At 35.5% G+C, this 72,089-nt stretch overlaps 3 protein-coding genes and 1 long non-coding RNA gene across 10 annotated transcripts in view; 3 read left to right on the top strand and 1 right to left on the bottom strand.

Moving 5' to 3' along the window:
* The window catches only part of LOC125655713 (uncharacterized), a 12,481-nt gene extending 6,474 nt beyond the window's left edge, over positions 1-6,007 (top strand). The window contains exon 2 of the mRNA XM_048886152.2: positions 3,258-6,007. Coding sequence (XP_048742109.1) covers positions 3,258-5,825 — 2,568 coding nt within the window. The 3' untranslated portion in view covers positions 5,826-6,007. The remainder of the gene's footprint in view (positions 1-3,257) is intronic.
* A 26,872-nt stretch (positions 6,008-32,879) lies between these two features.
* LOC125655729 (uncharacterized) lies at positions 32,880-57,929 on the top strand. 6 transcript variants are annotated; one of them, XM_056149345.1, is made up of 4 exons: positions 36,739-37,252; positions 48,180-48,306; positions 53,684-56,032; positions 57,332-57,929. In XM_056149345.1, exons 3-4 carry the CDS (start codon positions 53,690-53,692, stop codon positions 57,383-57,385), a joined length of 2,397 nt encoding a protein of 798 aa, XP_056005320.1. In that variant the 5' UTR covers positions 36,739-37,252; positions 48,180-48,306; positions 53,684-53,689; the 3' UTR covers positions 57,386-57,929. The 6 variants fall into 6 exon arrangements, with proteins under 6 accessions (XP_056005316.1, XP_056005322.1, XP_056005311.1 ...); XM_056149341.1 differs by lacking the exons at positions 36,739-37,252; positions 48,180-48,306 and adding an exon at positions 32,880-33,002 and having other exon boundaries at positions 53,688-56,032; XM_056149347.1 differs by lacking the exons at positions 36,739-37,252; positions 48,180-48,306 and adding an exon at positions 32,884-32,998.
* A 10,456-nt stretch (positions 57,930-68,385) lies between these two features.
* LOC125667823 (uncharacterized) overlaps positions 68,386-72,089 on the bottom strand; it is an 8,808-nt gene continuing 5,104 nt past the window's right edge. Inside the window, exon 2 of the long non-coding RNA XR_008798598.1 lies at positions 68,386-72,089. This exon is cut by the window's right edge and continues 2,301 nt beyond it. This is a non-coding gene — a long non-coding RNA (uncharacterized LOC125667823).
* The window catches only part of LOC125667821 (uncharacterized), a 16,976-nt gene continuing 15,853 nt past the window's right edge, over positions 70,967-72,089 (top strand). Inside the window, exon 1 of one of the 2 annotated variants that reach the window (XM_056149353.1) lies at positions 70,967-71,234. The gene's annotated coding sequence lies outside the window, so the exon portion shown is untranslated. Of the gene's footprint in view, positions 71,239-72,089 lie in introns of both variants that reach the window. The other variant, XM_056149349.1, reaches the window with a different exon arrangement.

The raw sequence follows: 72,089 nt of genomic DNA, 5'->3' as shown, positions 1-72,089 counted from the left end.
ATAAAAGTATTTCTTGATGTATTCATTTTTTAATAGGGTTAAAGCATTACGAGCTTACAACATTTTTTTCAATAATTGCCATTTCTAACAGTTTGTTGATTCTAAGACTCAAATCTTCTGCACGAACCCAAAAAGGATTTAATATAACACACGACCATATCATCTTTTTAAAGGTCACAGTGACCTTGATGTAGGGTGTGACACACCTGCTACCCATGATGCACTAACTGACCAAGTGTGATGATTCTAAGCCAAATAATTGTTCAGTTGGACTGGGTTTTGCCCTATCTTTATTACAGGTCACAGTGTCATGACCTTTTCATGTGCTACCTGCCCTTTTTTTTTACCAATAAAATCAAATTTGATTCTCTCTCTCTCTCTCTCTCTCTTTAATTATTTATTAAATTGAACTTTACTAAACTCTCATCAATTTCACTTTAAAAATGTTCATAGACATCTCACAAAGTGTCCACATACACCATTCATCTGTTTGTCAATCTATATTTGAGGTCAGTCCATGATTCATATCACACAAGGAAAACTTCCAGAATACTCTTCTATTGTTACTGTTTCTGACCAATAGAATTCCTGTTATTCTAGTTAAACCATTCAGGTTCAGTCTTCCATTGTTTAGTTATTCTATTTATAGTCTTTAGGGTTGGTTAGTGTACATCTACCTAGCAGTGTCTTTCTTTGGGAATTTTACAACACCTATTGAGCTTATAACCATGAAAAAATAAGATGGGGAGATATTTTAGAAATGGAAAGGGAATTTCTGAAGAAACAAACAAAGAAATTATTGACCTATACAATGAGAAAAGTTCTTTTCTTGAAATAATCAGTAAAACAGGATGGGGTTGTCACTCACACTGAGAAAAAAAAAGTTGTCAATTCTTTGTCATACCTCAGTAACTTTGTGACCTAAATTCAGACCAAATGTGATACTTTGCTGACCAAATTGTAAAGTTCATTGATCAATCCAGCAGGCAAGAAAACTCAACCGGTCTTTTGTAATTAGCTGTAAAGAAAGTGAAAGTAGAAGACGGGTTTCTCAGAAAAATGCAAATCAAAAGCCGGGTCCAACGGAGACAAGTTGGCCTACTTACATGTAACTAGGTCCAACGTTGTAAACCGTGCCAATTTCTAAAGGTAAAATGATTTTATATTGTGGAGGGAGGATTCTATATTAAAATGTTTCTGTGATGAATCACACAGAATTCCAAATTGATTATTTTATTTTTAGAATTTATAAAGTGCATGTAAATGATCACAGGGGCATCTTATCCGCTCTGTTCTCTATCACACATATATAAATACATGTGTGATAGAGAACAGAGCGGATAAGATGCCCCTGTGAAATGATCGAGGAAAAATCCTACTCTCTAAATGCACAGGTTACAACACGCGTACACGTTCATCGAAATTAGTGGCTAGCTAGTCTGAGATGGTTCGATTTGAAATGGGCGCCCGGTCCGGTATTGCTTTGATCAGTAATTCTTTTCAAGGGTAGGAGGGTCACTATACCGTAACCAAATGCAAATGTCCCTAACTGCATTACTGATTAGAAGATTCCCATTTTACCTGTATTGTGATCATTGGTAGGCCGCCTGTCAGCCAAACGTTTAACAATAGATTTCAAGTGGAGTGACACTTGCAGAGACTGTGGTCTGGAGGGACCCTAGAGAGGTGTTTTGTAACAATAACATACAATACTCATACCTGGCATTCTTTAGATCTTGAGGAAGCCCTGTATATCTGAGTTTTGATAACATTGACCTGTTCACAACTGCTATTTTCTCGTAATTCAACTTAAAAAAACCCTGAACAATGCAAATTTAATATAGTAATCCCGGGATCCCCCCTCTATATACATGTATTGTGAATTACACAATCAGAAATCAAACAATAATTTGCACATTAATTTCTAAAACTTGTAACTTATTGAAATAATTCATATTATCAATTTATGATATCTATACATTTATGAAAATTATTCTTAAAGTCAATGACAGAGAGAGAGAGAGAAGGGGTGGTGGGGGTGGTGTAGACTGTCAGCTACCATTATGAATACAACCATTATACAAACACTATGACCACAGAAATTCTGTAGACGGCCCTGAGACATGTACTGTGTATAGTGTATATCAATGAATGTAGGAAAAAAAGTCACAGGAAAAAAAGTAACGGAAAAAAAGTCACAGGAAAATAAGTCACAGGAAAAAAAGTCACAATATACATTTTGTATAAAAATCACATAGATGTAGGAAAAAGTCACAATATATATTTTGTATAAAAATCACATAGATGTAGGGAAAAAGTCACAATATATATTATATTATATGTATAGGGGAAAATTCATAGTATATATTTTGATAGAAAAGGGTCACATATACAAAGGGGGAGAAAATCACAGTATTTATATGTTTTGAAAGAAAACTACATGTATATATAGAAAAAAAGTCAAAAATTATATAAGGAGAAAATTTTTACTTAAATTTGATTCAAAGTTAGAAGATTCCATGTTTTTAATCATTTGCAACATAGTTTATATATTTTAATGTTAAAACAAACAAATAACCCCAATTAAAAGTAATTAACTTTAAAGTATTTACAACAGTTGTTGACAGGGACTGTTGAGCTAGTGGCTTCACAAGTCACCTTTTCCCTTTTCTAGACAGTGTATTTCCTGTATAAGTTGACAAAATGGCATCAATTTACAATCTTTGAAGCCATACATAGGATGAAGGAAAAAATATTGTGACTTTTTTTCCTTGGTATAGGCAAAAACAATCAAATATTTTGAACAAAACACATTGTGACTTTTTTTCCTAGGTGTGGTCATAGGCACTCTTTATACATATTGTGACTTTTTTTCCTGTGACTTTTTCATACCCAGATTGTGACTTTTTTTCCTGTGACCTTTTTTCCGTTTCCCATATCAATAGTATACACAACACCCTGCTCTCTTGATAAGGTAAATTCCAGGTAAATAACAATGTCTTTTTCTATACGTTTCTCCATACAAAAGGATAAGAATGCATGCATGTAGCAGGCCTACACTATTGGGAAGTGCCATGTTTCAGTCAGTAAATTCACTGCATCTGATACTCTATAATGTTATCCATTTATTCTACGTTCATAGTGGCTGATATACCAGATAATCTAAATGTATTTATTACATGAAATAAATGTAATTATTGTGCATTCATTGAGTGTGTATTCCTGTTTTAAACAAATGGTTCTATTTCTATGAACAGACTGATAGATCGAAAGAGAAAATGGAAGAAGCTGAAGAAAAACAGCTAAAACAGATCAAAGAAAACTCTGCCTTTGTGTTAGATGATGCACTGGAAAGGAAAGAAAAAATAAAATTTAAACTACAACAACTAAACAAGGACTTGGATGCCGGATTTGATTTAAATGAAGAAAACATTCGAGCATATAACTTCATTTCCTATCTATTTTGGAAATTGGGAGAAAGAGAAAAGGCATTTGAAGCAATAGAAAAAGCAGAAGAGCTGGATAAAGAATTGAATGTCATCAGTCTTTGCAATAAGATAATGTTTCATCATGAGGCCGGTGAGTATAGTCAGTCTCATGACTTGCAAGAAATTTTCAGGAGTACACATTTAAAACAGAAGAGAGCACAAATTCGGGCAAAAGCAGACATGGGGTACTTTTATTCCCGACTAGGTCCAAAGTATCATGCACAAGCTGTCCGATTCTTCCGATCAGCCATTAGAGATACGCAGCCAGAGAGAAATATCTTGTGGGAATTCGGACTTGCACTAACTTTACGAAGGCAATCTCACATGTTTCAGATGACAGATCCGAAAAATTTCGAACCCGAAAACAAAAAGAGAGAGGCAGCAAATTTGTTGTATGGCGTTGTTAAGTTCCCCACCCAAGGTCAGGAATATCACCAAATAAGAGGAAAAGCATGGTGTGAATTAGGGAAAATCATGACAAAAAAAGAAAATTTGTCTGTTATATTGGACAACGAAGAAACAGACACATCGGACATAAATCAGAATTGGTGTTTTGAGGAGGCATTGACTTTGTGTCCGAATGATTATTTTATTCTTCAGTCCTATGGACAACAACTTAGATACTCCTGGGATTTAGAAAAATCGAAAGAAATGTTAGAGAGAGCAATAAGTATTAAGGATATGCCTTTCTCGAGACATCATTTAGCAGTGACATTAAAGAAGATCGTAGAAAAAAACATATCAACAAAAAGAAAATGCAGAAAAAACTTAGATCATTCCTTTTCTGTTGATGACAGGCAAGGACATCAAAAGCAAGCAGAATATGACAGTGGTGTTTACAGCATGGAAAGCCAATTGTCGTCGTTGTCATTAGGTGAACATGGCTCAAGTCCTTCCACAGATGGACGCTGGAGAAGAGGAAACACCTCAAGCTACCAAAAATCCAGACATGCATCGCAAAGATTATCGGGACCTGTGGAAAATACACCGTCTCGTTACTCCTATCAAAGACAGAGGAATATACCTTTTTTGCGCTCTCAGTCGGATTCTGAATTTCAGAAACGATCTTTTTCTGCAATGAGAAAATCGCCAAAGTCCGTTTGCGTTTCTCTAGACCATCCGCTTTTGCTAGAGGCAGTAGAACATCTTAAGATAGCTTTAAAAATGGATGATGATTTTAATGTTGCTCGCTATGAATTAGGATTAATATACCGAATGTTAGACCAGACAAATGAAGCACTGGTGTGTTTTTCTCGCATCTCATCTGGCAACTGTGGGAAACTATCTGAATACAAAATGACTCTGATAAACGCATATGAACAACAGGGACTTTGCAAATTAGAAATGAAATCGAAGGAGACTGATCCAACTAAGCAACGGAAACTCGAATTCGATGCACAACAAAGCATGTGGAAAGCCATCTCTGTTGTATCAAGCGTGATTGGGGCGATACCCATGATGAAAACATCGAGTCATTGCTTTCCAACACTGAAAAGTTTGTTATTGAAAGAAGAAGAATCTCCGAAGAATTTTGGGGAGCTAGCAAAACTACATGAACTACTTGAATTTAATGAAGAATCTATTAAATTTTATAGAAAGATGATTGAAAAAGAAGTGTACGATGCAAAAACTGTGAAACAGCTGATCCAAAACTATATAAAAGTTGGCGATTTCGAAAACGCTATATGCACCCTTTCCTTGCTGCAATGCACAGGTGAGTTGGATGTTTTTGATAAAACCTTTTACGTTGACACATACACAAAAGGTGCGAACGATTCAGTAGAAAATCATGACATTGAAATGGCAAAAGTTAGGTTACTAAAGGCCTACCAGACCATATTTTCGCACCACAGTTCTTCTGTCAGCTGTCCAGACGGCGATGCACAATCACCTGATATTCTCATGTTACACAGTTGTGAGAAAGGTGAAGGTTGTCGTCAACTAAAGCAAATCGCAGGCACGTTCAATGAATTCGTAGAACTACAGATTGATGTGAATCATAACGATTGTCCACCATATAGTAAAAAATCGGCTTACCTGAAGAAAAGAATGTTAGAATGTCGCTGCGTTTTGGTATTCTTCCATGAAACTGAAAATGCGGATACAGAGTCGACTGATCCAACGGTAGATTCGGCCATTGACTTAATTATACCACTCAAGCAACGCGAGAAGACGCTGGTTATCAGGAACGGGGAAACGGATGATGATTTACTGTCATGTAGACATTGTATCCGGGCGTCAGGCTTTGATGCTGAAACAGAAGATAGCAACCTGCAAGCCATATGGCATGTTACAATTTTCTCTGATATACTGAAAAAGATGTCGGAGATGTTCTGATGGAAATAACGTATTCATGGATTACAAGTCTCGCATTTCACCATGCATTTTCAATTGGTGTTTCTGAAATTTGTGTTAACGGACTGTATATCCCCCAATGTTTCTCCTTGTAAAGTGTGTTTTATAAATTATATTCACATCCTTGTCATTTAAAACATATCTATTAAATTTACTTAAAAGTATATACATGTCTTGGGTATTATAGAAAGAATATTACATGCTGAAATCCATATATGTCACATCACTATCAGCCCGAGAGGTATTTACCATAAACTTTTATATTGTATGCATACGTACATGTAGTGATGGTGTCATTATATCTCCCCTCTTTCAGGGGGAGATATAAAAAATTATTGTTTTTGTACTTTCTGTCACAATATCTTGCTAATGCTTCTCCTCTTACATATATATGGCTTATCGGATAGACTTGAAACTGTGTACAATACTTCATTACCATTTGTAGATGTGCATATTGGTGGGACAGGATGATCGAATTATTTTCCTAAAAGTTATAGTGGATCTAAGAGGGGTGGAGGATGTAAATTAGCTTGTGAACACTTCTCCTATATGACTTATCTGATAGATTTGAAACTGTGTGCAATGCTTCATTGTCATTTATAAATGTGCATATTGTCGGGACAGGAGGATCCAATTATTTTCTTAAAAGTTGGAGTGGATTAACAGGGATGAAGGATGTAAAATAGCTTGTGAACATTTCTCGTACCATATGGCTTATCGGATGGATTTGAAACTTCGTACAATGCTTCATTGTCATTTGTAGATGTGCATATTGTCGCGACAGAAGGATCCAATTATTTCCCTAAATGTTAAGAGTGGATCTAATAGGGGTTGAGGATGTAAAATAGCGTATGAACTCTTCTCCTATATTGATTATCGGATAAATTTGAATCTTTGTACAATGCTTCATTGCCATTTGTAAATATGCATATTTTTGGGACAGGAGGATCCAATTATTTTCCTGAGTGGATCTAAGGCCCAAAAAAATTATACAATTTATTATGTGTGTTTCCTATTTCATGAAATTTTGAAATAGGGTCGGTAAGTTGTTTTTTTTTATTTTTTTAAATAGATCTGCCAGATTTGAATTATGTGTACTTAATACTTAAGGTTGTGTACTAGTATTTCAGCAATATCTGCTCAAAAGAAATGGATATGGACAGCGGTCAGATCTCCAATCAGCATATTTGGTTGGACTTCGAATGATATGCTATTCTGTGTATCGGTCAAAGCGGTGTTGCAGGATACCGTCAGTTTCAAAGCCCATCGGCAGTTCTCCATGATTTTCAGTAAAAACATCTAACAGTGACCTCCTATTCTCAATGCACGATATTGCGTTTTTATCTGTTTTAAGGTGCTGGCATTTATTAACCCTCACGGCCAGCAAACTCGTTGCTGCCAACAAGTGCGCCGCCATTACAATTCGTAATAAAAGAGACGTTTCCGGAAAGAACAAGATAAATTTTCCGGAATTTTTAATATTTTACCGATATCGTGAAAAAAAGTTTAGGGTCGGGAATTCGGTCGGGTAACCGGAAACACACATATATATATATATTTTGGCCTTTAAAGAGGGGTGGGGATGTTAAAATGGTTTGTGAACACTTCTCCTATATGGCTTATCTGATAGACTTGAAATTTTGTACAATACTTCAATGCCATTTACAGATGTGCATATTGCAGGGACAGGAGGATCCAATAGTTGTCCTTAAAGTTATCGTGCATCTGAGGGGTGGAGGATGTAAGTTCTCCTATGTGGCTTATCGGAGTTCATAATGTCTATGTTCCTGCTCATGCTTTCTCCTCCATACCATGAAGTACATTAAGGGGAGGAGGTTTCATTTGGAGTTTTCTAATTTGGGGAACTGGGGATACATTTGCTTTTCATAAAAACAATCTCTAGTTTTTCGGGATCTTCTCGTTTGATGAGTCAGTTGTACTTAAAAAAAAACATCCAACATAACTCGAGATCCGCACATTCTGTCTCTATTGTTTGTTGTTGTCTGGTACGAAGCGATCGAGTAAATCAAAGGTGTTACTAGCAAATACTTGATTTCCGGATTGATAGGCATTTTTGCACGCCCATCTGATGTGAAATGGGTTTTCGGACCGGTTGCTGATATTGACTATTGTGACATCATTTTAATCGCAGTGGAGAATCGGTATAATTTTTTAAGTTGTCAGATAGTACATGATTTACAACCGTAATTAATTTGTGCATGTGCACAAAAGTGGAGGCATAAACATTTACTCTGTTTTTCTTTTTAGTTCTTACAAGTTTATCGTTATTTCGGATTTCCAATATTTCGGCTTCAGCATCACTGAAGAGACATTATTTGTCGAAATGCGCATCTGGTGCATCAAAATTGGTACCGTATAAGTTTTACGTTTAAGGAATATTGACCAAATCTTGAAAATTGTTGGGAAATTTTGTCCATGACAGTATTATTGGGCCAAGGGCTTTCACATGAAATAAAATGATTAGAACATCTTTTAATTAAAGGAAGAAAACCGCCGCGATGGTCTAGATTGATTGATTATATATTGTTTAACGTCCCTCTCGAGAATATTTCACTCATATAGAGACGTCACCACTGCCGGCGAAGGGCTGCAAATTTTAGGCCTATGCTGGGCGCTTATGGCCATTTAGCAGGGAGGGATCTTTATCGTACCACACCTGCTGTGACATGGGACCTCGGTTTTTGCGGTCTCATCCGAAGGACCGCCCTATTTAGTCGCCTCTTACGACAAGCATAGGGGTACCGAGGACCTATTCTAACCCGGATCCCCACGGGACTCGGTGGTCTAGAGATAGAGCGTTCGCCCCTTATGCGGAAGGTCGGGGTTCGAATTCCAGCCGCAACAGACCTAAGTAGTAAAATAGGTAGTGACAGTTTTATCGCCAAACGCTCAGCATAAGGTGTGAATGTCCGGGGTCCTCAGAGATGACCTTAACAAACGGGTGTTCCGTGTCACAATAGGTGTGATACGCCAAAGAACCCTCACTGCTCAATGCCATAAGCGCCGAGCCCTTCACCGGTATTGGTGACGTCTCCATATGAGTGAAAAATCGAGCGGATCGATGTTAAACAAGATGCAATCAAAGGAAGATAATTCAGAAAATATAAAAAAAAAAAAAAAAAAAAAAATAATGGTTACTTAAAAATCTTCTTGAAAACTGTTGATCTGATTTTGACCAAAGTGAGATATAAGCAACATTATATAATGCAATTTCAATTTACCCATGACATTATTTCAAGGTCATATGGAAGAAAATTCTTGTCTCAGTTATAGATTTGTGATACGTTTTATTGGTTTGTTTGTTCTTTTCGAGAATTTCCCCTCGTATAGAGACGTCAACAGCTTTAGATGGAATGCCACAAATATTAGACCAACGCATGATGCTTACGGCCGTAGCAATGAAGATTCTTTATCGCGCCATTGCCTACCATGCCATAGGACCTCCGTTGTAAGGTCATGCACGTAAACATATGATTTTCACTTCTAATGCCGGGCGCTTGGCGAAAATTGTAAATTCAAATTAAATCGTAGTACACATTTGTTTAATAGAACTTGAAACATATGTGATGGCGAAATAAGAATGGATTATTTTGATAATAAGTCCATGACATACATGTAGTCTTCTTGTTCATGATGTCATATAAAGTAACGTCAAAATGACGCAACGTTATTGTAAACTATACTGTATTTACATACGATAATCATTTTATGGAAGCATACACCCTATGAATGAATTCTGAGGAATATTATTTAATTCAGACGAGGGGCCGAATTTGGCCCCAAACGTACCGTGTCCTTTGAGGCTCAAATTGGATACAAAGGATGTCTATTGTCAGATGATATGTAGTGGCATTGTTCCAAGGTCATTCGGTCATGATCACTAATGAGGAGAATTAGAAATTCTTTTGTATAACATGCTTAAGTATCTATGGCAATGTAGTTTGTAGTGAGCTGAAAAGGTGATATATGGCTGCCAACGTGCTCTCGAGATCGAAGGCAGGCCAATTGCAAGTTATAACGGAACCCAGTCTCTAAATATTTGCAAGCACTGAAGAGTATATAATCAGTGTCTAGTACGAACATTATCTAGTATTTCATAATAATTAAGTTACGTGCGATATATAGTACTGTGCAAACTACGTCATGTATTTATCTGATGAAGACGATCGGATGAGCTGCTAGTGATCAGATGATTCGAATACTCAAAGTGAAAAAAAATAATTAAGAAACATAACATGCACTCCTCTAAACACATTCTTCCCGAATGCAACGGGGCATATATACTGGTAAAATTGCAACATATGTTAAACATATGATTAACATATGTTTTCAAACATATGTTAATCATATAAAAGGAGCACTTAAAGGTCAACGTATGTTTTCAAACATATGATTAACATATGTTAAACATATGAATAACATATGTTTGTATTATCTTATGATAAACATATAATTTGTTCATATGATATTCACATGTTTTTCTTATTATTGTAACATCAAGTTTATATTAAACATATGTTTAACATGTATTAAACATATAATTAACATGTTTAGGATATGTTAAACATACGTTCAATATGTTTTGAAACACGATAATCTTGAAGGGACACACAACATATATGTTTTCGAACTTTTGTTTAGGATATTTGTTGATAATATACAGTAGATAAATGTTAGTATTACTCCATAATAAATAAATATGTATTTTATTTACATAATTTCCCTGATGTTGATATACAGTGTGATGCAATAAGTATTCGTACAAAATGGCGGCGTGTTTACATTCGCGACGGAATTAGGTCAGAATAAAAATGTTGGTATGCCGTTTCTAAAATTAATAAAACAAACTAAACTTACCTAATACTTTGTCAAATGTCCTTTCAATCTTATAACACTCAATAATCTTCGAGGAATCGATCGATATAGGCTTCTAACATAGTCTACCGTGATCCCTGTCCAGATGTCCTGAATCTCTCGGAAGAGGTCATCCCTACTCCTGATCCTCCCAACTCGTGTCTGAAGCTTTCTTTGTAGTAGCAACCACAGATTCTCGATGATATTGAGATCTGGACTCTGTGCTGGCCAACTCATGGTGGTAACATTGTTTCTGTGAAGAAATTCCTGGGTGCTTCTAGCCCGATGTACCGGAGCGTTGTCCTGCTGAAATATGTAATTTTCAACGGGGAAATGACGGACTATAACTGGCCATAAGTTCTCATCAATGATCTCCTGATATTTATCAGCATTTATATTGCCATTTACAGACGTGATATTCCCCACACCTTCCCATGTAACACACCCCCAAATCATCACTTCATAACATGGCTTACTTTGTCGTGGTGTCACTAAATCAGGCCGCCATCCCTCATCCTTGTTGCGCCACGCATACACACGGGAATCATGTCCTGTTATGATTTTAGATTCGTCCGAAAAAATAACTCTGTTCCAATAGTTTTTCTACTGTCAATCGTCTCTTTTCCCTGCACAAAGACAATCTTTTTTTCCGGTTATCTTTCTTCACAACCACTTTCTTCTTAGACACTCGCCTCGAGAAACCATGTTTATGGAGATGAAGCTGCACGGTACGTTTGGCAACAGGTTGATCCACATTTTCATTAAATTTGTTCGTAATGTCTAGCAAACTTTGCCTTCTGTTCGTTTTGACCAACCTTTCCAATCGTCGGTAATGGCGATCTGTCACTTTTGGAGGCCGGCCGCTTCGTTTGGTGTTTTCCGCTGAACCTCTCTGTTCAATACGTTTTTTCACGCTTGAAATCGTCGTATGAGGAATTCCTAACAGCTCTTACACTTTCCGAATAGAATTTCCCTGGTCTAAGAGATTCCATATAACATTCTTTACATCGCTTGATAACTCTTTCCCCTTTCTACCCATCTCGCTTTCACTTGTATATTTCCGGAAATATAGCAGACGATCACAAAACCATGTGACACATGGGATACTACATGACTAAACAATGTTATAAATAACTAACGGAATCCCGACGCTATTTAAAAACTATTTCATACTCCGTTAAATCTATTGGCTGCAAGCGCGAATGTAAACACGCCGCCATTTTGTACGAATACTTATTGCATCACACTGTACATGCCATCAACGTTTACCATCTTTTGGTCATACATGTGATTTCGAAGTACCTCTCCAGAAAAAGGAAACAATTCATGTCGGAAGGAATCAGCATTTATTTATTTATCTGAGTACATAGTTATTATTCGGTTTGCGCTGCACCTGAAATGAAAGGAGGAACGATCAATACTCATTTTAGACGCATACAGCTGTACATTTTTAATATTATATTAATATTAAGCATGCAAAAATATCACATAAAATATAAATACATTCGTGCGTGTATACCTGCACAAAATACCAGACAATTTACATATAGGCCTACATGTAAGATCAATTCATTCGAATCCAATTCATTGGAATACCTATTAAAATATTTTTTCACTAAATAGAAAGGAAAGGTAGTACTTGGTGAACATAAAAATTAAATTACCAGCATTATTGTCAGATGCTCTTTTTCTGACATTAAGTGTGGTAGGGACGATTATATTGTGAGTAACTTTAATCCACATCCCGTAGTTGTGGCTGCTTGATTACAATGCCCTATGTATCAACTTTCTTGCTGTCTACTTATTTCTGAAAGAAGAAACTAAGATACTTGTTTACATAAATTAATACACCACTGCATCCACTTATGGGGCTTCCCCCAATCAAGTATAAAATATTCTAGATACATATACACCACATCATTCTATTTTGATTCTCACATTGTTTGACCTTGACATTTAATAATGATTTTCATTTCATTAAAGCATTTAATTTAAGTAAGAAACATGACACTTTTTTTAAAAGACGGGAAAAAGCCTACATACTAGGTTTTTTTTTGGGATGGGGGGTCCTGGACGTTGGACACAAATATCAAATATAGTATGTATATATATACATATTTTGTTTATCTAATGTAGTAAACATAAATTTAAACCAGGGTGTTGTTCGGGGAGGGTATGTGTGTGTCTAAAATATGTCCAATATCTTGATCTAGTGATTGTTCCTGTGGACTTTTTTCAACAATAAATGAGAATTTTATATGAACTGAACTTACACATTGATGAGAATCTTCCACGACTTTGTCCTGAGGTTCTAGTGATGTTTCGGGTATACAGCTGTATCTTTACGGCCACGAGCAGCTTCCCCGTTAGTTGTTGCGATTATTGATTGCTCTAATTATCAATATAAAGAATATGCTTGTAAATACTAAATCAGCTATGCCCAATATACAAATGTTTAGGCTGAATATAGAAACTTTCCTGATATTAACAAAACGTTTACAAAAATTACATCGTCATTTGTGGTTACTCTTCTCTCCTTGCTTAGTTCTGATATGTATGCCTACACTGCTTATAACCTGACTTTATATACAAAAAGCATACTTTTGAATGAAAGCCTATACTTGGCATTAATTTCATTTTTCTACTTACTGTTGGAAAGTCTTTCTCATTATACGCGCACGTGCTCTGAATCTTCTTAGTTACATCGATGCTTTAATTGCACGGATTTTATAAACAGCGGGTGTCAAGCGTGTAAATTACGTCGACGGATATAATGACAAAGCTGTTTTGCAAGATTGTCTCCGCGAGCGAGAAACGTAATTCAAAATAATTTTACGTCATATTTGTTACAGATTAGGGCCACGTCATACAATAGAACCTACGACTATAAGGTCCAAAGAGTCTCTATACTATAAAACCGGTTTGCTCAGACTGTGTCAGAACCTTGTGATTTATTTATAAAGGTGACGAGATTTTTAAACTCTGTTCTGTGATATTTTTAGTCTTAGTTATAAGTTCTTTTGTAAAACGGTCTAGGCCCAATGCAGTGATTTTGAGGGGGGTGGGGTGGGCGGGGGGTATTCCAACAAATAAAAATCTGTATAAAACATATACCCCAACCCCCTTTTTGATCATACTTTAATCATATGTTCAAAATTTCATATGTTTATCATATATGTTAAACATATAAATTTTTCACCTTGTGTTAATCATATGTTTGGAGTTTGCAGTATGTTCAACATATGTTTCAAACATACGTTAAACATATGTTCAAAACATATGTTCGCCATATGATGATAAAAACATATGTTGCAATTTTACCTGTGTAGGCTTACTAGGATCATGACTACCAGCTTCATAGATAAGTATAAATCAGTCTCAATGTATACAACATGCAATAGTATAGGAATCGTGTGATATGAATATGCATAGCGCGCATATGAATATGCATAGCGACAATATTAAAACAAGTGTAGCATATTTAATGAATGTTATCGCATCCTATCAGATATGAAAATGAAAATTGGATGAACTATTTATATGAAACAAATCATATCTATCTAGCACATTCCCAAATATACAAAACGTTTGTAATAACTAAAACATCATATTCAGTAAATTATCACCAGTAGCTTAGATCTTATTATGAACTTTACTGGAAACGAATAGGTATGAATTGCCAAACCTATACTGGGTCCCGGGACTGCGCAAGGGCCCTTACGAATGGAGATACATGACATAATCTAGTAAATGTTCTACCAGGCCCCTGTCTTTGCTCTTTACGGGGATGTTGACTGCTGTGAGAGAGAAACTTCAGACATATTTGTTAATTTATTATACTTCGTGTGTGAATCGAAGTCGAGTCTATGTTGTAGGTCTTACCTAACATTTGATGTTTTGTAAATTACACGCCACTTCCGCCATTAAATGGTTCGTTACACTAACGTGGTGTTAGTTTGATCCTTTGTAAATGTTTCTGGCTGGCCTGTTAGCTCATCTTATTTACAATATTAAGCAACACCATATGCAAGAAGTGATGTAAATGTGGATTCTCAGTTTCAAAGAACTTTTAACAAAATTAGAACCAAAAAACTTTCCGAAATAATCAGCATCAAAACATGCGACTTTTCAACACTTTGCACGATTATTCCTTACGATAAATTAAAGACTGCTTTTGTTATTTATACAGAGAAAAAGACATGCAAAACCAGTTTAAACTTTATTTGGCGAGTATTGGCCGTGGCATACAGCAAGAATTTGTGGGATGCCATTCATTAACAACTCATATGGACAAATTCACACAGAATGACAACATCAACACAAAATGCAACATCAATCAACAAGTTCAGAAAAGACCACCCCGGGTCAACCGCGGATGGTTACTTAATATTAGAGTATGCTAAATTAACCCAATATTTAGCTCAATTATGCAATGCGTTATTATAAAAGCACTCATTTTTACAACAGCAAGTTTCACCAAATCACAGAACAGATTCAAATTCACTTGCAACACAATAGATATGGATCAATTGGGAGTTAATTTAGAGTTGTGGAATCAGTTGGGAGTTGTGATAATGGCACTATTAATTTGACAACAATCACAATTTCACAGATTGAGTCACAGTTCAATTGCACAGAACAGGTTCAAATTCACTGGCAGCATACCAATACATATGGACTCAGTTGAGTTGGTGTGCTCAAACACCACGTGACTGCAAACAGGTAAGCCTTGTTGACTGCGAACAGGTAAGCCTTGTTTGCAGTTATCCCACCAAAGGAAGGGGCACTAATCAACTGACCCACCTCGCCTAATTTCTTTAAATTTAAGGATACACTGAACATTCCAAGTTTCAACATATAAAAACCAAGTCCTAAGTAAATTACTGAGGGACACGTCATAAAAACGCCATCCTTCAAACTCCTTATCTGCAGCATGGGTTTACCTACTACACTGTTGGCTTGGGAACGGTATCTCTCCAGTGCATCATCATGTTGGAATAATCCACTTTGATAGCGAAAGTATTAGGAAACAAATCAAAAATAGTTGTGGGGAAATCACTGCTTAATCAATGCAGACATTTCAAATAATTAACAAAAACGTATGCAGAGGAATGCTTCATTCCAAGATCATACCCTTGCTGCGAATTTAATTTCCTGTTCATCAAGATATAAACATTGTCCTTTTGAAGTTCAAGCATTTCAAACCAGGGTATCTCAGCCACCATATCCACATGCACAACACCCTTAACTCGACCAAGAAGCTGTGAAAGCTAGTTCAAAGATGGTTGAAACCGCCGCGGTGGCCAAGAGGTTAGAGCGTTCGCCCCGCATGCGGGAAGTCGGGGTTCGAATCCCGGCCGCGACAGACCGAAGTCGTTAAAACGGGTAGTGACAGTTCCATCGCCAAACGCACGGCATCAGGTGTGAATGTCACGGGTCCTCGGAGATGACCTTAAAAACGGATGACCCGTGTCACAGTAGGTATGGCACGCTAAAGAATCCTCACTGCTCAATGGCCATGAGCGCCGAGGATAGACCTAAATTTGAAGCCCTTCACCGGTCTTGGTGACGTCTCCCTATGAGTGAAAAATTCTCGAGCGAGACGTTAAGCAAGATACAATCAATCAATCAAAGATGGTTGAATCAATATACCATCCTCTAGCATTACCTGTTTCTGCAATATTAGGGGCATGGTTGAGACAAGTAACTAAACAATACGTAAATTGACGCAGTAGTGATTAATAAACCACAATAACCAAAAATTGGGTCACTTTAAACACAAGGCAAAACCACACAAAACTACAATTCTTCCCTAGTTGGACAGTTATTGGACCTTACAATTTACTCCATACAACACATTATTTGATTTTAGACTTTCATCAACCTGTTTCATGATGGTGTTTCATAGGCATTGAAGCACATTGCTGTTAGGACACGAAACATTTAATAGTTGTGGACACGTGATGTGTATCCATGAAATATGGGCTTCATACCTTTAAGGAACTTGTCAAAATGAAACGAGCACATCATCCAATTTGTGCATTTACTAGAAACCGATAGTCACGAACTCTGGTTGCCCAATACGAGCAACATTAACTTGACAAATAAGATACAAACTGTACAACATGGTTTACTATGTTGGCCAGATTGACCTGTTTTATTCGATTTCTAGCAACTGAGATATCCTTTATTTCTTTGAGTCTGAATGAAGTTGATTGAGGATAGTATTCTGTAGTTAATGTCGAACACCGGAGATGTCAATGTTTAATAGAATTTCAACGCATAATGTCTCCCCAATTCTAATACCAGTTGTAGCTCTATTGATAAAAACACTAACCATGAAATATATTGACAAGGTAGGACCATCTTTATTGCCATAACTGCTGTCACCACAATAGAGAATATCTTGAAAAAGGTAATGTTCTACATCTACATAACATCATGATTATCCGATATTTAGGCAATGGAAGAAACACACATCCCAAAAAAAGCCCCACATCCTAGATCCAGCAATGTCCCTGACAAATCCAAGACTGTAAAAATTCTAATCACATAATATGATCCTTTGGTACTAGACATCTACTATGATGATGTGGTTCACAAACCCCGCACATCACTGCACATAGGATCATCATACTCTCTTCTAATGAATGATCTGACCGCCATGGTGGTCTAGAGGTAGAGCGCTAGCCCCACACGCGGGAAGTCGGGGCCCAAACCCCGGCCGCGACAGACCTAAGTCACTAAAACAGGCAGTGACAGTTACATCACCAAACGCTCGACATCAGGTGCAAATATCACAGGTGTTTGGAGATGACCCAAAAAATTTACATGTATGTTCAGCGTCACAGCAGGTATGGCACGCCAAAGAACCCCCACTGCTCAATGGCCGCAAGCGCTGAGCATAGGCCTTTTGAAGCCCCACACCGGTCCTGGTGACGTCTCCCTATGAGTGAAAAATTCTCGAGAGGGACGCCAAGCAAGACACAATCAATCAATCTGCTTGATCGAATTGATTTGCAAGGAAAATTGGTTCCAAATAGGGACTTCTTAAGAACTTTCCCCCCATCCCATTGAAATTAAACCATATTTACTATAATTCACCTGGGTTATATTAACGCAAATGGTAATCTCAACTGCATCAATTAAAAACTCACGATCTTACGCTTAATTCACTCAAACTTGCAATTCAATCAAACTCACCAAAGTGGCACTACATGAATTCCACCTTATCGACAGAAATTAGATTATCCAGGTAATGATCAAAGGTTTCCAAGCTAGCCTTACACTTTGTTATTGATGTAAAAAAAAGTTCCCAGATTTAGGACTACTTATGCAATCTATTGGGATGCATTTATCAAAATAGCAAAAACAGTATTTGAAAAATTGATAACCAGATTCCTAAATGAACCCGAATCAATTGAAAAGCACTTCGACAGCCAGCTTGCCTAAGAGGTCCCTGTCCTAATTTGGTAATATTTCAACCATTCCAACTTGTAAAATGTAGATAACGGTATATAAACTAGGATGGGACCAGTAAACTTTAATTCAAGAGAAAACGCAATACAAATGTTGAAAATTATGACCTGAACCAATGTTTTCTTATTGAAAATAGCAAGACAGCTATGATGGGTCCCAATACATTGTCGAATGTTTGAAATAATTTGGGGACAAAATATTGTGGAAGCTCCCCACTACACTTGTGTCTATATAATGCCAAATTACATAGATCACATGGTAATTATAATTGAAAGCCATGACCAACATTGTGTTAGTGGGTTGTTGAGGAGTATATAAACAATAACAAATTGTTGATTCATTGACAATGTGATCAGAATATAAGACTATTCATGATGCATCTTCAAACCCATAGCACCATGTTACCCTAACAGCACCCACTCGAGTCCCATGGGGATCCGCGTTAGAATAGGTCCGCAGTACCACTTGCTTGTCGTGAGAGGCGACTAAATGGGGGGGGGGGGTGTCCTTTGGATGAGACCGCACCCCCCCCCCCAAAAAAAAAACCCAACGAGGTCCCGTGTCACAGAACGTGTCCCTCCCTGCTCAAAGGCCGATTGATTGAATATTGTTTAACGTCCAGCTCGAGAATATTTCACTTATATGGAGACGTCACCACTGCCGGTGAAGGGCTGCAAAATTTACTCCTATGATTGACGTTTATGTTTGGAACCCGGATCTCCACGGAATTGCAAGCACCGAGCATAGGCCTAGATTTTGCAGCCCCTCACCAGCAATGGTGACGTCTCCATATGAGTGAACTATTCTCGAGAAGGACGTTAAAGAATATACAATCAATCGAACACAATGCATGTATCTTAACAGCCACCGAACTGATTCAGGATGAAATGTAAAGAAAAGCTATGTACAGTAAATAAAACAACTCCCCTTTAATTTATCACTTCAACTATATCACTGTCTGCAAAGAATCTCAACGATAAAAGCAATGCACAATGTACTTGAATTTGAGACACATTGCTAGACAATGATAATGTTAAAGAATACACTATTATCACCAGGGATGGAAATTCCTATATATGTATATGCAATTGTATATGCAACTTGTACCTGTTGGCCATCCAGAGACAACAAACTGCATGTGGTTGCACCCTTGGTATAGAAAAATGTTGCTTGTCCCAAGAGTGATGATCAAACGTCACAATCAGGCATGTGATATTTTGATCGTGTTCCTGTAATTGGTCCAGCCACAGCTCTGATACAACGCTCTTATCCTTTATGCTTAAACGCAACTGTGTTTTCCACGTTTACAGATGGTCCTCTTCCTGGAGGGATCTCGATCACTCGAAATAAAAACAGCGTTAAGTTAATCTTCTATATTTCATTTCTTTTTAATAGATACAATATATCAGACACGTATAATAGATTGGGAAGGGGGGGGGGTCTTGGGAAGTAATTAAAACTCTTTAGTTTTATTTATTTTGACGTTTCTATTATTATAGAGTGGTGAACAAGAACTAAGAAGTATGTACAGCTTCAAATTTAAGACTTGAACCCATGTAGTGGAGGAAGAGCTCCCATTTTTTCAAGCAATGGAAGCCTTGGAGGGGGGTTGAAACAATTTAGTAATAAAGACTCATAAAACTTCCCTTTCTGTCCCCAATATGATAGACGATCTATGCACCTGTTATGGTGAAAAGCCGATACTCTGCATGTCTTGTCTGTGAAAGTCCGTTTTTATTATCAAAGTATGACTCAACAGGCGAACGCCGGATAACATGATCCATGCGAGTCAACTATCTACTATATTAAAGCAGCTAGGCGACACATACAATTATTTTAATAAAATTCACTCACCTCCAAATATTTCAAACGAAATAAGCAGACGAAATTATAACAATTTAGAAGGTAGATGATGGCCGCGGATCTGTGAATTACCAGTTTCAGCCCAACCGGGTATTTTTTGAAGACGCACTAGGCCTAGACCTATATATCACCTTAATAGATGAATATACCTGAACAATTAAAAGTCACATATAATTTCATGAAACCACGTTACTGTGGATGCGGTACAATCATACCGACATAATATGTAATTAGACAATCTACAACCATCCGTACATATTGATTGTCTAACATTCTGAAAATCTGAATGTGATTAATAGATAATTAGTTATATAATATCGATCGAACTAATTTTTTTGAACGGATGCCATACTACAATGGCTATCACAAAAAGATATTTCTCAAAATATTTCTTCGACTGCTCTATTTGAAGGCAGCATCAGAAAGGAGGCCGACCCCGATGTGATGCACATTTATACTTATCCTTAGACGAATTTGACTCCACCTTTTTTTCTTTTTTTTTCTTTGGGCACGCTGTTTTTGGCTATAATAGCTCTTAAACTTCATTGTTATTTCGGATTTCAAACATTTCGGTTGAACATCACTGAAGAGACATTATTTGTCGAAATGCGCATCTGGTGCATCAAAATTGGTACCGTATAAGTTTTACATTATGACCCCTGGGTCGAGGCCTCTGCTGGTGGACTGTTAGTCCCCAAAGGTCTCTACAGCCCAGTAGCTAAGTACTTCGTTACTAGCTTGAAAATACGGATGTATATTTAATTGCTGTTATAAAATTTAGAAATTCATTTCAAAATTAAGGATTATCTCCCTCATGCACAGCTCTTATCCTTAGACGAATTTGACTCCACCTTTTTCTTTTTTCTTGGCACGCTGTTTTTGGCTATAATAGCTCTAATACTTCATTGTTATTTCGGATTTCAAACATTTCGGTTGAGCATCACTGAAGAGACATTATTTGTCGAAATGCACATCTGGTGCATCAAAATTGGTACCGTATAAGTTTTACATTATTTATTGGGACCCCATTATCCCGCACCCGAATTTAATGCAAGTATTTCTCGTAAATTAAAGGCATCTAATTTGTATGAGAAATAGATGTTCATATTATAGACAGCTGTTTCGGTAATAAAAAAATGGAACACGGAGATGTTCATTTTCCTTGTTCAGTCATCCGAAAAATTACTTTGTTAAACACCACTCTAATTCTACGAACAAGTACTCTGAAGTTGATGTTAAAGATTCTTGTCTTCCTCATTGCCGATATTTGCGTGATCTTTGATGATCAAGTCTTCCAAAAGTCTATGAGAATTTCCATGGTCACATTTTGTGCTCCATTATTGGCTGGCTTGTTTTTGTATTCAGAGTTTATTCAAAAGAATTAGTCGAAATGTTCGAAAAAATGCTTCGGGCTAATTGAGTTTCAAAGTCAAAGAGCCCTTATTACAAGGGAAAACGTCTTAAAATGTACACAGACCAAGACAGCGTGGTGTCCAGATTGCGGATCCAACTATACAATCGTCAAGAACTTTGAGGACAGCACAGACGCAACATTAAAGTTCATTCGCAACTGCTCCGGAGGCTTTCCAGGGAGTTTCTGAACCCATTTTCAATATGAGTGCATCCACACCTCCTGAGACTCTCCAGCAACCCACGGTTAATCTCAGTACGTGAAAAATTTCAACAATAGTTATATTCATATCCAAATGCACAGGACACTTATTATTTATCTTTGGGCTTTAGGTTTAGTTTTTCTTTACATTTTATCACACCGAGGAGGGTGGAGTTTGAGAACATGATTTCAGCAGATCAATATACATTTAAAGTGCAAGAACATATTGATAAAGGGGTTAGGCTTGTTAGAATATTGGGTGCATTTTTACACCCCCCATATTGAATTTGCGTTGCAACCCTATAGGTTTAGTTCTGGAGATATGGGGCGGTTGTCGAATGATCACCAATTTGTCTTACCCTTCAGGTAACAGTGTTAATGATTTCATTGATCCTGATATTTGTTCAATCAATTATTCTACATTTAATGACGTTATTTCATTAATTTCTACTAAGGATCAGGGCGCTTTGTTAGTAAAAATTGACATTACCCATGCTTTTCGTCTTTTGTTAGTCTGCCCACAGGGTTTTTGTTTATTAAGGTTTAGACATGCTGGCATGTATTACATGGATAAATGTTTACCTATAGGTTGTTCATTATCTTGCTCTTTATTTGAGAAATTTTCTACATTTCTACATCGGATATTATCACGTAGGTCTCAATTGCATTCTATTGTTTAATATTTAGATGATTTTATGTTCATGAGCAATGCTAATTCATCTGATTGCTTGGAATTGATGAGTTAGTTTGAAGGTTTGTATTTCGAGCTAGGAATTCCATTGGCTTCTTTAAAAAACCCAAGAAGAGCATTCGAATCGTTTGACTTTTTTAGGTTTAGGAATTGACACTGTTGCTATGACTATTTTTGTACCAGACGATAAGTTTAATGAGTTGATATTTAAATTTGGACAAAATTTACACTGTATTTCAGTCAACAAAAAGTAACACGGAAAGAAATGCAATCATTTCAGGAGGGCTTGTTTTTGTAACTAAGCCATTGCTAGCAGGTAGGGCTTTTAGTACCAGGATATACAGTATGGTTATTTTTCTGGAGTTAAAAATCATTTCACTTCGGAAAGGTATCAACAGGGATAAGGTTGGATTTGTTTATGTGGATTCAGTTTCTCAGTCATTTTAATGGGCATACACATTTCCCTGGTCTTATTTGGTGTGAAGGTGATACATTTCAGTTTTATTCTGACAGTTCGAGTTTCCATGGCTGTGGTGTAGTGTTTGGTAGGCATTGGGCTTGGTTGCATTGGCCTGCTGATCGGCAGGAGGAGGTGTACAGATACATTTCTCTTTGAGAACTCATTCCTATTGTAATGGGGGTTATGATCTGGGTTGAACATTTGGAGGATAAAAACCTTGTTCTTCACATTGACAATTTAGCATTGGTTCCCATCATTAATCACAAATCCTCCAAAAGCAAGAGAATTATGGTTTTAATTCGGTTATTGGTCTTGCAAACCCCCAAGTTTAATATACAAATTCGGGCTCAGCACATTTCAGATTTGAAAAATAAAATTGCAGATATTATTTGTCGATTTCAGTGGTTCAGATTTCATCAATTAGCTCCATGGGCAGACTCGTATCCACCTTTGGTTCCTATGCAGTTTTGAACTGTTATTCAGCAACTATAGATGTTCTGTTACAGGCCTGTGTTTCTTGAAACACAACTAGGGTATATCGTCAGGGATTGCAGTGTTTTCACAAATTTAGGCAGGGATCATTAGTTAAGGAAGTTTGGTCTCCTCCTGTAGATCATGTTATCAATTTTATAGGTTATCTCTCTGAATGTGACTTTGCTTTGCTACAGCCAACTGTTATTTATCAGGACTTAGTTTTCTTGTTAATCTACATAGCTGGAAAAATCAAGTTGACTCTTTTATTGTGAAGAAATCAATGGCTGGTTACTAAAATCTAAGGTATTTCATGATATTAGGAAGCCCATCACATTGTGTTTATTGTCAAAAATCATCAATGTTTTGCCACATATGTGTTAGTCCATGCTTGAGGTAGTACTATTATGGCCTGCATTTACATTAGCGTTTTTCATTATTGATTGTGAGCGAAGTGGTGGCTTTGGGTGTGGATCATGTGACTTTTTCAAACGATACCCTTTCAATTTTTAAAAACACATCTAAAGCTGACCAATTGTTGTTCGGGTCCAAAGATCCAATTTTGTTGTTTCAATCTTTACAGTATTATTTGGCTTTATGTACTCCAATACAAAATGTGTCTTACATATCTCACATCAACGCCAAACCATTAACTCAATATCAGTTTTCATCCATGTTGAAAAAAGCGCTGCAGTTTTTGCATATTCAATCAATTACATTTAAAACTCATTCATTTCGGATTGGAGGTGAAAGGCTATTCAGAGGATGGGAAGGTGGCACTCTGCCGCTTTCAAGTCTTACATAACGCCATTATAGAGATAATTTCTGACTATATGTTACGGTGAATTGTGTTAGCCGTGTGCCAGTAAATTCCAATTCCTTATTTACTTCATTTCATTAATGTTCATGCCTTTTCATCAATAATTGTAATTTGATATTTAGATGCCATTTTGGATCATTGGTTATTCATTAGGCCCATCTATATGCGCGGTACTTGAATCAAGATCATCTTCCACTCGATTCGTCCATTATTTTGTGACATGGGAAGAGGTATACCTAACAATTCATTTGTTGTTGGTAAGCCACATTATTCGCTGTGGGGGTACAATATTGGTCAATCTCATAGCACACTTAAAGGCCTTCAAAATTCGTTAAATCCACTATAGCACATATTGATCAGGTACTCCACCATACAGCTATTATTTGGTCACATATTTTGCATTGCAAATTCAGAAGGTGAAAAATGCAGACGTCAGATTAACAGTTCTTGTGCAAGTTCAGGGGAGCGGAGCTTCTATAAGCTATCCAGACATTAGTCCACAACAACAGGCCTTGTTTAGAGGGGATGGGGACCATTTATCTGACTTGGGCAATAGTATTTTTTATCAATACCTTGACAAATGTAATGGATCATTTTTATTAAGTTTAACATTTCTTTACCAACATTTCCTTCATCAGTATGGTGATTACATCCCCATGCTATCTTTGTCACAAGTTTCTGTGCTTCTGTGTCTATTTTCTGGTACCAGTTGTGCCATTCTAATATCATGTTCCATTGCAGCATCATTTGTGCTTGTTGCATGTCAATTTATGGTGCCATTCATGCTCAAATTTGCAGTACCATTTGTGTTGATTACTAAATTGGTTTAGGACCTGCTGTATATTCGGGTTCATACCTCCAATTTAAGTTATCAATTCTTATGTTTGCTGATTTTGGTTCCATTTGTACTTAATAAACACCATTTTTGCTTTAAGGAAACAAATTAATTTCGCATATTTTTGTATCTAAATAACTTTAAGAGCAGGAAAACATTTCAATTTTAGTACCATTTGTCTATGAATAAGTTGCAGGACTGCAAAATTACCGCCCCGTGTAGTGTGTAGAGGATGGGTCAAGTTACTTTGTCCATTGTTCCATTTGGAATAATTTTGCATAGTTTGCTGTGCCGGGGGTACTCCTTTTTCCAGGCTCCCCGGTCCATGATGGTACCTCTATGCTTAATTCATATGCTGCCATTTGTTCATCGTTCCATATTTGTATTTTCTGTAATATATCTATTAAATTGCCATGACAAGCACTCCAAACATAATTTCTCCTTATATTTAGATATACCTGGTAACCCTAATGGGTTTTCTGTTCTATACTGTTTGTTGTCGTGTATGTCAAGGTGTCACGAAATAATGTTCTTCAACACAATAATTTATTTTCAAGTGGTTCAACAAACCCTTAATATTTGGATCTGTATTACTTTTCAAACAATAAAAAATGTTATGTTTGGTAAAGATAATTAGAAAGTTAATGACTGCATTGGAATTCTGAAACGATAATTCACCAAAAATTACATCGTTTATATTAAAACCTACTCTCTTTGAAGTGGCATTGTATATTTGAATACTAAGATGATTCCACAGAAATTTGATCTTTGTACACAGTGAAAAACATGTTCAATAGTTTCAAAGTTGGAAAAGACACATATCGTTATCGATTATTCTATTTTTCAAGTAATATGTGACTGCAGAATTCTATGTAATATTCTTTACTGTAGCCATTGTGACTGCAGAATTCTATGTAATATTCTTTACTGTAGCCATTGTGACTACAGAATTCTATGTAATATTCTTTACTGTAGCCATTGTGACTGCAGAATTCTATGTAATATTCTCTACTGTAGCCATTGTGACTGCAGAATTCTATGTAATATTCTTTACTGTAGCCATTGTGACTGCAGAATTCTATGTAATATTCTCTACTGTAGCCATTGTGACTGCAGAATTCTATGTAATATTCTCTACTGTAGCCATTGTGACTGCAGAATTCTATGTAATATTCTCTACTGTAGCCATTGTGACTGCAGAATTCTATGTAATATTCTTTACTGTAGCCATTGTGACTGCAGAATTCTATGTAATATTCTCTACTGTAGCCATTGTGACTGCAGAATTCTATGTAATATTCTCTACTGTAGCCATTGTGACTGCAGAATTCTATGTAATATTCTCTACTGTAGCCATTGTGACTGCAGAATTCTATGTAATATTCTTTACTGTAGCCATTGGACTCTGGAATCGTTAGATACCTTAAAACAAATTCTAAAAATGTCGTTACATTAACATAATCAATCTCGTTAAAATATTTTTGAGTTCCATATTTAACAGATGATAGTGTGTTACTTGAAGAATTTAAACAACTATAAATATATTTTGAGCATTTTTCTGTACGTTAAATAAGATTAGAATACCTAGGAAAATGAGGTCCATACACTTTAACAATGTGTTCTTTCGAAAAGCTCATTTTTTCATAAACTTTGATTGATTGTACATATATTGTTTAACGTCCTTCTCGAGAAAATTTCACTTATATGGAGACGCCAACATTGCCGGTGAAGGGTTGCAAAATTTGGGTCTATGCTCGGCGCTTATGGCTTTGAACAAGGAGGGATCTTTATTGTGCCACACCTGCTGTGACACGGTACTCTCAACCGAAGGGCCGCCCCATTTTGTCGTCTCTTACGACAAGCAAGGGGTACTGAGGACCTATTCTAACCCGGACCCCACGGGACTCATAAATTTAGAAATTGCACTAATAGCACTATTGTACTGCATACAACATGCATATTCAATATCGAATTTCTTTGCAAAATTTTCTTTTGACAGGAATAAACCCTTTTCATCAAGAAAATCATCAACAATTTTTAACACCTTTTTCATATACAATTTGATAAACAAACTCTTTTTATCGACTTTAATTCTTGTGTTAAACCATATTGGAATAACAAGGAATTTTTAATTATGTGCATGTATCATGTCCATAAGTTTAGTAATTACATATAGCCACGGTTCCAGTACATCCTTCCAAAAAGTATGTGTTGCAGTCTTTGCCAGGTTTAACACATATACATCACCAAAATCAAACAGATATGCTACAACATCACAACCATATATGCATTCAAAAATATTTATCCAAGCCTGTCCACCATTTACAAGTCTCTTAAACCAAGAACAATTTAAAGATATCAAAAAGTTGTTTATATCAACCATGTTTAGACCCTACTGTATATTTCTGAGTAACTACAGATCTCTTTAATTGATCACTTTGATTCCCAAATAAATTTAAATTCTTTTGTAAACATACATATAACATTTTGTTTGGGGTGTGGTAAAGTAATAAAAAGATGGTTAAGCTTTGGTAGAAACACTACATGTATTGATATCTGGTTTTAGGAAAGGCAGGTATAGAGGCTTCCGTGTCTGTTTTATGTTTGGATATTTTGTTGGACATGGATATTAGCAGGCTAACGGCACATTTTTATAACAAATGAGATGACTCAAGATTCTTCATCAACTTACCAAATGTGTGTGACAATATTCCATTTTCTCCTGCGTATGGTATTTGTGTCTCTTAGTTCTGCGTCTGACTATTTTTTATAAATGGCAGGATGCTGCTGGCAAATGAGTTGATGTTACGGGGGTTTCGGCAGTCTCGTTTGAGGTCAGCGTTTCGTAAATTCTGTAGTTAGTTTGATCTAATTTGCAAATATACGCTATCACTAGGTCGAAAGTTGTGGCGTTTCATACCAATTGTTAGGCCATTTTCACATGAAATTATACTGATTTTGATTATTGATTACTCCGTTTACCTGATCAAGATATAGGGCTCACGGTGGGTGTGATCTAGGCACCCGATCCCACCTCTAGTATGTCCAAGGATCCATGTTTGTCCTTCTTATAATTTTGTATTCTTTATGAAAGGTGAAGATAACGAACAAGTGATCAATCTCATAACTCCCATAAACAATACAAAATAGAGAGTTGGGCAAACACTGACTCCTGGACGCATCAGGTGGGATCAGGTACCTAGGAGGAGTAAGCATCCCCTGTCGACCAGTCAAACCTGTCGTGAGCCCTATATCTTGATCAGGTAAATGGAGTTACAGGATTTATGAGATTGATCACTATTCGTTATCTTCACTTGTTCCTGTATATATTGAACACTATATGAAATCATGAATAATGAAACTAACAAAAATGCACTGCAACCATTCATATACGTATATATATATATATATATATATATATATATATATATATATATATATATATATATACCATGTGGTACAGTTTACCATACAGTTATAGCTCATACTCTTCTAGAAATGCGTTATATCCCATTATTGCCACGCACATCGGAGTTCCTACAATGTTTGTGAGTTTGTCGAGTCCAGAGAACATGACCTCTATATGTAGTTTCCCAGGAATAATGGGGTCACTTGCTAAATGGCAATTATTGTTTTGAGATCCATTTTTCATAAAATGTAGAATAATTCCAAAAAATTCGACGTCGCAATCCACGAAGAATACTTCTAAATTGTTCGATACATACATGTAACACGGCGCAATTTGTGGGTCTTCCAATCTAATTAATATTAGATCCTTTGATCTGCTCACATATATCGCTACTTGTGTAGCGATATACATGAGCGGATCAAAGGATCTAATTTTGATTAGATTGTGGGTCTTCCATCATCTTTTCGGGTGGTTCCTTAGAGTAGTGCGGCTGGTAACAAACAGTTTACATTCAATGTCCACGCCCACTCTCTCCTTCTGTATTTGCGCAATCCTTGATGTGGGTTCCAGATTGTCTCAATCAACCGTCACTGTAGTTTCTGTGTCAGCGTCCTTATCATATTCTCATTTTGAGTCAAGTGATTTGAGGTATATGGCTGGTGGGAGCCATTCATTTTGAAACTGTTGGGTTGTTTTGTTTTGTTCTCCTCCAGAAAGATATGAGCCATTTTCAAAGGTACTAGGACCGCTTTCCACTGTACGGGATTGCTGGACCCCTTAACTGTGTACATAGTGGGAGTGGGTAGCTGGAAGGTAGATGACAGAATGGGATGGCGAGTGCTGTGGGCTTTGCCTGGGCCTGTCTGTGGGACCTCTTCATTATAGGAAGCTTGGTCATCTTTGTGGGTTGGCCGGGATAGTAAGATTGGTCACTGAAGATCCTACTAAAGCGGATCTGTCCAATATAATGACAAATGGAAGCACAGGGTATTGATTGATTGATGTTTTCCGCCACACTCAACAATTTTTCAGTTATATTGTGGCGCCCAGTTTTTATTGGTGGAAGAGAGAACCCAGATACAATGCACCTGGGAAGAGACCACCGACCTTCCGAAAGTAAACTGGGAAGCTTTCTCACTTACCGGCGAGAGCGGGATTCGAACCCGCACCGACAGAGGTGAGAGGCCGTGTGATTTTAAGCGCGATGCTCTAACCACTTGGCCACGGAGGCCCCGGAAGCACAGGGTAAGTTAATACCAGTTGTGACACAGCTTTTCTTACATAGGACATTAAAGAGCTAAAATTCCTTGTTTTGGGGAATTTTTGTTTTAAATCCATACCAAAGCTGTATTATCTATCTATCTACCTATCTGGCATTTTTCTCCACATATGAGAATTGAATATGCTCCTGGATGTTATTTGACTATAACAGTATGTCAAATTGAGATCAAACAAATGAATAAGTATCTTGTATACATTTCATTGTCAAATTGTTAAGAAATAGTATAATGAATTCTACTATAATACACCTAATACACCTAGTATCTCAATTATTTCTTTTACAGAATGGGACAAAACTTGAATACGGGAATTCAATTTTTCAGAGATCCTACGACTTCCATTGTGTTAGATTTTTTTAAAATTCCAGATTCTGAAAAAAAAGAGAAGAGGCCCAGAGGCCTTATCGGTTACCTGAGTACTAGTGAAAAAGTATCACTACTCCCAAGGGCTATAAAATCTAGAAAAAACTGTCTTGTTCTGAATATCTAAGCTAACTTTTAATGTTCAGCAACAGTATAAAACAAGATGTGTTCTTAAAACTTTAATACCCTAAAAAATGCATACACCGATGAAAGGCTTTACATCATATGATAGGTGTATTGACATTAAAACATGAAAAGATATGACTAATTTGGACCCATCCTTGAGTCAAAACCCTGGGTTGTGAAATTCACCATTTTTTGTGGAACCTATTTTGCTATTCCGAAGTATGCATTATTAAAAGGTATGCAGTATCAGCAAATATACACATGGATACTATATACTAAGTTTGGCCCCACCCAAATACAAAAACCCCTACCCCTGGGATCATCACCATTTTGGTAAAGGACTACCTGCTTTTTCTAAACATCCATTTGGTTTCAATTTAGTTTCGATAACACTAAAGAAGATGCTATTTTTAAAAGTGTTTTACACATTGCCACAATTTTGACTGGAGATTGGAAAAACACTCACATGCAGTACGAGCAGACAGAACCAGTACACGGACTACGCGAATCGACTCAATGAGTACACATCAGAGGTCACTGTTATTCCACAAAGGATTCCACACAGAAAAAACGGCACCATCAACACCCAGAATAGCACCACCACACAGGACAGTTCTATGACCACACAGGTTTTCACACAGAATAAACGGTACCATCAACATACAGAACGGTACCACTTCACAGGACAATTATATGACCACACAGGTCATTCATATGACCACACAGGTCCACACAGACATGACTTGAGCGCTCTCTGTTTGAAGGACACACCTTCTCGACGACTTGTGTTGAACTGACCCACCCTATAGAACTGGTTTTACAAAACACGTGACCTCACTCTCGCCTAAATATTGTTACTCTCTCATACAGGTTATGGTGCATAATTATGGACAAAATAAGTTACTATGAACAAATTGTGACACACATAAACACTATTATAGTAAGTTTGGCCCCGCTTTGGGGTCAGAGTTTCTACCCCAGGGATCATGAAATTTACAATTTTGGTAAAGACATTCCCACTCTACATCATTATGCATTTTGTTTTTCTTAAAACATGTGTGGTTGTAGAGAAGATTTTTGAAAATTGTTTAATTTTGGGCAGTTTTGCCCCGCTCCTAGGGCCCAAGGGGTGCAGGAATTCTGAAATTTATATTTTATGCCCCCCCCCCCCCCTTGTTCCGAAGATGCTTCATACCAAATTTGAAAAGAATTGGAATGATATTTATCAAGAAGTTAAATATGTCTATTGTTCACACATTAAATAATGACGATTTTGGCCCAACCCTGATACCAAACCCTGGGATCATCAAATTTACAATTTAGTAGAGGACTACATGCTCTTTCTAAATATATATTTCGTTTTGATTTAGTATCAATAGCAGTAAAGATGCTATTTTATTAAATGTTTTACACATAAACACTATATAGTAAGTTTGGCCACGCCCTGGTGTCAGAACCCCTGACCGGGGGATCATGAAATTTACAATTTTATCTTCCTTGCTCATTAGTACTATAATCCCACTTTCTCAGTTAGATGCCCAGGAGGAAAGAGAAAGATTTCTAAAGGAATATATAAATTTTACAGTTTTTACTCCAAGATTAAGGTGGGGGGTCATAAAAAGTGACAATTTCCGGTCTCTTTCACCTACAGATACTAAATACCATTTGATCAAGATTTGCCCAGTAGTTTCTGGGAAGAAGTTGTTGATGGACGATGAACGACGCACGATGACGGACGCAGACCAATATCATAGGTCACCTGGATGATTCAGGTGACCTAAAAACTATACCCATTAAAATCTTCAGCGAAAGAGTGGTCAAGAAGAAAAAGTAGTTTATCGCAATTAAATGAAAACAAAATGTGTGCAAAATTACATTATGATGATAACAATCGTTGCTATTAAGAAAATAATAAAATTTGTTCATTGCAGAGTGATACTGCAAAATATTAAAATAGGAGTTCCCACCTTGTAATACACGGTAGAGTGATCAATAGCCTAGATTATTGGTTTCATACCCCTATTGTCCATGGTAGAGAGTATCAATATCCCAGCTTCTTGGTTTTGTACTCCTATTGTCCTCAGTAGAGTGTATCAATAGCCTAGCTAATTGCCATCATACTCCTATTGTCTGCGATAGAGTGTATCAATAGACTAGCTTATTGCCATCATACTCCTATTGTCCGTGGTAAAGTGTATCAATAGACTAGCTTATTGCCATCATACTCCTATTGTCCGTGGTCAAGTATATCAATAGACTAGCTTATTGCCATCATACTCCTATTGTCCATGGTAGAGTGTATCAATGAAATAGCTTATTGTTTCCATACTCTTATTGTCCACAGTAAAGTGTAACAATAGCCTAGGATACTAGTTTCCTACATGTATCAGTCCTACACTATTTATAGTACTCATTAGAGTATTATCAGTTATGGATGAAAGTGATATATATTTCTTACAGACTCTTTTCAAAAGGAAATCTACATTGTATTCAAATATTATTGACAATTTAATCATATGATGTTTGGAAAGTATATAAATTTCCTTTAAGGAATAAAATAAATAGTGTCACAATTTGTGAGATTTATTGCTGAATGAATTAAAAAGTACACAGTGTCATTTATTTGGTTTCCATTCATTTATTTTAGATTGATCTACATGCACGAGAAGAAGAAAAAACCCGCCCCAAATATTCCGGGAATAAAATAATGCATCGAATTCCTTTTATTTGTTAGACGTATCCCATAAATATTATAATATATGTATTAGGCTATACAGACACAACCGCCTCTACATTGTTATGTAATTTCTACGATTTTAACTCCGGGGACACCTATCTGGACAATAGGTTTGGGAAAAGAGTTGATGGATTGTACGTAAGTCTTTGATTTGAAGCAAGCGATTGGCATTAATTTACCAAACGGCGTATGAAATTATATTACAGTACTTTCGTTAATGAGGGGGTTATTGAACAGGAAGATATATTTAGCCGACATCTATGGCACGCCAAATTCACAAAAATGAGCTAAACATAGTTTCACAGTTGATAAACTAAGTTTATCGACTGTAAACTATAGTTTACGAACTGTAAACTATAGTTAACGATTCGTTAACTATAGTTTTCATCCGTAAAACTATATTTAACGGTTGTAAACTATAATTTACAAATGCTAATCCAAGTTTATCTGTCGTTAAATAAACGTAAATAATTGATTTTGCTGATAAATACAGATTCACATTTGTAAACTATAATTTACATTCGTTAACTATAGTTCACAATTGTTAATCCTAGTTTCACAAATTGTGATACTATATTTATCAGACTTGTAAACCGTAGTTTACAATCGTGAAACCGTATTTATCAGATAAACTATGTTTTGCAATCGCTAATGATTATTTTCATTGTTAATTGTAGTTTACGCTTGTGAAACATAGATTATCTGTTAACTATGGTTTACATATGTGAAATATAGATTAACGTCGTTAACTATAGTTTACGGTTCGTAAATTATAGTTTACAGTCGATAAACCTAGTTTATCAACTGTGAAACTATGTTTAGCTCATTTTTGTGAATTTGGCATGCCATAGACATCGGTCTTTATTGGAAATCACCTGTTGCTATTCATAGAATAGCCCTAGCCACTCTTGCATTAGTACATGTTTTCTAATGAAAATTCGAGTATATTGTTATCATTTCCTTATTAGGGCTTTCCACCTTTCTGTGGAAAGTCCTATTGATATTGTTCTGTTTATTATTTTCCTACCGTCAAAAAAAAATTTTCGTCTTAAGACTTATCTAAAAACTTTATAGTCTATCATATTGTACTTCTTGAGAAACAAATACATTTCACCCTGCGTAATTGAACTTTGACCCCTTACGGAGTTATTGGACCTTTCGCAGAAATCATTGTTATCGCTTCTACTTTTTAACCGTAAATGATAGGAGGATGAAACCTTTTCGAAAGCATAGAGGGTAATTAGTAGAAGCGAAGAATTTCAAATGAAGGGATTTGGTGTCCCCTAAAGGGAGTTAATGCCTCTTTATGTTTTGGGATTTATTCGTAAAACATGTCGAACTTGAGAACGGTTTATCGTAGAGACATGGGACCAACTGGAATAGGATCTTTGACCTTGAAAATTAGGTCAAGGTCAAAAGTCAAGGTCATCAGAAAAGAGGAAAAAAAAAGCACTTTTTATACTCTCTTTCCTGCTTAAGATAGCGTTGAAATATTATATGGGTAAATATTGACTTCTTGATTGGTTTTGATAGTATGCATTATAACTTTGACTTTGACCCTTCTGTGAATTTCGGAGACTCGCGTTGAAAACCTTGTTATCGCTACTCCTGCTTAACGGAAAGTCATAGAGACACGAAACCTTCGCTAATGAATTCACAGTAAAACCCTCTTGCTAAGAAAAATTAATCAAAGGGATACGAAAACCCTTAAGCATAATTATTGCCCCTGAAAGTCTCGAATATCATTATCTAAGCCTATAACTTTTATATTGATATAGATAGAGACATGGGATCACTTGCATTGAGACCGATGACATTTGACCTTCAAAATGAGGTCAAGTTCAAAGATCAAGGTCATCATAATTTTTTTTCCATTTTCAAAGTCTTTCAAAGTATTTTTAGTATTGAGAAGCTAACCGAAAGTAACCGAAAACCCCTAAACAAATTATTGCCCCTGAATGTCTTGATTAACATTAACATTATTGATTAACATTTTTTAAGCTTATAGGTTTTTACATTAATATAGATAGAGACATGGGATCACTTGCATTAAGACCGATGACCTTTGACCTTCAAAATGAGGTCAAGGTCAAAGGTCAAGGTCATCACGAACATTATTATTTTTATTTTCAAGGTCTTTTTGAGTTTCTGACATCATCTTAAATATTCTTAAATATCTTTTTTAAATCCTTGTAGGTGGAAAGCCCTCTAATTGTTCGCGAACAATTAGGATTACCAGTTGTTTGTTTGTTTCACATCCCGTTGAGAATTGTTCACTCATTGAGACGGTTATCGTTTGTCTATCTGTCACATGTCAGCTCAGTTAGGAAATATTGATTTTCGCATATCATTGAGTTTAAGGTAATTACCCATACCACGTCAAATAATGTTAGAAACGTTATTCACGAGTCACGAACGTTATCACACATTCAACGAACCCGATGGCATTTTGGTGAATTTTGTAGACAGTATTAAGACTGATTGTTTGAAAGCAAACAACAAAAATTTAGAATTAAAAAAACAGCAACAAACGAATCGCAATAATACAAACAAGCCGGTTCTATACAAAACAACGATCGGAAGAGAAAATGCTTATAGTTATATATACATCGCGAAGTCGTAAACTCTGCATACACATTGCGTTATGACACACAGTCGTTTAGTAATTCCCGTGCAAATATTACAGATTATGATGTTAAATCTTGTTGCCAACTTTCAATGTATCTATTGTAGGCCATTTCTTTTGTGTGATTTCTGATCATTAATGACGGGTAGACATATTGAATCTCCTATACAATAAAATGCAAATTTTTGTGCTACATGTACTGACAGTCACATATTTTTGTTATGTTTCCCTTATAATTTATTTAAACCTGAAAGAATACGATCGATGTCGTCATGATCTAAATAAAATATATGTATATAATCTAAAACTATATGACATTGTAACCCCCTTTGCAAAATTTATATCTTCATTTACACGACAATAATTGTTTTCGAGGCCCTCCGAATCCATAATAAACGAGCATGTACATGTATGTGCATATCTCTGTTGTGTCTAATGATTTCACGGTGTTCAATTTAGATCATACGCTGACAGATTTGTCACATATGAATTTAGGCCTTATCTCTAGGCCTAGTTGTCGTACGTTTGTGTTATTGTACGTACAGTACGGGCCATGGGTGCTGTAATGTAATTTTCTTTTAGGGTGATGCCATGGTGAACTTTAAGCAGGCGCCGATATTTTTTAAGAGGGAGGGGGGGGGGGGGTGACAAGCAAACAAATTAATTATAAAACATAAAAATAATTTTCAAACCCTTAACAGGGGATGACAACATTCACCCTTCACAACATGGGTTCATTTCATCTTTATCTTTACATTTTCATATCATTCATTACGTCTAGAAAAAAAGGAGGGGGGGGGGGTGGGGTGGCCACCCAATTTGTCGTACTGTGCGTGTGAAAGTAACAGACACTGGTAGATGTGAAAAAAGTAATTGGGATTGTCCCACATCCCCTGATTCTACTTGCTAATTACGAAAGAAGAGAGATGGGCGTAGCGCATAGTGCTTCCTTTTAACCAGTCATAACACAGAACAAATTGAATAACACGATAAATTATTTTCCAAGATACGTAAATCGTGAAATGTGAATCATATAAAGTGTAAGTGTTAAGTTAGGCTGAACAATTAATCAAGTATTTGGTACAAAGAGGGTTTGAAGAATTTTAGAATTCAATAGAGTAAGAATACGGTAGGTTCTAATTTTGGTGTAGGGGTGAAATACACTAGGATAAATTTTGTGTATACACCTTCTAAGGGAGGCAATGCTGCGGAATCGTCTGATCATCAAAATAGCATCAGCAGTAGTGATGGGCAATCGGACCTAAAACAACAATCGATTATCGGCAATAATCGGACACATGTACTCGATTAATAATCGATTATAATCGGAATTGGCATTTAAGTGTTTTCCCCTCAAATTAGATGTAACAGAATCATTAAATGTATGGAAACAACATTTGAATTCTTCTTTGTTTCATTTATTCACTGGTATATAAATCAGAATTCCAATATATCAAGTAATGGAATTTATCTATAATATCAATGTATCAAAGATATCAGAGATAGACTCCTTTATTTTGACTGTCGAATGTCATTGTTGTTACCGTCCTTCATATCTCCCGCCATTTTCTTTGCTTATTTTTGATCGGGTTTGACATACAGAAAATAAAATTTGAACAAAGTTTAAGTGATTTCCGGATTTTATTTGGTCAACAATGTCGGCGACTCTTATTTTGTAATCGATTAGTAGCATCGTGGGTCTCTGAACGACCGACAATCGATCATCGGCGACAATCGTTTCATCACTAATCAGCAGCAAGGGGTAAGTGGAAGGCAGATATAGAATACTTACGAATTCAATGTGTCTGTTATAGACTGCCATGTCTCTTCTTTCAGTTTTGCATGTTTCCCCTTCATCCCCGCCCCTTTCATTTTTCCAAATAACCTCTCTTCGTTCTTCAAAACTTCCTCGATCAACACGATCTCCTCCTCGGTGGACCAGTTAGCCCCCCGCTTCCTCTTTGAACCCGAAATCAGACTTAGAATATCTGTTTCAGCCATGTTTACAAAACACAAATGAAGACGAGAGAAATTTTATTACGTAAAATCATTACATAAAATATTCCGCGAAATCACCCGAAATTAATCATGTACTTTCTCAACTGAGTTGAGTGTGAATTTTCAGCCTCAACTGAGGTACTCCTCAGACTCACAGGGGCTAAGCCCGTTTTGGGCCCGAACTCTGTGATACCATAAATATAGAAAGGGGTCTAACTCTGACACAATTAAAAAACTAACCACTCGCTTCAAATGCCTAAAAAATCTTAAACTAGGTAAGCTATGCGTAGTTTGTCGTTTTTCTTGCATAGAATAATGTTTTAACTACTTGAATGCCAAATTTCAAGTCACTGGTTCTTAAAATAACAAAGATATACGTCATTGTTCTCTTGATTTCACTTGTTTATTTTTACTAGGACATTTACCGGTCCAGGTCACGGAGTCGTTTCTCGCCTATGACAGCAGTGAAATTCAGACTAGTATGGAAGATTTCGGACCTGTCAATTAAAATTTCACATCAATTATACGCTACTTACTTCCTCATATTTTAATAATGTTCTTCGTGTAGACGTTACACGACTTATTTTTCCTCAGGAACATCAACTGTTGACAAGATCTGCAGTTTTAATGTACGCACTAAATACCCGATAGACTTAAAATCTCAAATACCTTAAAACTGATCAAAACATTATTCTTGTGATATTGCACTTAGAGAAGGAAATTGAGCATTATTTCTTGGCTTTTTTAAAAATTTTTGTTTTTGTTTATTCTATTTCATTTAGATTATTATTACCCATTTCCCCTACTTTAAAGTTTTAGACATTTCGGGTATTTAGTGTATTCATTAAAATGGCAGATCCTGTCAACAGTTAAGCTGCTGAGGAAAAATAAGTCGTGTAACGTCTACACGAAGAACATTATTAAAATATGAGGAAGTAAGTAGCGTATAATTGATGTGAAATTTTAATTGACAGGTCCGAAATCTTCCATACTAGTCTGAATTTCACTGCTGTCATAGGCGAGAAACGACTCCGTGACCTGGACCGGTAAATGTCCTAGTAAAAATAAACAAGTGAAATCAAGAGAACAATGACGTATATCTTTGTTATTTTAAGAACCAGTGACTTGAAATTTGGCATTCAAGTAGTTAAAACATTATTCTATGCAAGAAAAACGACAAACTACGCATAGCTTACCTAGTTTAAGATTTTTTAGGCATTTGAAGCGAGTGGTTAGTTTTTTAACTGTGTCAGAGTTAGACCCCTTTCTATATTTATGGTACCACAGAGTTCGGGGCCAAAACGGGCTTAGCCCCTGTGCTCAGACTGTTTGGTGACGGCGAATTGAGGAAAATCTCAGTTAAGGAAACCTCAAGGATTTGAGTTGAGGGTTGAGGTTGAAGAAAAGGAAATTTTGGTGACGGCGGGGCCTGGTGTTACTTTCACATGTGCATTAGAAAATGCTTCCGCTGTGTTTACAAATGTATATTTTGTGGATTATTAAAGTCTTATAGATCAATGGCAAGGAAAATATATAAATAATGATAATAGCTTATATAAAATATAATTTACAAGCACTTTGTTAGCAATAACGGAGTTATATACACGCAGATGTCATTTTTCACTGTCCCGCGTTACATGAAATACGCATACGCTTTATCCACAGATTAATAAAATGATTGATTTTGTCCCAAATAACGTAAGAATTGGTGTATGATTGTGACGTCCTTATCTAAAAACCATAAACTTTAAACATTCATTTCATAGAATTGATATAGCGACCTTAAGAATGTCAAAGACAGTGGTGTCCTGTGTTTGTAGATAGACTGCAAATGCAAACCATCATGACCAGTAGCATGCCTAATACAGGGGGAAGTTGACTACCCTTGTTACATCTATAATGTACATATATCGCGGAACATAGTGTATGTCAGTATTATATAAGTCTGGGTATATCCACGAAGTAGATTGATTTTATCGGTGTCCAGTGAAATGTCCTTATTCTACAAATACCGCGCTTTTTAAACAATTCTGCCATTTTATGTCTTATTTCTAAGCATTATTCCAACGCGAATATTTTAATGAATATAACTTACAGAAAGTACATAAAATTTACTATATAGAATATACAACATTTCATTTTATCCCGCATCCATTTAGGAAAACGAAAAGATACTTCATGTCCAAATAAATGTCCCATGTGATTTTGTCGCGCAATGACGCGACGTCAATGTACACAACCTACGTCTAGCTAAACGTAAAATGTGGCTATTATTTTTTTAAATGATCTAAATTAAAATGATTTTTAAAAACAGTATACAAGGTATTTAAGCTATAGCATGTGTATCTCATAGATATGTTTTACTGTGGTACATAAACTTTAATTGGCTTTATCAAATGACAATTATACAGACAATATTTTGTTGCATGTACTACTACATGCATATAAAAATTCAGCATTGAACAGATACACTTACGGTGTGTAAAACGTTGCAATATTATACAAATCTTGATTTATACACGAAACTCTTTAATCATATTCGATAATCTTGTTATTCATATGAGAAAATTTTAATTATATTCGATAATCTTAATATTTATATGCGAAAATTTTGATTTATATTCGATAATCTTGTTATTTATTTACATTTGGTAACCTTGTTATTTATATTCGATATATAAATCTCGATTTATATTCCATAATATTTGATTCGTATTTGATAATGTTGATGTACACATGCTAGATGTACGCATGGACTTAGTCATATTGATTGTAGGTGAAATGCATAATTTTAAAAATTGATAAAAGAATTGACTTCATTGACCATGGCCTGACCTCGGATGTCTTAAATTTTACTAGATGAGCTACTCTGCTAAAATTAAACTTTAATAAATATACAGCACTACCAGCCGTGAGACATTTGGCCTGAATTGAATAGTTGACCTTGCCCTAATATGCTGAATAAACCCAGTAGCTATGTCGAGGCTTGGGTGGCTGCCCTGTAATCCCTCATAGGCTGCTTAGCTAGCTGGATTAACAAGAGTGATACAAATTTGAATATTTATTAATCGTAATCAGAAACAGGGTGCAAATTTACATATATGGCGGAAAGGGTCGCATGCAAATTTTTGTGGGGAACTGGGGAGGCGGCCAGTTTGACTACCAACGTAGGGGCAACACAGGGGGCCCTATGTGGACATAGGTGCCTGGACATGAACGGGTGATCACGTTCTAAGGGGGAAGAGATCTCTGCGCATCTCACCTGTCTCCTACGTGCTACCTGGTTTAAAGAGCAAGTACAGAGCAAACTGGACCCTCCTACGGTTTCCAACATGCACCAGCCTGTAGCATCCCCTAGGAGGTGGATGTGAGCACAGGCACCAGAACGGTGGATATATATCGCGTGTTAGATCTTATGTACACCCCCCTCCCATTCCAATGAAAGAAAGATATATACATATATGTCACAAATTGAATGAATGTATGTCAAAATCTTGTTAGAGTATCAATGACGTGTTAAATAACCTCACTGTTATATTTAGGACCCAGGTGATCTCTGGCGGTTGTGAGCGATTGCCCCTGGAATATTTCGCCCACATGGGTTGGTACTCCAGAAGAGTAGAAGATCTATATAGTAAAGTAAAATACAAATTTTCGCATATGAATATCAAGATTTCTCGCATATAAATCAAAATTTTCGCATATAGATGTCAAGATTATCGAATACAAATCAAGATTTCCACATATGAATAACAAGATTATTAAATCAAAAGTTCAACGTCTGACAAAAAAATAATAAATAAATCTAAATTCACATAGTTTTCACGAGACACCCCCCCCCCCTCCTCAGAACTAAATATGATATATATTGAAAATAATCGATTCACAAGTAAAACATATGAGTATAAATAACACTGTATACCTTTTCTACTGTTTATTCACAAATGAAAGTGAACATTGAAACGTTAAAATATTATTTAGAGTTTTTAACTCTCACTTCAACTCACCGTGGTTATTTTTATTATCATTTTATTCATTTATAAAGCGCAAACTTACATATACTTTCTATGCGCTGGTTGGTTTTTTCCCCACTAGAGCGTGATCGATGTCGGATGACAGAAACGTACGGGAGTTTTTAAACACCCCCCTTCCACATAACTATTTGAATTTAGAAATTTATCTTACATCGATCCCGCCCCTAACCGACCGCCTCCAGGCTGGTAATAAGTTTCGATTTAGTAAATAAGCCGTAAGTGCTCATATATGTACACTGTACGAAATTAATCTCGTAGCTTTTTTTCCCCAAAAATATGGAAATGTTTGAATTTATGATTAAATCATTTTTCACTTGCATGTCCTCCCCCCTTCCCCAACAAAAAATCGATTGTAAAAGCTTAAATTTATAATAGTTTAAAAAAACTTTTGTTATTTCATTATGGATTTCAGAAAGTGGATGAGAAAAAGAAAATATCACAAAGGGAAAGGCTTGAATTCTATATAGATATATAAACTCCAAAAATGCCGAGAACTAAGGCTAGCATTGTAGAATAAAACCAAAACTATCAATCAGACTGAATATAAACAAACATCAGAGGTGGTGAGAAAGTACAGAGCGAAACGGGCTAAATGTGAGAGAAAGAAACACAAAGAAAATATAGAAATTCATTAAAACATACAACTAGCCATGCGGTATATATCCTAGAAAAAACCAAAACTGATTTTTTTACTGTGTTCAAATTTCTCGGAGGTCATTCATAAGAATTGCAAGCCTTATTTCATGGGATGGTTACCTGTAAAATGCGAAACGAAATCGAAATGAAACGAAATCTACCGAAGCGAAACGACACCTACCGAAACGGGTACCCTTATTTCATACGAGATCCCTGCTGTTGTAGGCACGGTGAAATAAATACAGTACGTATACTTTGGAGTATTTCTAAGAATTCATAATTTTTATGAATGTACACTATACACGTACAAAGATTTATTTTGAATTTTTAAACATTAAATCATGCATGTGCTTTAGTTATGATGTTACAGCTAGGAGATAATGAATTTGTTTAAAATGTGACGTTGCTTTCGTGATTATATTTTGCCACAACTTATGACTTTATAAGTGTTACGTAAAGTGACACCAGTACCATGCGCTTAGTGTCAGTGTTTACATATGATTGGTGAACTTTTTCCTAATCCGCATGATTATTTAGTAATTTCCCTATATTTCCTTTGCAATTACGATTACTTCATAGCCAACTTTTGAAACGCTTCCTGCTGAAAATCAAGTACGATTTTCATTTGTTTTTTCCATTGATTTTAACTTATTAATGCATGCTTTTAATACCTTATATCAAAATTTGAATAAAATCTCTATTGTAGAAACGAATTAGGTCCGTCACCCTTACAATGTTAGTTGTAGATAGTTTTGTTAGGGTATTTCTATTTACATATTGGGGTTTAAATAGGGGCCCAAAACGATTCAATGTACACAGAAACTGTAATTTAACTGTAATCATAATAATAATACGGATCTATACTCTACACCATACCACCCTTAATAAAAAACACAGGAATGAAACAAATTTTTACCCCAAATTTCAATTCAAAATAGCTCTAAAATTCAGCTTTTATTGTCACCCACCACACATTTCTTTCTGATCCAGTAATATCAATATTTATGCCCTTCATCTATCATAAAAATGATCCATCCTCATCGACGCGCATAACTTGTAGTACTTATTCAATAGTTTTTTTGCGACCACTTTTTGGATAATTCCCTTGTTTGCCCTTTTGGCCATGAACAACGTCACTTCTGGTAATTATATTCTTTTCCATTAATCAGATAAAATCATATGAACCTTTTATGTGTTAACATGTTAATTTTTTAAACATGTAATTTATTTTGGTTTTATTTTATATTATACCAGAGAGATCCCGTGGGGATCCGGGTTACAATAGTTCCTCAGTACCCCTTGCTTGTCGTAAGAGGCGACTAAATTGGGCGGTCCTTCGGATGAGACCGCAAAAACCGAGGTCCCGTGTTACAGCGGTTGTGGCACGATAAAGATCCCTCCCTGCTCAAAGTCCACAAGCGTCGAGCATAGGCACTAAATTTTGCAGCCCTGCACCGGCAATGGTGACGTCTCCATATGAGTGAAATATTCACAAAAGGGACTTAAACAATATTCAATCAATCAATATGAGAGAGAGAGAGAGAGAGAGAGAGAGAGAGAGAGAGAGAGAGAGGGTTACATAAATAAGTTTGACCAACATTCCCAGGCCTCATCAAAGTATTCCTTTTTGCTATTTTTTACAGCTATTTGTTTATCAATATCATTCATAGATTTTATGGAGGATATCAGCCCACTCAATGAAATGTTTTTGTGTGCACATTTCATACTATAAATAAATTATTTAGTTTTAAAGACATCTGAGTTTTCACACTTTCTGTCCTCACAAAAGACCCAAGTATGAAATTCTCTTTTAGAATATGTAACATGGATGATGGTCTTATTAAAACAGAAAGTATGAAAATCATTAAGTCTTGTACTACTTCACATTAATTAATTTCCATAGGATGTGCTCAATAATTTCAGTTTCATTACTACAAACTTACAGTGGTTTATTTGAAATTGAAACCATTGAAGTTTTGTATTCTTTTTTTTTTTTTTTTTGTTAATTTTTTTTTTAAACATACATACAGTATATATATATATATATATATATATATATATATATACATATATATATATACATACATTCTGCAAAGAAACTTGTACAAAATGTTTATAAGAAACTATCAAAGGTATATGTATATATTATTTTCTGAGAGAGAGAGAGAGAGAGAGAGAGAGAGAGAGAGAGAGAGAGAGATGAATTCAGTCATTATTTAATATATTTTAAAAAGGTACATATATATTGAAATTTATAAAAAAAAAAAAATAAAAAAAAAAATAAAAAAATAAACAACAACAACAAACAAACACTCAATGAAATAATTGATTCCAGCGGTTCCAGCAGGTGTCAAACAAATCTTTTTCACCATTTTTATATGCAATATGTCTTTGAGTTCCATAAAATGTATTCATTAGCGATATGATATCGCAACATTTACATTCAGTGTCTTCCCTTTACACCTCATAGTATAGATATAATATTTCAGCCAAAGAACAAGATTATTTTGTATAGTTTTCTTTTCATCCAAAAATCCAAAAATAAAATTATTTTTTGTTATTGATATTTGAAGATTGGTCTTATGTTCAAAACAAACTTCAAATTCTCTTAAGAAATGCTGAACACTATCACATTCCCAAAACAAATGTTCAATTGTTTCTTCTTCTATCTGACAGAATGTACAATTCTTATTATCTCTAATTTTGATTTTGAATAAGTATGAGTTTGAAGCTAAAATTTTGTTCAGAATTCTGTATTGAAACCACTGCAGTTTACAATTACTTGTAACTTTAAAGGACAATCTGAAGATCATTTTCCATTCTGTGTCATTTAATTCAAATATTTCATTCCACTTTCTTTTACCAGTAGGTTCTGTGCAGTTTTGATTGAGAAGAGTATAAAATTGTCTTGATTTTTTGCATCGTAGAAGAGTGTATATACTTGACATAATCAGAGGGTTTGTTAATTTAATTAATTTTTTATCAAACGACTTTTTTCATCCATGCTTTAATAGCATTTATGACACTCATATATTCTAAAAAATCAATTTTTACTTTTGGATAAATGTTACAGAAAGATTCATAAGTCAGGAACAAACCCTCTTCATCAATAAGGTCACTAAGGTATTTAATATTATTGTGAAACATGGATTTATTAAGAAATGCTTTCCCACCCACAAGAAAGTTAGAATTGTAAAATATTGGAGTATCTACTGTTACTGTAAATGGATTTTGTTTATGCTGTAGCTCAATCCAAGAATCAAATACATCAACCCAAAATTTGTTTTTCAGCGATGTCTTTATGTTTTTTATGTATTCTATTCCACATGTAGTAACTTTATTAAGATCTAAATTTGGTATGAAATTATGCAAACCCCTATCTGAAAAAAGGAGTTGTCTCATCCAAAACAATTTTAAAGAGGCCATAAAAGCCTTTACATTGATCATTTTTAACCCACCATCCTCATATTGCTTTACGATTACCTCTTTTTTAATTCTATGTTGAGAATGGCTCCACAAAAAAGAAAAGAATAGTTTATCTAATTCTTTACAATAGCTGTCATCAGGATTTGGAATTGCCATAAAATATGATTTAATAGAGGCAAGACCAGAGTTTTGATAACAGTAATTTTTCCTATTGGTGTCAAATGTCTTTTCTCCCATTGATTTAAGAATGATTTTATTCTACTTAACTTTGGCTGATAATTTAGTTTTGACATGTTCTGTAATTCTACATCAAAATTAATTCCAAGTAGAGTAAACTTACAAGTCCCCCAATTCAGATGAAAGTCTTTAGAAAGGGTATCCTGACTATATTTTTTTGATCCAATCTATACTGTATTGGTTTTTGAAAAATAAACTTTTAGTCCTGACATTTCAGAGAAGTGTCGCAATACTTTTATTGTTTCTAGAAGAGATTCCTTGCTACCATCAAGTATAATTGATGTATCATCGGCTAGTTGTGAAATTTTCTTTTCATTGTTATTTATAGTTATACCTTTAATACTTTTATTTTCTCTTATTTGTATAGCTAAAATTTCTGCGCAAAGAAGAAAAATATAAGGTGATAAAGGATCACCTTGTCTACATCCTCTTTGAATGTTGAAAGATGCCGAGAGATTGCCACCTTGGTTAATAATAGATATGATGTTATGATAGAATAATTTCACCCTTTCATGAATATCAGGTCCAAACTTAAAATAAGTTAAGGTCTTTTGTATAAAATTCCATGAGAGGGTATCGAAGGCTTTCTCAAAGTCAATAAGCAGTAAAAGACCTGGGATTTCTTCTTCTTCAGTATACTGCATAATATCATAAATTAGTCGAGTATTTTCTCCTATATACCTATTAGAAATGAAGCCAGTTTGATCAGGATTGATAAGTTTATCCAAGTAAATCTTTAATCTATTTGCAATGGTACCAGAAGCTATTTTATATATAGTGTTCAGAAGTGTAATTGGACGCCAGTTTTTAAGATAGTGTCTTGGTTTGTCTCCTTTAGGTAAAAGTGTAATAATTCCATGTCCCTGTGTTATTGACAGAGTGCCATTTTCATATGCATAGTTGATAGACCTTACAACAAATGTACCAAGGTATTTCCAAAAAACCTTAAAAAAATCAGCTGAGAACCCATCAGAGCCTGGTGATTTATTTGCATTCATTTTACTTAGTGTTGTAGAAGCCTCCTTCAATGTAATTTTACCTTCTAAAAGCATAGATTCCTCTCTGGATAACTTGGGAATATCCTCATACTTTAATTCCGAATTTAAGTCAACTATGTTTATTTCCTGGTTAGGTATTGAATATAAATTGTCATAAAATTGCTTTGTTTCATCCAATATTTCAAACTGGTCTTGAATTATCTCCCCACTATCTTTTATAAGTTTGGGAATTATCTTACTAGTAAAATATCTTGATTCTAAACTACAAAAATAATGTGTTGGTTTTTCTCCTTCTGCTGTCCATTTTGCTCTGCTTCTTACATATATTCCTTGAAGTCTATGGTTTCTGAGTTTTTCCAGTTTTTGTTGTTTTTCATTTAGTTCCTCTATATTGTGTTCAGAACTAATTTGTTCTAAAACCTTAATTTCTTCCTTTAATTTTTTTTCTTCTTTCACTTGTTTATTTTTTATATATGCAGAGTAAGAAATGCTTTTTCCTCTTATTTCCATAAGTAAAGTTTCTAGGAATAACTGATCATTAATTGTGAAACATACATCTTCATCTGACACTGCATCAAGATTATTAAAATCATAAACAGGAACTGCATATTGTTTTTTCAAATTCAAAATAACCTCTCTGATACAATCTAGATATTCCTTATCACCAAGTAAAGAATTGTTGAATTTCCATAAGCCTCTTCCCTTTTTAAAATCATTGAAAGTTAAATTCAGTGTTATCATAGAATGATCAGACCTGTAACTTGGTTCAACTGTACATGTATTAAGACAAGGTAGGAATGACTCGGACATGATAAAAAAGTCTAATCTACTTTGTTTAAATGGGTTTTTCTTTCTCCATGTGTACCTGCGAAGCGATTCATGGAGTTGTCTAAAAGGATCCATATAGTTATATCTTTCCATAATTTCTAGTACTTTTTCTCTAGCCTTTGGGTTATTAATAGATTTGTAATTATAGCAATCTAGTTGTGGATTTAATACTAAATTGAAATCTCCACACCATATGCTATTACTACAGTTCATTTCTTCAATGGACTGTTGAATATTTTCATAAAAATTTGGTGAATCGGTATTTGACCATATACTGTACATAAAACAACCACATGACCCTCTATACATACCTTCAGTATGTGATAATTTCCATCTTTATCACCCTTTTCCAAACATACCTTAAAATCAAAATTGTTATTAAAAAGTATTGCTACCCCTCTTGAAGTTTTGTATTCTTAGTAAGATTAAATGGAAGGGAAAAATATTCTCCCACTCTTCATCAACACATAATTTATGTTTGATATAACTGCATCACAACATTTAAAGAGATTAGTTGTTTTTCAATATTCAGATATAACATCGGACTTCAAACTTGAAGTTATCTGCCTAAACGGGAGACCGGAAATGATGTGGTTCATGGCCACCAGGAAAAATAAGGGAATGGGCCCAAAGAAAACCGCGAAAAACTATCGAATACAGTGAGTTAAACGCGTCGATGAGGATTATTTTTTTTATGGTGGATCGATGAAATCACTGAATCAGAAAGAACTGTGGGGTGGGTGACGATAAAAGCAGAATTTTAGAGCTATTTTGAATCAAAGTTTGGGGTAAACATTTGTTCCATTCCTGTGTTTTTTTTATTAGGGATGGTATGGTGTAGAGTATAGATCCGTATCATTATTATGATTACAGTTAAATTACCGTTTCAGTGTACATTTAATCGTTTTGGGCCCATATTCAAACCCCAATATGTAAATAGAAATACCCTAACAAAATATCAACAACTTAAACTCAATGATATGCAAAAGTCAAGAATTTTAGAGCTATTTTGAATAGAATTTTTGTGTAAAATTTCGTTTCATTCCATGTGGGGTTTTAGCCCACTTGAGCCTTCTGCTCAAGTGAGCTTTTCTGATCAAAAGTTTTCATTGTCCATCGTTGTTGTTGTCGTAAACTCTTCACATTTTCATCTTCTTTTCCATAACCACCGGGCCAATTTCAACCTAACTTTGCACAAAGCATCCTTGGGTGAAAGGGGTTCAAGTTTGTTCAAATGAAGGGTCATGTCCCCTTCAAAGGGAAGACAATAACAAAAATGCAAAAATAGGGTGGGGTCATTAAAAATCTTCTCAAGAACCACTGGACCAGAACATGACAGCTTCCTGACATAGTGGAGATTCAGGTTTGTTAAAATTATGACCCCCGGGGTTTGGGTAGGGCCTTAATAGGGATCAAAGTTATACATGTGAATAGCTAAAAAAAAACTTTAACAATCTTCTTCTCAAGAACCATTGGGCCGGAAGAGTGGAGAATTAAATGAAATCTTCTTGATAAAGGGTAGAGTTGAATTTGTTCAGATTATGACCCCCGTGGGTAGGGAAGGGCCAAAATAGGGGATTAAAGATTTACATGCAGATAAATAGGAAAAGCTTCTACTCCAGAACCACTGGGGCAATTTCTATCAAACTTGAAATAAATTATTTTTGGGTGAAGGGGATTCAAGTTTGTTGAAATGAAGGGCCACGCCCCCTTCAAAGGGGAGATAATCACAAAGATGAAAAAATAGGGTGGGGTCATTTGAAAATGTTCTTACATTAGCAGTGGCGTATTTAAGGGGTCGCAGCCGACGCCACCCCCTTAGAATTTTCTAATTCAAGGTACATCGTGGTCTCTTGTTTAAGAAGATGTAAACGATAAAAGAAGCAGTGATTTCTTCCACTCTCGGAGAAATGAATGACAAAATATTTTGATTTATTGAATCACTTTTATTGGGAGAACTTACATTTTTTCCAAAACCCCTTAAAATTTGCGTCATTTTGTTACATTCACCATATTAAAAATGACAGAAAATAGTAAAAATGACCACATAGGAGACATATTTCAAGCCCTATAAAATCTGAAAAATCCAGGACCTTTAGGGGACTTCCCCCTGCACTTACTGGGGGCTTCAAGGCGGACCCCAGACCCCCTGCCTCATAAAGTTGCACCGCCTAACCGCAATTCCTGGATCCGCTCCTGGGGTGTGTCTTTCGTTGAAGTTCTATAAAATTACAAATAAAGGCCTAGTCAAAAGTATTATAACTATAACTAACACTGAACACATACACAATTTTATGCTGATCATGACATGATGAAAACCAATCACAACTTCTTTGCTTGCTGGGAAGACCCGAGAATATGCGATTGCTTGTAGACCTAAGCGTCTATAGTGATATAATGCCTCGTTCTTGGCACTCGTTCTGGAAATTTCCATAAGGTTGATTCAAGACTAAAATCACGAATTGAAGAAACGAACAGGCATATTTTATTTATTCAAAAAGTATCGAAACTTATTTCTTCTGTAAGATGTAAAACTTGTACGGTACCAATTTTGATGCACCAGATGCGCATTTCGACAAATAATGTCTCTTTAGTGATGCTCAACCGAAATGTTTGAAATCCGAAATAACAAGTCAATGAAGTTTTAGAGCTAATTTTGAAATGAATATCTAAATTTTATAACAGCAATTAAATATACATCCGTATTTTCGATCAAATTCAAGCATCGATAAACAACGGATTTATTCCATATTGAATTATCTTAAGAAAAAAATAGAACTGTATTAGATCCGCCAAAGTGTGTCCGCCACTGTACTCTTATTTTTGTTATTTCAGGGTAGTTTATCGAAAACGAAAGGTTTTTAATTAAATTTACAACATTCACTAATCAAGTAGGATTCTATTATAGCTTACGGACTTCACCTCACATATGGAATAATATGAAAGGTGCAATCAGTAACTCTGGAGAAAGCGTTTCGGAGTTTATTGGCAAAAATTGTTAATTTACAAGTATAGATACATATTGTTTAACAGCTTTACTTTTCTACGTCAATAATTTATGAAGAAGGTAAGACGCCATGTTACTGCGGTTATACTGGGACAAAGGGACTGAATTCATAAAAATGTCCTCCTTCAGATAATGTTTAGGATTCTAACTTTGTGTCAATAGAATGATTGTGTGTACGTCATGAATGCATTATGAAGTTTCTGATGCTGCCAATCAATTACTAATACCGTAAATCTAGATATTTTTGCGTCGATTTATTTTTGGGAATTTTTTGTTTCTTAGTTTTGCGAATTTATGTAAAAAGATATTAAACACGAGGCCCAAGGGCCACATCGCTCACCTGAATTACACCTTGGCCCATATCAGAAGATTTTCCATATATATTTGCATGTAAAACTTAGTCCGTATTGTGGCCCCAATCTACCCCTGGAGGTCATGATGTTTACAAACTTTAATCTGCACTATGTCAGGAAGCTTTCGTGTAAATATCAGCTCTTCTGGCTCTTTGGTTCTTGAGAAAATGATTTTAAAAGATTTTCTATATTTATTCTCATGTAAAACTTTGATCCCCTATTGTGACCCTAATCTACTCCCGGGGCCATGATTTGAACAAACTTGAATCTGCATTATATCAGGAAGCTTTCATAAAAATTTCAGCTCTTCTGACTCATTGGTTCTTGAGAAGAAGATTTTTAAAGATTTTCCCTATATATTTCTATGTAAAACTTTGATCCCTTATTGTGACCCCAGTCTACCCCCCGGGGCCATGATTTGAACAAATTTGAATCTTCAATATGTCAGGAAGCTTTCATATAAATTTCAGCTCTTCTGGCTCATTAGTTCTTGAGAAGATTTTAAAAGATTTTCCCTATATATTAATATGTAAACTTTGATCCCCTATTGTGGCCCCAACCTACCCCCGGGGCCATGATTTGATCAAACTTGAATCTGAACTATGTCAGGAAGCTTTCATGAAAATTTCAGCTCCTCTGGCCCAGTGGTTCTTGAGAGGAAGATTTTTAAATGACCCCACCCTATTTTTGCATTTTTGTGATCATCTCCCCCTTTTAAGGGGGCCCTCTATTTGAACAAATTCGAAAAACCTTTACCCAAGGATGCTTTTGGCTAAGTTTGGTTATAATTGGCGCAGTAGTTCTTGAGAAGATGAACATGTGAAAAGTTTACAACGACGACGAGGACGACAACGACAGACAACGGACAAATTTTGATCAGAAAAGCTCACTTAAGCCTTTGGCCCAGGTGAGCTAAAAACGTGTGAAACATTATTTTTGAGAAAAATATTTTTGCGAATCCAACTGACTTGCAAAATCGCTAAAAAATAACCGATAGCAAAAATAACCGGATTTACGGTATTTGGACGAGTTACCGATAGGAACTTTTGGATAAGACATTCCCTCTCCATTACACAGCTACTTCATCACTAGATTTTGATGTTTGGCTTTTTGTGTTGATCACATTTTGTAGTGTATATTAGAATGTATATATAATATAATCCCCATCTGATGGATCTTTTATTTTTAAATTTGATAAGCCTCAAGGCACGCTAAGTGCGCAGTGGTCCGTTAATTATAGTTATGCTAAATGCTTTCTATTGAATATAACAATATAAATGATTGATAGTATACATGTATATGCTTACAGCCCCGTAAACTCAAAGTTTTAACCGATTTCATTTTATTGCATTCGGAATCATTTGAGTTTACATGTTACACGCTTTTTCATTGGTTAAAATGTTAGTGATATATTGTATCCAACGAAAAAAAAAACCAATTCTGGAACTACTTTCTATTGGAATGTTGGGGATTTCTCTGAATGTTTCGTATTTATAGATCTAATCATAGACTAAGAATTCTGAAAAGAAAAAAACTTAACAATTGAAGAATTCTATTGATCCATATAAATTTATCAAACAAAAAGAAACAAAGATCAAATAATCATTCAAAGTGAAAAATGAAATAAACATGGCTATTTGAGAACCAAAAAATAAAATTAATAGGACACGTCTGTTTCTGCAGTTCTAAGATTCAAATTTATTTCACCGGGGATGGCAGTAGTCCAGTTTGCACTGTTGTGACAACTTCATTTCACAAACCTAAATGCCAGATACACTGCACACTGATTCAGAGATACTGTGATATTAATTCAAACCATTAACTACGATGATGTCGAACTCCGACATAATATGTTTATGAATGGGCGGCGATACGAAGCATCTGTACGACATTACAAGAGCCTTAGCAATTCGCTGGTAAAACTAGAAAAACCCTCTGTAACACTTGGAAGCCGTGACAACCTTCAAGAGAAACATACCTGTCTTCTCTCTGATCGCATCCCACACCATGATCATGCATATTTCCCATGCTTGCCGTCAGTACCGAACATTAGACTTAATTCCTGTTATTGGGTCGGGTGCTGTCTGGCGTGTTTCATACCTATTGTTAGGCAGTTCTTTATACACTGAATTGGCTACAGACTATTCCGTTTACCTGATCAGGGTGTGGGACTCAGGGAGGGTTCGTGTGAATGGTCGGCAGGGGGTGCTTAAACCTCCTAGGCATCTGCCCCACCTCTGGTATGTCCTGGGATTCATGTTTGCTCTTCTGTCAATTCCGTATTCTTTAAAGGAATTATGATATTGGTTACTGTTCGTTATCTTCACTTTTTCTTCTAAATACATTTGACATTTCAGTTAATGGGAAGAATGAATTTGAGTTACCGTACTTATACTGGATTTCAAAACATCACACAAACCTTTTCAAACAGATATATTGTAGGATTCAGTAAATTGTTTTACCAAGCCTCTATTGTTACTCCTCACGAGTTGACTTTCAAAGCAAGTCTATATTATGTCTGCTATCTTTTGATGCGATATCATGCACACAGGGGATAAGTCTAGCCACATATATGCTAGAATTCACTTTCGATATCTTTAGTACTTTTGTTAATACTCGATGGTCTGAGCTATATCGTAATAAACAGATTATTGATGAGATTAACTTGTATTTTAGATAGCCATGTCGGTAAGCAGCGACAACAATGAATTTGATTTGAAAGAAACGAAGAACTGGTCTTCGTTTTATCTTGATGAAGACATTGGACGGATCAATAACAAACGGCTGAAAGAGCTACTAGATAAATTGAAAAAAGACATTGATGTTGGATTTGACACCACTGAGGAAAATGTTTGTATTCACAATTTTGTTTCCTATCTTTATTGGGGCAGCGACGAGAAAGAACAAGCATTTGAATTTGCCGAAAAAGCGCATCAACTGGGAAGTAAATGCACATACACAACGCTAGGAGGGACAGCAAATTTGGTGACCATAGGGAATCTTCGTCACTTTCATGGAATATGTGGAAATGTAGTGCAAGAAAGGTGTTTTGATAAAGAATTTAAAAGTCTGTCGAAAAGAGAAGATTTTGAAGAACTCAAATATATTGCCAAAGCGGAACTAGCCATTTGTTTATCAAAACTTGGTCCTTCTTACTCTCGAAAAGCTATTCGGATGTTTAATGAATATGTTGACAAAATGCATGATGCAAGGAATTGTTGGCAATTTTACTTTGCCTTAACTCTGAGAAGGAAATCCCATCTTATAGTATTTGACAGAGAGAATGAAGACGAGACAGCTTCCATAAGAGACATAACGAAGGCGTTCAATAAGTTTTTGAATATTCTTTCTGACAATTCTTTAGTAAAACTTAAATCAAGATCATGGTGCGAAATCGGAATAATATTGCAAAGGAGACCACATCTTGCAATGACTGATCCGTACCGTAACACGTATGGGGATTTAGAATACATTACATGCTTTACGAATGCTTTGAAAGTCTGTCCTCAATCGTACCATACCCTTCAGCAGTATGGTAAATACTTGAGGTATAAAGGTATGTTTCAGAAATCAAAGGAAATACTAGAAGAATCATTGGAAATTCGTGAAACGTCAACTGCTCATCACCAGCTTGCTGTTACTCTTCAGAAAATGGTTCTGCAAGAACATTATGAAAAGAAAAGGGCCAAACTTTCTCAGCGAAGACATGGTGTTACTTTTCAGAGCAACAAATCAGGTCTCCCGTTAACAAAGGTAAACCTGACTAGCACCAAAACCACAACTGATGATACAGAATGCAAGAGGGCAGAACAGAGAAAAAAAAGGTTAAAACAAAAACTGAAATCACCTAGATGGACTCCACAATATCCCGAACATCAAATGCTTTTGGAAGCCGAACAACATTTGCGAAAAGCCATAGGACTGGACGTTACCTTCAATATTGCAAGACGTGATTTAGGTCTGGTCCAGAGAATGCTAGGAAAAAGTGAGACGGCACTTAAGAATTTTCGAGATATAACACACGCTGAAAAAGGATCTAATGATCAGTTTCTGTCGCTAGCTGCTTACGAGCAACAGGCATTCTGCAGAATTGATATAATGAAAAAGAATGGCGATGAAATTGAATTAGAAAATGCTGAAGACGCTTTATGGAATGCTTTGAGTATTATATCTATTTATATTGATACACATCCTGAGCTGAAAGATGTATGTAGCACCATTGAAGAACTTCAAAAGATCGTAGAAAGAGATACGGCCCATCCAGAGAAGGAAGCCAAATTCCACGAAAAGTTGAAGGATCGCGAAAAAGCACTAAAGTCTTACTCGAAGTGTACAGAATCAGAAGAAAAATACATGAAAATGATTGAGAATTATCGTACTGATGGAAATTTCAGAAAGGCTATCGGCCTATTAGATCAACTGAAAATAAACAAAAATAAATTTTGTCCTTCTGCAGAATTCTCGTTTCAAACATACATAGACGGGGCGAATGATTCTTTAACAAAGAGAAACTTCGAAGATGTAAAGATCAGACTTATGCAAACACTCAGATACATTCCAGCGTGGGAGAAATATTTCGAAAATGAAAATGACATTGATGTAGATTTTCACATAATTCATGAATGTGAGGAAGAGTGTCCACGTGCAGAGAAGCTATTAGAAATACTGACACGTCGCACTTTCATTAAGTGGAATGTTATATTAAATGCAGAGGACTGCCTACCGGGAGTAGATGTTCTACGCTATTATGATGACAAACTGAAGATGGCAAAAATCATTCTTCTTTTTCTCCATGACAAACCATCGACATGTCATGATGAACATCTAAAAATAGCAAAGAAAGATGTCATCATAGATAGGAAAGAAAAGACGTTGTGCGTGATTCTTGGTGATGCAGATCAGCCATCCTACCTACCTATAATGGAACTTCCGCCTAATATTGACACCGTAGAGGATGACGATGAAGCTTCGGAGACGGAAGCCCGTATCATATGTGACATCTTGCAGCAAATATTCCAACAACAGGTGAGTATTCAGACCCGAGTTTTATTTTTCGATGAGCGTTTTTATGCAGTAGCAGGAAAGATCGTCTGTTTTTCTCTACTTCGTTTTGTATTATAATTTCCGATGTCAATATCTATATTTCAGTCGTAACTTTTGCATATTGCATTATCTAATTATAAAGCCGTTGTTATGTTCATCTGTGCTTTCTGGTATATGTTCATTTAGTTTCATAGTGAACTAGATTCAGTCGTACCCCCAAGGACGGGAGCTTTCGTAATTTGGTATATTTTACAATGTCTTTGATCTATTTATGTTAATTTTAGCTTCAGAACTGTAGCTCTATGGGGAAACAGAGCACAGAGCTACAAATCTAACCACTCAACGTCCTCCACAGTAAATGGGCGAACATTAATTAATTAGAAGCTACGAGTTTTCAGTTGGAGTTGCGCTTTAGTAAATATTCAATATCAAATTCTTTGATATTAAAATCTTAGGGCGGCGAGGTCACACCTAAATTGTGCTTAAAAAAAGATTTGCCATAAATTTCAAGTTTATAAGGTGTGTATCTGTACTTCTCTGTTTTACCCTCCTCCCCTGGAGAAATACATTTCTGCTTTAATGAAATATCACGTACACAAATGGTATATTAGATTGCTTTCAAATCTAAAGTCCCTATATAAATGTAAATCATACATAAGTAATGTTACACAATAGAAAGTTTTAAATCTTTATATAGTCCATACCTAATTTAGTCCCTATCCATAACTGTTTTATTAAGCTAGCACGTGTGATGTGGAATGATGTAAACACGAGTATGGTCGAAAGGAAGAAAAACAACGAGCATATTTATATTTAGGATTACTCATATACTGAAGAACTTTATTGTATTGTGAAACTTATACGGTACCAATTTTGATGCACCAGATGCGCACTCCGACAAATAATGTTCCTTCAGTGATGATCAAGCCGAAATATTGGAAATCCGAAGATGCGAGTTATCAATATTCGCGTTGATTTGCGAGAAACCGTTCTTGTAAAATCTAAACAGTACATTTTACTTATTCATCGATGAAGCCCTACCTTGTATATCAAAATTTACTTCCTTCTCGCAAATTGCTGAACTTGAGTTGCGTTTCGCTAAATTAAGTATTCACGTAATATAAGTAATGTTATTTTTGTCAAGATTATTAATCATAAAAGTCCCCATATCAGAAAATTTTTGCAAAGGAAAATATTTGCAAATAATACAAGTTAATAAGGTACAAATGTCAAGGTATTTTTGTGGCTGGTGAGGATAACACAAGTCAATACTTTTTTCAGACAAAGGGAACCTGTTGCAATAAGAAGACGAGTACGAGCAGACATGAACCATGAAAACATACCGCCAATATCATGTTGAGATGCATGCATATACATGTAGGATCGGGCTCGATATTCCGAAGTAAGAAGTACATTTCAGCAAGGAGAAAATGTGATAAAGTGATATTTTACTGTCGATATCGTAACCCATGTATTGTGTCGGAATTTGATTGATCTTCAATTTCGACATTTAAGCTCTAATTGATATATACATGTACGTCTTGCTGCACATTATTTAGAATAGGTTATGCAATACCGCTTGAATTTCCTCCCTTTCCCGCCAAACATCATGGCGTTTACATTGAGAAATGTATGCCTCAAGGAATTAGTTTTTAATCCTACAGACTGCTTCCTGGAGGAATATCCCAACTCATGTTTACCAACGAAGTTCAATAATCGAACAGGTAAAGCAAAAAAAAATCTGTTCGAAAAGTTGAACGCGAGCATTTACGAAGAATCGACTCGGATGGTCACATTCCGCACGTCCGATTATAGACTGGGTCTATGGATCAAAGCTCTGCATGTTTTATAGACTGCTAATAAAACGACATTTCTAGTATATGCCTTTTGTTCATCTTCTCTAAGTAGGCTGTTTAATTCATAAACAATTGAATTGATGTTTTAATAATACATCTTCGTCCTGAGTGGTTTCGCCCCCATTAAGTATGTAGCAACAGTGGTCGGAACGATTGATCAGTGTATACTCTCCGTTAACGATGAGCAATTGAATTGAATTGAAATTAGGGGATGAATGCTATATATTTCTTTACGGTAACGGGACGTTTCGCACCGAAAGACGTTTCGTACTTTTGACGATTCGCACTAGGATGGTTTGCCCCTATTTGCGGTGCGAAACGTCCCTGCATTTTCCAATTACTTTGGTTATTATCTATATAACTACATATCTAAGAAGTTTTGTCTGATTACATTTGATGCTAACATATATAGACAGGCATGATGCTAGTCCATGTATGCCGAAGTTCCTCAATCAAATTAGATCTTGATTTTAATTAGTACTTGAGTGTGATTGAAGTTTCCTTTTGATATAAAGCATTCATATTTAAATTAATGATATGAAAGTCTGGTTGGACAGGCCAGCTTAAACATTTTATATATGATTTATAGTCACATGTTCAAGTGATACAGAAACGGGATGGGATCCATTGTCAAAGCGTAGAGAAAATCATCGACTTATTCAACTCCACAAGATATACCATTCCATGACTCCCAATTACCTAAACAATATAATTCAGTCTCTGAGAAATCAAGGTCATAACTACAACACAAGAGCAACTAATTCACTGCAAGAAATCAACTCTAGAACCAAGCTATACTTTAATTCATTTTTTCCATCTACAATAAGGAAATGGAATGCACTTCCTCGAAATGTCCAATTAGATCCCTCTCTATCTAGCTTTAAGAAATATCTTAATGCAAGTGTCAATGATATTCCAAATTATTTTTACTTAGGAATCAAAATCAGACAAACTCTTCATGCAAAACTGAGATTAGAATGCAGTGCTCTTCATCTTCATATGTTTCAAAGAAAATTATGCAATTCACCCCTTAGCATTTGTGGAGAAGTAGAAAGTATTGATCGTTTTAAGAGTTAGGACAAATACAATTCTGACACTGCCATATCCACTTAATGTAGAATTATTGTTATACGGTAATGAAAATTTATCTGAAAGTGAGAACAACAACATTTTTTATTTAGCCCAGAAATTTCTTGTTGAAAGTAAAAGGTTCTGAGCCTACCTCTGAAAGCTGTTCTACATGTAATACTGTCATATGGTATATAAAATATACTCATGTGCACCAAGGTTGTAATAAGTGGAAAACCTGTGTTTATTACTCATTGTTTATAAGGCATAACTCTACAATTTATTATTTCAACTTTTTCTATAGTTTATATTCATTTGATCTGTATCGACACTTATCATATATATACACGTGTGTTATTTTTCTCCCAATACTCATTTCCAGCTGTTCTCTCTTATTCCTATTTCTTTTTGCATGTATTGTAATAATTAGTATACGACTTATTTTACTTAGAATTTTCATTCACCTCTTACTTGTAAGATATTTAGAGCGATATTAATATAAGCCTTTTGGCTTCTTTCTCAATCTATTTCATGTATAAGACATTGTTTAAACTAAGTAATACAGAACATTCAATTTTTCTTATTTCTTAATCGAAATTATTCATGTATACCCAGTAGCGGATTTAGGAGAGTGTATCTAAGGAAATCATGGTGTCTTATTTAGAAAAGCAATCTTTCTTTTCTTTTTTTCACTCTCAGAGAAATAGATTTACAACTTGGAACAAATTCAAATGTTAATCTGGTACGGCGAAATATATTTTTCAAACAGAACACCATGCAATTCCTTTAACACAACACCAATTTTTCTATATTAACGTATCTGGTATTGCATATGAAATTTTCATATTTTTGCCAATGCAAAAATTTGATCCATAAATCCCACATCGTTGTATCTCTGCTATTTACGGATTGAAGAGATTTTAATTTTATTTTTATAGTATATAAACGGAATCTCATAATTGAAAGGAGTCTCTTCATTATATTCTCCGTGGAAATGACATCTGGAGCATCTCCGCAAAATATAGATGCAATTAACTTAATATTTGAAGTGGTACCTTCATCGCGGTAGTTGTCTTTAATCTCGCTTAGATCACTTACATAGTTTGTTGAGAGTGTTCAATCCCTATTTGTAATTATAATTCCACATGTTTGATTATTTCTATAACATAGACTATTAACTTATTTTTTAATCAGTATGGATATTTATAAACATTAATCTACAAATTAAAGAAAATAAAGACAGTCACCAATGTAAGTTTAATCTCTTGGGGCGAAACGTCTCAGGGTGAATCGTCTTTTGGGGGGAATCGTCTTAGCACGAAACGTCCTCGGGTGCGAAACGTCCCATATTCTTAATTTACCGACGCCCAAGGTATGTTCATTTTGATCATTATACCAACAATTTTTGGATGTTTATATATGGCAACAGTGGTCCGGACGATTGATCAGAGCATACTCTCTTTTAACGATGAGCAATTGAATTGAAATTAATGAATACTATACAGTATATTAATTTACCGACGCCCAAACTATGTTCATTTCTATCATTATACCAAGAATGTTTGCCATGGCAAGTAGCATTCATTGTGGAAAATCAGTAAGTCAAAATTATCATATGAAACAGAATTAGCATTATGTAGATAAAATTAGTGTGTCTATTATGTGATTTTATTAATCTTAGATATATTTATATAAATCTCAAAATGAAGAATTCAATTTATAGCATAAACTTAAAGCAGCAATATTTAAGTGAAAGTAGTTGATCATTTTAAAGAAAGTGAATTTTGAGATATGTTAAATCGTTATAATTTTAAGATATGTTAAATTGTTATATTATTGGGGCGAAACCACTCGACTATAAGGCAATGTTCTACCTTATGTTACCTGCATTGAAATTGGGACGAAACCACTTGGTGCGAATCCACTAGATGCGAATATGTAATTGGGACGAAACCACCCGCATTCGATATAGTTATATAAATCACAAAATGAAGAATTTAATTTTTTGAAAAATTAGTACTCATAAAAAAATATCATTGATATACATTTCATAACAAACGTACTTTCAAGAGGCATTTACTGCCGGTAAAATTGAATGAAATTACAGACCACAGGTTAGATTTTTTGCAAAAGATAAAGTAAACAGGAATATTTTTTACACTTCACCGATGTCAGACATCGGTAACTACACCAATTCCCCCGCGCACCTACACGCTGTTGTACCTATAACTAGATTCTGCGCAGGTAAATCGGGGCGAAACCACTCGATTAGTACATAGGGGCGAAACCACTCGACTATAAGCCAATCTTCTACCTTATGTTACCTGCACTGAAATTGCGAGGAAACCACTTGGTGCGAATCCACTAGGTGCGAATATGTAATTGGTACGAAACCGTTACCGTGTGTGATTATGCAAAATTAAAGCTGACATGAAGTAATAAATATAGTATAATTCTATATTTCCGCCATATTTCTTTGCTAATCCGCCATATTAGTTGGATATTCTATTGTTATATGTATCAGGGTTCGCATGGTATATAAGGGGACGAGTTTTGCTACGCTTCACTTCACATCAGTGACTTCGATTTACCTGTGCGGGTAGCTTCGACAGGTAACACGTACATCTTCGATACTAATTTATAGGACATCAAGAAGAAATGAAATCACGTTTTGAAACACCATGCAGTGCTCAAAATTACAATAAACATATCGTACAGTAGTAAACCATTCTAAACGCTTTGGAGAAATAAATATAGAATGCCTTTTCTTTACGTGAATGTACGTACATTTGCAATAAATAGGTCAAAACTATACAAAAACGCGGAGAAATATTTCATCTATTATCTATATCTATTGATGAAATGGAATAAGCAAAGGGTATAAAATCTATACCAATCACACTTACTTCAAGCAAAATGCAAATACATAAATGCTACTGTACGTATAAAGAAGACATGGTCATGTATGCTTGCCATGAAAAAGCATCGAATGCGGATGACTATTTACCTGGGTCTACTCGTAATATCTGTAAAGGACCGAAGATGTACGTGTACATTTGTCGAAAATACTCAAAGTAGTAGTAAAATTCCCTTTATTAGCATAATCCATGAAACAAAACGATACACTCCATTTGTATTCCAACAGTAAACAACATCGTCCATTGTACAGACTGCAACACACTTAGCCCGTGCTGATCAGCTATCTTCAATCAGGGGAAGTGTCAGTGAAGAATATTTGCCCTGTATTGTGCATGAATCCTTATACCGTATGATTTACTTGTCAGAGTATTGCAGATTTATAAATCAGGAAATCATTTAGGTACATAAATTGTTTATGCATATATAATTTGCATATACAACACTGCACGAGTGTATGGGATGAGAGAGAGAGAGAGAGAGAGAGAGAGAGAGAGAATTCAAACGATGATCTTGTAATAATCGCGCTCTTTTTAAGACAAATGATATCGTTAATTCAATATAAGAGAACAGTAACTCAATATTGCTCTCATTAATTGATAATACAGATTTATTTGATTCATTTAAAGCACGCAATAATTAAAAATTAAACATATCTTTAATTATTTTTCAATTACTTCATTTTATGCTAATTCGGCGTTCAATAGATTTTATATATCTATGCCATTTTGCTTTATTACATTCTGCGTTGAACTCGACGCAAATTGTAGTAATGCAAAATGTAATAATTGAGTTTATCATATGCGTAGTTATTAAGCACATAGAATTTTTTTTTTTATTTAAACTTATTTTATTGAGAAACTCAACAGGATTGGGCAACAGGCATAGCCTATGTAGGCCCTCTCCCAAATACAAAGGTCAAGTACAAAGGTACATAGAATCAAGGGGAGGGGACAAGAGTGTCTGTCCCCCACCTTTGATAACAATATCCATTTTTTTTGTCATTTTGTTTGTTTGTTTTTTTTATGTTTACCGCCACATTCAACAATTTTTCAGTTATCTGGTGGCGCCCAGTTTTTGTTGGTGGAAGAGAGAAACCAGATACAATGTACCTGGGAAGAGACCACCGACCTTCCGAAAGTAAACTGGGAAACTTTCTCACTTACCGGCGCGAGCGGGTTTCGAACCCGCGCCGACAGAAGTGAGAGGCCGTTATTTTGTAATGCAAGTAAAACATATATTGGGTGACAACCCCCCCCCCCCCTCAAACTTGACCCCACCTTGAAAGTTCTGATATAATAGTAGAAGACACACACCACCACCAATTAAGAAAATGAAGATATTATGAGGCACTCATAGTAGAGGACTCTAACCACCCCATCCCACCCCAACGATGGAAGAAAATGAAGTGTAGGGGGAAATCCTTGAGGCAGTCAAAGTAAAAGACTCTTTTAAGCCTTCACTCCCACATTAGGACTTTGAACATCGGATAAAACATCTTGGTTTGTTTGGGCTTTTTGTTTTATTTTATTGCTGTTTTCGTTAATCTTTTTTAATTATTATTTTGAATGGCAAGAAATTTTGAAGAATCCAATTTTCCATTTTTTTCTTCCTGTTGTACCCACCCCCTCCATGAAAAATGACGATACATGTACATTTTGCTTTTCAACACATGCATGCATACTAATTGTATGGTGTAGAATTGCACCCTTTACCAAGTTTTCCTTCATTTACACAGTGTAAGGAATGGTAAACCAAAATCACAAAACAAAATGCATAAAGGCCAAGATAGTTTTAAGCGTAGGAACTTCATTCATGAATACATAAATACATGTATTCAGAAAAATCGCATGCATGCATTACAGGACTATAGCATATGTGTGTTTTAACGTTTCTGTAACATGCCATACTGATTATTTTCATTTCGTAGATCTGGCGCAATGGATATATTCTGAAAATAGACATACCGCTGTACGTCGAAATTTCAAATTCAAATGTATTCGATAAGATGTTAGTATTCATAAATCAGTAAAATTCGTGTTGAGGTTTTATTTGATATGATACCGATTGTTAAGCCGTTCTTGGCACACTGATTTTGACTGCAGATAACTCCGTTTACCTGATCAGGATATAGGGCTCACGGCGGGTGTGACCGGTCAACAGGGGATGCTTACTCCTCCTACATGTAGGCACATGATCCCACCTCTGGTGTGTCCAGGGGTCCGTGTTTGCCCAACTATCTATTTTGTATTGCTTATAGGAGTTATGAGATTGATCACTGTTCGTTATCTTCACCTTGCATTTAACCATCGAGTTTGTATCTCTGCTGGTGGACAGTCTGTCCCCGAGGATACTTGTCGCTCGATATATGTTCCTTCATGAATATACACAATAACGAAACAATACTGGCTGACACGTCGCCCAGTATAAAAAGGTGTCACTCTGTGGAGTCTATAAGGGCCACAGGCTCCTACAGATCGGTTGGTGTCCCTCGGATTATTCTTCGAAATATCTCAGATTTGTCGTATGTACAATCGTCAGATTGTCAGCTTTGGTACAGAAACCAAAATTCTTATACCCAAATTAAAGACTGTTATGTTCCTTTAAGAGATATATTTGATAATTCCTTTTCAGACCCCATGTGTTCAACCTCAAAATGTTCTGCAAAATATTGCAAAACTTGTGATATACTGATCACTAAAAATTCATTTAGTAGTAATCTAACTGGAATTAGTTTCTGTACCAAAACGTTTGATAATCTGACTTGTAAATCTTCTAACGTTGTCTACGCCATTGAGTGTAACCTGTGCGGCTTAATTTATGTGGGGGAAACCAAGGGTTCACTTAATAAAAGAATATCGGGGCACAGATTTCAAATTAATAATGATGGTAACCAACTTCTTTACAAGCATTTTAATGCACCGGGTCACTCCATCTTGTCCATGAAGGTAAGGATTTTAGAAAAAAATTACCATCACACAAAGAATCCTACATTAAGCACCCCTTTTCGTAGACAACGAGAAGATCACTATCGTCGTGGTCTTTGGTGATCAGGTCTTTCAACAGTCTGTTGGAATTCCCATGGGCACGAATTGTGCTCCTTTGTTAGCTGACCTGTTTTTATATTCATATGAAGCAGAATTTATTCAAAAACTTCTACGTGAGAAGAAAAAATCTCTCGCTGTGGCTTTCAATTCAACTTTTAGATATATCGATGACGTTTTGTCTATTAACAATGATAGCTTTCAGTCATATGTCGATTTGATATATCCGTGTGAGCTCCAAATAAAGGACACCACAGAGTCGTCCACTTCTGCTTCAAACTTAGATATTTTATTGAAAGTAGACATTAACGGCAAACTGACAACTCAACTGTATGACAAACGGGGTGATTTCAGCTTCTCCATCGTCAACTTCCCATATGTATGTAGCAATATTCCATTATCACCTGCATATGGTGTTTATATATCTCAACTGATTCGATATGCAAGAGCTTGTTCTGCGTATAGTCAGTTTTTAAATCGAGGTAAGCTACTGACAAACAAGTTGATGGTACAGGGGTTTCAACAGTCTCGATTGAAGTCAGCATTTCGCAAATTCTATGGTCGTTATAACGATCTACTTCGTCAGTACAACCTCGCATTGGGTCAAATGCTGTCTGACGTCTTTCATACCGATTGTTAAGCCGTTCTTGGCACACTGATTTTGACTGCGGATAACTCCGTTTACCTGATCAGGATATAGGGCTCACGGCGGGTGTGACCGGTCAACAGGGGATGCTTACTCCTCCTATGCACCTGATCCCACCTCTGGTGTGTTCAGGGGTCCGTGTTTGCCCAACTATCTATTTTGTATTGCTTATAGGAGTTATGAGATTGATCACTGTTCGTTATTTTCATCTTGCACTGTGTCAATCTACTGTAATGCATTAGTAGGATATGCAAAAGGCAAGAGTATAAACATTTTCTAGTATCGATATCTATATGATCACGAAAAAACATTATATAATTTATACCCGGATTCATATGCCGATTTAGATATCAATAAAAACAGAGCTGCATAGTTTGGGGGAGGGGTTTCTAATTAGTCTGATGAAATTAAAAGAAGGAACCCCACATTTGCATTCAAACTAGATGTACTTCAAAATGAATTCATTTCTGCTCTGACTGAAAGCATGGTTCTAAATTCGGGAACGAATCTTGCATACAAAATAATTAATAGGGGAACACATAAATTCGAGCTCCTTTGAAACTTAATAAAATGCAGATATGCACCTTTCTTTCAACACGAATTGATATGTTGTTTCAGGCACGTATACAGGGGGTTGGGGTGGGCAGGGAGGCTGGGCTGGTCTGCTCTCCCCACTTTTTTGACAATTTACTTTTTTCCGTCATTCTAACATACAAAGTCAGTATTTCCTACATGCACAGTTTAAACTGATATTTTTTTTAGTAATGAATTCATTTATAAGCATCAACTCCTGTAAGTTTTTAATATATTGTCCAAAAAAAAATGTTTTTAAATAGCTGGAAGTTTTTAATGCTTGTAAGCTTACCATTATATCAGTGATCAATTTTCTTTCCTTCTGTGAAATGATATATTGTACATCGAAGTAGGACAGTCTCTCTCTCTCTCTCTCTCTCTCTCTCTCTCTCTCTCTCTCTCTCTCCTGTTCAATCAATGAATATGGACATACAGAGACGGTAAATAATTATGTGGTCCCCAAAGAAACAATAAAACTATATTTTCGTTTATACATTTCCTTTTATATGTGTCTTTGTGTAATCAACTGTTTATTATGGATTGCAAATGTAATGCCCGCATTTTTAAACAGATGTATATTTTCGATCATTATTCCCTTATTTGTATATCCAAATTTGTATATGATCATCGATAAATTTTGAATTGAGCACGCAATATATCCAAGCAGATGCTCAGTGTATATGATTAGATTCCCGATTTCTATAAACTGTAAAACCTAGACCAAACAAGCATTCAATACAGGAAAAATGTTCGACTCTGACATCTCCCCTGATTGAAGACACCCTGTTTGGCACTGGTGAAGTGTGTCGCAGTCTGTATAATGGAATGACAACGTGTTGTAAAGTTCTAACGAGATACAAATGGAGTTTATCATTTTGTTTCGTGGATTTATCAGAATAAAGAGATTCTAATATTTTCGGTAAGTGCACATCTCCGATACCTGTTGAATAGACGTCCGTATTTGATACGGGGTTTTTTTTTTGTTTTTTGGCGAATATGTCATGTGCATTACATATTATGCATATGGCATGGACCTGTATTTTGCAAGAATTGATATAAATAATATTTTCTATGCTCTTTGCTTATTCCACTATATCAGTATGTAATTGGCAAATTATTTCTCCGCATTTATTTCATAAGAAACTGCAAATACTTGCATGCACTTGCAAGTGTGCAAGAAAAGCCTTTTATTTTTTGCATTTTTTTCTAAATTATCTAACCTTTCGGAATGTTGCATTGGTATACAATAAATATTTTGTGATTTTGAGCAAAGCATAATGTTTTAAAATGTGATTTTATTTGTTTCGCATTCCCTATATATTACTATCGGAGATGTGCACTGGTCGAGTCCACCTAGAAAAATAACTCAGGCGTGACAATCACATTTGGGGTATATACGGTTAGAGCAAATTAGGCTACCTGAGAGAAATATGGCAGATAAGATAAGAAAGGTGTACGTATTTATTAATTCATGTCAGCTTTAAGATGCTTTATATTACAAAATCAATATTTCACTTGTTTGTTTGTATACAAAAAAGAACTCGAGTCTTGGTTTACATAACACATATTTAAGGCTAAAATATAGCTTTTATTCTTGCATTCAGATTTCAGAAGGTCAACGTTTTGGTTGTCAACATTAAATGAGTTACAGTGGCGGATCTAGAGGGGGGTTACGGGGGTTGCTACCCCAACCCTCAACCCCCTTTGGATTGGCTGAGAGAGAGAGAGAGAGAGAGAGAGAGAGAGAGAGAGAGAGAGAGAGAATGACTATAGAGTTATTAAAATCCTAGGCGATGGAAATTGTTTATACAATTGTGCGTCAACATTTCTATCAGGTGATGCTAATTCAAATTATCTTTTATATAGTTTGTATCTGTAATATTTCATTTCAGTGTCGGATTTAAGGGGGGCGCAGCCTAAAATTTTCAAATTTAAAGCTGTATGACCCGATGTTCATGTATTATTTTTGTACACAATTACTTTAAAGCAAATTAATTACTTTATAAAGTTATTAACTTTCCCTTAATTACATGCTTGAAAACATCTGCATGTAAAAGAAAACAGCGCGAATATTATTTAGAAAGTAAATATAGTGCATACTTATATAAATCATCCCATAATAGACGTCTATGAATAGACCCACGCGCGTCAGGGGAATCCCAACATGATGTATTAACTCATACGCAACTGTCTAGTTTTAAGACTGTAAGAGCGTAAAACAACGAATTACTAAGAGGTATTTGATATTTTTATTTCTATTAAACTTATGGTACGGTACTGTTATAACAAAATACACAGCTTTACACAGATAAGACCACCAATGATTTCAAAGTTTGAACTGGTCACGTGACTGTCACTTGAAATGACAGAGTGACGCGGTTATTTGTAAACATCGATTTAAAATCAAATAATTTGGTTTAAAACAGGTGAAATAATTTATGGCATGTCGTACAGCCTCATAACTACATACGTCCGATGATTTAATAGCGTTTTTACGAGATGGAAAAAAATATTGTAATTCGGACCATACAGCTTTAAAGTAAATCGTGGTACATATGTATCTTGTTTAAACAAATGTACTAAACGATAAAAGAAGCAATAATTTCTCCACTCCCGGAGAAATGAACTATAAAATCTGTAAAATCCAGGAGCTTTCGGAGGCTTCGCCCCCTGGCCCCCACCAGGGCTTCGTCCTGGACCCACTGGGGGTCTCAAGGCGGCCCCCAAATCCCTTGCCTCATAAAGTGGCGCCCCCCGTAACAACAATTCCTGGATCCGCCCCTGCATTTCCTCTTCACCCCCTTTGACAAATTTCTAGATCCGCGCCTGAGTTATACTTTTAATGTTTAACATCAAAAATAAAGAAATATTTTGTTCACAAATCGTCAACCAGTCCCTTTAATCTTGAATTGCCTTCAGCACTTTTCATAGAATAATGTTTACAATCGATATTATATCTTCACCTAGATAAAATTAAACTGAAGTAAAGACAAGCAATCAAAAAGTTTGACCAAAATGTTAATAGAACGATTCGCACTACACTTTACAGCAAAACACCTGACGATGACTCACCGTGGTAGACTTACGCCACGTCGTAAAAATAGATCATGGTTTTCCCTGTCTATTTATGATCGGAAAAAAAAATTTTAAATATGGAAGCCAAGTATCACATATATTATTTGATTAATTTCAAAAACACTGGGGATTGACATAGATGAAGTAATCAGACATTTAGATTCAACAATTGGAATTACCAATAATATATCATATATGACATGTGCAGGTAGATATAAGAGGTCATGCATGTACAAAGGTGCTTGAAATGAAACCAATCATACTAACCATTGTTTTATAATTGAATGTCTAGCAGAAAAGTGGTCATTAAAAAAACAAAACAAAGTACGTTGATCATAAAAGGCTGTCCTTCAAAATACTAAAAATACTTACTAGTAATCAGTACTTTTTTGTTTCCAAACTTGCATGGTCAATGTATCTATATCGGCATTATATGATAACGTGTGCAATGTAAACTATTTCATCTCATATTAAAGAATTTGTCGCAATTTTAAGCTCATTCTTGACTAATTTAACTCTCAGACATCTTCGGTTGGCCTTATTTGTATAATGTATTATCCACACTTGGTTAAAAAGAACACAGAGACGTTGGTAAGTTAAGACATATAGTTCATCGATTGTACATGGAGGAATAAGGATGTATCAGACTAAATCCATTGTGTCTGATCACGTGTAAAACACTAAAACATACTTAGGTATGCACATATAAAAGGATTGGATAAATTGCACATGGTATGCTAATAAAACAGTCACGTGGTCAGCAATCGGTTCGTTACTGAATGATAATGTGTAAAAAGACAGTATTTGCAAACTCTTTTCATTTGAATTACATCCACACACACACACACACACAGAGAGAGAGAGAGAGAGAGAGAGAGATGGTGAACTCAAGTGCAGAATATAAGGTATTCGTGATTTTCCAAAATCATTTATAATTTCAAATATATTCATATGACCTTTCCAATTTTCACATTTTATCTATTTTCTCAAAATATTATTCTCGTTATAATTATTTAGTTTTCCAATACGACCTATCATTCGGTCAAATGTTGTCTGACGTGTTTCATATCGATTGTAACCGTTCTTAGCACACTGATTTTGACTACGGATAACTCCGTTTACCTGATCAAGATACAGGGCTCACGGTGGGTCTGACCGGTCGACAGGGAATGTTTACTCTTCCTAGGCACTTGGTACCACCTCTGATATGTGCAGGGGTCCTTGTTTGCTCAACTCTTTATTTTGTATTCCTTATGGGAGTTATGAGATTGATCACTGTTCGTTATCTTCACCTTTCATATGGTCATTCATTTGAACAAACATGCACCAGAAAACAAAGCTTATATCCATTTAATATGTAACAGTTTTCAGCAAAACCTCAAAATGGATGCGAAGTATGTTAAGTTTCTTATCTTCGTCTCCTTTTGCATAGTGGTCGTCATCGATCAGCTGATTACTCTCCCACTTTAAGAGCATGTGCATAAAACCAAGCGCTGTTTTCCAAGATGGTGAGAGATCCCACCTCTGGTGTGTCCAGGAGTCCGTGTTTACCCAACTATCTACTTTGTATTACTTATAGGAGTTATGACATGGATCACTGTTCCTTATCTTCACTTTTGATGAAAGCAATGTGATACTGCTCACGTAAGTGGCAAGATGACTTTTTAAAGATTAAATACTCACTGTTGTAATTATACTAGTGGGAAGCACATTCCAATTTTTTGGCGATCAGTATCACTTGATGTTGGTTAATTGAGCATGTTGGATATTGATAGGAAAGTCTAAGTAAGTTTTTGCTAAGACGTTCAGCTAGTGCTATTCTGATGAATCTGTCTTGACCATTTTGTTGATAATTTTGTAAGGGAACGTTTTATCATTCTTCTGTTGACTCCTAGTTTAAATCTTTTACCATAATTTCGCTTCCGAGCTTCCATACAAACCGTAGCTATTTCGTTGGAGCTGTTACTGTACAATATGTTTGGGAGATAAGTTCTATGAGGAATTTTGTACGTAAGTCTTTAATTTAAAGCAAGTGATTGACAAAAAACGAAATGATTTATATATATACATGATATAGTAAAGATAACGAACCATGAGTAATAAATTTTATAAATCCTATAAAGAATGCAAAATGAAATATATGTACAAATGTAGAGTGATCAAAATTTACAATATGAAGAGAAGGACAAACATGGACCCCTGGATATACCAGAGATGTGGGATCTAGCGCCTAGGAGGAGAAAGCACACCTACTGTGAGCCCTACGTGACAAATTTGATTTTGAAAATACCGAAATATAAAGAGTTGTTTGCAGCGCTCTTTTATAATTCTGTTGCTTTCTTTGCTGGGATACATTGCGTCAAATAACTAAGTCCAGACAAGATACGTTATAAGCCGGATAGGCTTTAAATCTGTCCAGGCATATGCAATCTATTAAGGCCAAGAGAAAAGTATTCGATTTTTCGATTACGTGCGGAAATAAAGATTTGCTTGTACATGTGTACATCAATACTTAAATACCATACAAATCTCAAATAGAGAGAGAAAATTAAAATGCTATATTTTTTTCTTTAAAATTATATCATATGTCAATTACTATAGTTCAAACTAAGTGACACCCAGAGACCTAAAATCATGTCGGAGATTGTACTCTGACAGTATTATCATTTAAATGGGGAAGATTTTAGGTCGCTTGCTACTCATGATCAATTGCCCATTATACGAAAATGTATGAAATGTAACGTTTCTATTTCAAAGGCATATACTGTAACACAAGGAATGGGATCGTGTGTCCGTTAAATTAAAAGTAATGCATTACTTCTGATGTTAATTGAAGTGCAAAGCTTTTGTTTTGTCTTTTC

Source organism: Ostrea edulis, chromosome 1, assembly GCF_947568905.1.
Source record: "Ostrea edulis chromosome 1, xbOstEdul1.1, whole genome shotgun sequence".
Lineage (NCBI taxonomy): Eukaryota > Metazoa > Mollusca > Bivalvia > Ostreida > Ostreidae > Ostrea > Ostrea edulis.
The sequence above is the reverse complement of the archived record's forward strand: the minus strand, read 5'-3'. Positions and strand labels throughout refer to the sequence as shown.

Bases quoted from the DNA above. Each gene is read 5' to 3' on its own strand.
- LOC125655729 (XM_056149331.1), top strand. From the start codon at position 53,690: ATGTCGGTAAGCAGCGACAACAATGAATTTGATTTGAAAGAAACGAAG.